This window comes from Spea bombifrons, chromosome 5 (genome assembly GCF_027358695.1).
Source record: "Spea bombifrons isolate aSpeBom1 chromosome 5, aSpeBom1.2.pri, whole genome shotgun sequence".
Classification (NCBI taxonomy): Eukaryota; Metazoa; Chordata; class Amphibia; order Anura; family Pelobatidae; genus Spea; species Spea bombifrons.
Genome location: NC_071091.1, coordinates 86,362,618 through 86,432,329, shown reverse-complemented (window position 1 = coordinate 86,432,329; position 69,712 = coordinate 86,362,618). Strand labels below are relative to the sequence as shown.

Below are 69,712 nucleotides of genomic sequence, written 5' to 3'. Positions count from 1 at the left end.
AGCCCAAGCAGGATAGCAGGGCATTGTCAGGGAATTTATATGGGGACAGGTGACTCCTCTTGACATCCATGGATGCCATCGTCTCCTCCCTGCTCTTTGCTTGCTTATTTGTTAATTAAAACAATGTGTGCAGTGTAAGAACACAGTGTGTGCAGGCCGCAACCATCCTAGAATGCGTGGAATTTGTGTCCTTTTTTTTCCAAATGAATAGCCTTAATATAGAATAGCGAAAAGGGAACTCTCTGCATATTCCCTGGGGGGGCTCTGGGAATCGCAGAGGATTACTTGGCCTCCAGGACCGAGCTGTACCTAGTCATCAAGGCATCTGAGGCAAGAAGCAGGAATGGAAAAGATCCCAGGTTCCTGGTCTAATATGGTTGTAATATACGTTGTGGTGTGCTTATGGTTTACTATGACCCTTAAATTGCTGTCCTCGGTTTAAATCTGTTCTTCCAGACATTCCTAGATTTTTCCATCCCAAAGCTGAGTGACATATGAAGGAGTCCTGCTCCGGTTACACTAAAGAAGCAGAATAAAAGACCTATCATTAAAGGGAACATTCCAAGGAAAAAGTTCCCAGATTATGTAATATTGACTTTAACAACCGGCTTTTCTGTATCAGGTTAATAGTACGTTCCTGTTAACTCTTTTACTCACTAACCATAATTAAAATGATCCTACTGGAAAATTAGAGTTTTGTTTTGCCAATGTACAGTGTAACGAGATCTTTTAAGTTTGATCTGGCGGACTAAATGAAACGTGCATTGTCACCAACATATACAGGTTCTTTGCCAACCAGAGGCAGAACCTGCTTATGAATTTCCTACCCTGATGTAAGTTATCAAAATACATTACACATTCCCATTTTTTCTTATAAAATGTTAACAGTGATTCTTGGCCACTGGTAGCTTTTATTTAGTAAAGACGGAGAGCAGCGTTTTTACGTCCAATGCTTGATGACATTTAATTTGGCATCCCTTCAACATGAAATGCTATTGATGTTGACCTTTCTGTTGATCCTTTCATTTACTTACGGAACAGGAGCCCATACACATATGTGACATTATATTGCCATATAATATGATGTTTTAACCCTTTCAGTGCCATGAGCCAGGGCACATTTTTCCTCATGGAAGGCCAGAACAATTTTGAATAGTAATATATAGTAGACAATCTGCTAAATAGCTTGCACATTACCTAGAGAAACATATACACATATATATATAATATGTCAAGCCAAATAGTTAAAGTAAAAAACATTTTTAAAGCACCCACCCTTCTTAGCATATATATGTGGTTGAAAATAAAGATTACCACTAGTATGTCACACTGTAGTGCACCTATTTTCTAGAGCTGTAATCCAAAATAGGTAACCAACCAAAAAGACTTTGTCATGGGGAAGATTATTTAAGAGGGAAACGGCTATGATGCCACAGTCACTGATCACGGCATCTTATCAAGGACTAGGTTTTTTTGCAGCATGTCTACCAGCTGATCTCACACGTTAACATTTTTTTAATATAATAAGATTGGTAACAATAGTAGCAAGCAGCCATATTAGGCTGTCTGTTCCATGGAATTATCACTTTCTTTGGATTTAAAAAAAAAATAAAAAAATAAACTTTTTTATGCTCATATAGAAGCTGGTGATCACAAACTGCTTTTAAGAGTAAATGTGAGGAAGACATTGTTACCTGATGATTCTTAAACAAAATTCCTGCCAGGGAATAGCTCTACTTTATCAGATTAAAGATATAAAAGGACATTTATTTCATATATCTTTCAAGATGGTAAAGCCCAACAGTCTTCACTAAAACAAGTGCAGATTGACATATCTTCCAACATTTTTATTCACTAAATACGGACATTTTTAGAGGTGTCAGGAGTAGGGCTTTGCATAGTTACATACTTTTCAAGACTTTTTGTGTGTGAATTTTATAGACACATTTCTTTGTACCATTGTTAAGTTTTCAAGACTTTTTGCGTGTGAATTTTATAGACACATTTCTTTGTACCATTGTTAAGTGGTAGAACACTCTGATATGCTAATACACGAGTTAGAAATACTAATACATCAGAGTTAGAAAAGTGACAATGGGATTTTTGTCCAAAGGAGGGGTACTAGTCATGGGTTAAAGCCATGGATGCTCACAGAGGTTGGTCCACTTGAAGGCAGGGCCAAAACTGTATTCATTTGCTGGATTCCCAATGATCACATCATATGAATTATAAAATTATTCAGCAGGACTAGGTCATCCAGACTTGTTAGTGGAAACTTAAAGTTTATAAAATCAGTGAAATTACTTGCAATGCTTTCTTTGTAGTGGGATGGCAACACCCCTACGTTTTGTGTTGGCGGGTGCTAAGTGGCCAAGAGGCCTTAACATAAATTAGGTTGTTGTCAATAAAGCAATATCCATTGGTTGCCTTAGAGGCAGGAAAGGCAGCCAGTGATGTGTTTCCAGCTGAGCCAAAGCCAAGCCAAACACCAGGCCCGGATTGCTTGCCAGATACAGAAAGGTATAAGGTGTTTTAGCTTTCTCAGATCCGGCTTGCACTCCTGCCATTCTGTTGAACCAAGATCCTTGGGGACAGGCGGCTGGAGCATGGGGCAGTACGGGAGTCAGCACTTTTAGTGTCAATTATTTGGCTGGCTTGCTGAGAAAAGTGAGAGATTTAACTCAATATTTTGGAACTGCTTGCTTCACTTCCAAAGTCTGAATTTGTCAATATATTTTAGGTTGACCACTGTGACTTGCTATGGTTCTTTTTGTAAGCCCATTGCTGTAGTTCTTGTTTACCGTGTAACTTTTAAATGTTCAGATAGTTAATAAATAATTATATTTCCTTCAGAGACTGTTTATACTTTTTTCCCATTGAAATACTATACGCAGTTGTTATTGTAGTTCGTCAACATCCTGTTTTGCCATATCTTACTTTCTACTGCAATGCAAATATAATTCATTGTTTAAACATCTTACCTCATTCTACAGAAGTAAAACAGTTTAATAAGAGGATGCCCTTTTATGTATTTGTATACCCACGACGTCCTGTTTTTTAAATTTTTTTGTGTGCAATTTAGTCCCAAAGCAAAACTTAAAGATTGCTTACATTATTTGGAAATACTGTGAACGTTTATCTAGAATACACTTTAATTCCATAAATAGTAAATTTATTCAAGAAAACAATGCCAGAAAAATAAACTCTTAATAAGTCAACTCTTAATAATAGCTTTGCTTCTAAGTTTCTAAGTCCTTTTTGATGAATTAACATACGAGAGTAGTCATTATTTTCAAGAATCAGCAATAAATGAAAACACTGTTTTGTTTTTTAGATGTATACTTTGGAACTATAGTCTAAACAAGACTATAGACAAAACCCTGAAATTGCTCAGATATGATTATAGTGTCCAGCCCAGGTTTTTAAGAAGAGGTTTTTTTTTATGAAAAATGCATCAAATTATTTTAATGCAGATCTTTATTGTGCATTATTTTTTCCAAACACAGCCCTAGTCTCTAGATTGTAAGCTTGCGAGCAGGGCTCTCTCCACCAAATGTATCGGTTTGTCTTAGTCTGTCAATTCTTGTCTTGTCATATCCCTTGAATTTATGTATTGTATTAAGCGCTGTGTAAACTGTTGGCGCTATATAAATAAAAGATAATAATAATAATAATAGTGACTGGTTGACTATGTATTAGCTTTCTCCTACAAATCTTTACTGAACACTAACCTAAACCTACCATTCAGTGAAAATATTTACTACGTCCGTAAAAAAATTGCAGAAGGCTTAATTAGCCAAAAACCTAATTACCACCTATGTGTTTGACTAAAGCTTATCCTATTATCTTGCAATTTAATCATAGGGTGCAAACGTAAACAGAAATAATAACAGGTGTTTGGGAAAAACATGTAAAATAGAACAGTACACTAATATAACATTATCGTTAAAGAAAACCCACAGTAAAATAGTACATCTATCTACAGGATGTCACTACTAGGTAATATTCTGTTTTATCATGTGTATACTTTTGATTTAACAGTTTTCCAGTTTCCATATAGAGTGATTTTTAGATTAAAGATAGAGTCAGTTTTTAACATGGTTTATTAATTGAAATGTATTAATAAATTGCAATTTTCTAAAATATAAACAATATATAAATAAATAAAATATATAAAAATAAATAAATGATATATATATATATATATATATATATATATATATATATATATATACCGTATATATATATGAAATTTGCTGTTTCCAAGGCTAGGAGTACATTTATCAGTAGCTCCTGGGAAAATGTGAGTCTTTGGAACATTGGACATGCAATTCAATGAAACAAACATGATAATCGTTTCAATAACATGATTTGTTTTTTGAGTAACAATTAAAGTCAGCTATAGTGGTTATTGACCCAAAGCTTCCAATAGTAACACTGTGTATAACATGATTTCATAAGGCAACTGTAACATTATTTGGGTGGGGTGAAAACACAGCCTCTAAGTAATGTAAGTAGATGCCTCCAGGGGAGCACTTAAGCTCTTTGGGATGAAGGGGTGCCAGCCAAATAACGTGTTTGTCCAAGATATTGTATGTCATTATAAAGCAAGCATTTAGAATGCTTCTGAGGGTTCCAAAGGTTAGCATTTAAACTAACATCACATACATTGTGCATTAAGTCTCCTTACACATTTGTAGACATAATTTAGTAGATACAATGACTGGCTACTTTGTTTATAATTGTTATTCAGCTTCTAAATACTTTTCACATTATTGTCTTTAAATTCTTCTGTTACATTACTTGTAATGGAATGCATTATTCTAAATAACCTGAACCATCCTTTTTTATAATGACATGGAATTAATGATTGTTCCGAATTGGCTTCATAATACATCCAAAACATTATTTTCCCAATGGATCCATTAGGAAACCTAGTTGAACTGATGTGTTTTCAGGAAATCTGTTATGACCACAGTCCCTTTACATGAGAGCCACTGGACTTCGGATCACGAGGACTGCACACCAGGTTTTAGATATGCTTGAAGTAGAGAAATCAATGAAAAATGCTGAAACTAATTAAATCCCTTGTGTCCATAGGTCATAGAATTCCCGGTCTCTCAGTGGCCCTTGAGGCCTGAGGATCAACACTCCTGCTTGTCACGAATGCAATTTCAGAATACAATGTTTAAATAAACAAACATCATCAATACGTATATTTCAGATATAACAGTAATACAGAAGTGTAACTGGGTAGTTCTTCATACCAGGATCCATATTAACACTTTTTTCCCCCACAATATCATTGTATAGGACTCTCCTCCCATTTTCATTCAAACACATTTTAGCCTGTCTAGCCTCCCTCATGCTTTGAGAGTGCATGAATGCAAAGTGCATGTTTAGACAACCAAATGACAAAAGTCACAAAAGTCACATTGAGAAGGGCATTGCGTCCTGAAATATTTGTGTATTGTAAGGGGCTCAGCTTTATGATGTTATAATCAAATTGAAGTGACACTAGTATACTGTTAATATTACTTTGGAGTGCACATTGGCTTATTGTTCCCTTTGGAATTTAAGTCTGTTCCAAGGAAAGCTTATATATGAACCTTATTATATTTAATCTAGCAAGCAATTTAAATGCATATGTATAAAAACTGGATATACCTGTATTTAATGAAATAGACTGAGCTCTGAATGTTTTTCTCAAGACAGTTTGATTTATGGCTCCTACTCATTTCATAAAAGAAAATAGTTGGCTTTGAGTACCTTTACTTAAAATGAAGTGTACTTTTTTGTTGGAATTCAATCAATCCAATGCTAAAATGCTTCTTGTTTACAGGTATCTGTGCATAGAGGAAGCATAGCTACTGGTGCCAGCCAAGAACTGGTCCTAACTAAGGAATAGTTTAAAACCTTCTTTCAACATCCCAGAAAGAGTGTTTTTCTTGGACTGATATACACTAGGTTATTGTTAGAAATAAATATTTGTCAAGATAAATTGACAAGGAAATATCGGGATTATGTAAGTAATAGACTTAAAATGTCAACCTGAGTTTGTATGTACTGTATAAAAATGAAAAAAATGCAATATATTAGGCAGTGCTTTTCTAATTGCCTTTCTTAAGATTATTATTTGTATTTGCATACAGAATATTCTGGGCCAGGGCCAGACTGCCCATGATGTGGTTGTGGCACTTTACGGCCACTGACCACCTGATAGTGTAAGTATGAGTGTGTTGTAGCCAGCAGCTCACCAGTCATTTGCTTGATGTGCCAGATGGCCAGTCTGGGCCTGTTCAGAACTGGACATGACACCAGGGGCACCATAAATTGCCATATCTTTTCTAGAGAGATTCTAAATGAGTTAGAGTTCTAAATGGGCTAAAGCCCTTGGGCTGCTTTACTAAGGGCAGATTGCTCTATTTGGACCCAAATCCCTGTGCCTATCATTACTCTTCTAAAGTACGTCCTTTCTAAGAGTTTCTTACAATTTCTTACAATGTTTTCTGTGTCTGAGTGTATTCCAGTGTTCACAGTGTTTACAGCAATTATTTAATCTTAAATTAAATGTGCATACAGAAAAATCTGTGCTTTTGGACATTCCCTTCCCAACCTCCCCAGCAAAGGCTATCTGAGGCTAGCCCTACCCCAACTGTGTTACTAGTTCTGTTGTACAAATGGCTAGCCTTGCCTCTTAATGCAGCGACTACTCTAGAAGTGGGAGAGCTCTGGGTAGCCTACCCCGAGAGGTTGCGTGGTAAGATTACAGATCATTAAAATAGCTGTGTGCCGCTACTTTATATAGTATTTCTAGTACAGAACATTATATCTGCATAGAACCACTAATGTGTATTTCCTGTAAATTATATGAAAACATTTGATATGTGTTCATGTGATATATGAAAATGGCTAGATGTGGCCAATAAAATTATTTTTATTAAATGATTTCATTTGTAATGCTAATCTGGGAATGGGGCAAAGATATATATTCAGTAGATGCCCAGATATCTAGTAAATGTACACAATTTGTGGTGAAGCCCATGTTGCAAAAATGTAACCAAATGTTGCCCTGTGACTTATTTTTTCCAGTAAAAAAACACTTTTTACAGGTAAAACCGCTGCTGTTACTGTATAAACACAGAAGTGCGTTGATCACAGTAAAGGTTGTAAAGTCTTGGAATGCAGTGCCTCTGGAGGTAGTGGATACAGTTACTATGTAACTATGTTAAAATTTTAATAGGATCCCTTTTTTGGGAGGCAAGAATATTCATCAGAACACTTTTCAATATAAATAGGAGTTACAAGAAGATCCCTCTTCTGGGAAAAAATGGGTGTGCGATCATAAAAAGGACTGCCTTTCTCTGTATAATTAAGGATATCCTGAAAAGTTAGATTTTGAGTGATTTATGGCTTTTTCACATTTACTATATAATTATGTAACATTTTTTAAATAAACAGTTTCTCTTAAGAAAATCAAATCCCATGTATTAAGATTACATGTAAGGATTTCAAAAATCTCAAGGCATTTTATCCTCTTAATCCTACTAAGCTCCCTTTGAAAAGTATTGTACAATAAAATTCACCTTAAATGCATTCACTTTTTGATTTGTTTGTTGATCTACTTCAGTAGGACATTTAGCATTATTCATAACTGGAAACATTTTTTTATTTAATAAAAAAACAGGTATTAATAATATTTCATTACGTTGGTAGATCTAATTCAAATTGAGACAGATATTTTACTTTAAACCTTGGAGTTTCTATTTTTTATCTACTACTACTGATAAGATTCTATTTTAGGATACTGATGAAGGATAGAACATTGCGGCCCATTTAATTCTGAGTCATATGAGAATAAGACCAGCCATTAATCTGTTATGTTAGTAACATAGATGGTTCAAGGTATAAGAATATTTCCAATAATGAAATGTATTCCTATATTGAAATAAGATATAATCTTTGATTTTCTTTCACATGTGAAGACTTTGTTATGTTTTGCTTTAGGTTAAATAAATTGTGCATGAAATATTAATTTATCCAAATTCAACATAGTGTAAATTGTATGTGTTAGAAATCTTTTTAGATTGACTCTGTAAAAAGGAAATTTTTCATATCTTGTGTTTAGAATAAGAGTCTGTCTACATTTTAAGGATCATGTGAGTAACCAATCATTTATGATTATTATACAAGATGCTAAAAGAAGTCTCATAATTTGAAATAGAGAATTGACCACTGGTGAAATTTGGAAGGATTTCAATTGCCAGCTTGTGTAGATACTTTAAGTGGGAATAGTTGACTGATATGTTTGTATTAAAACTACCTATAACGTTTGCTTTTTGTTTTTCACCAAGTGTAATTACTTTCGATATATAGACTTTAAAATTTTATTTACAGATCCATCCTACAGTGACATCCGAAATCAAGTCTCCATTTCACAGCCTCCTTCCTTGCTGGCTCATCTACCAATTGCCTGTAAGAACTTTAGGATTTGTCTACTCCTGGCGTACCCAGGTGTTATTTGTTTCCAGTCTACATCGGGGAGATTAAAATCCCCCATAACGATAGCCTCACCTTTTGTTGACATCTTGGTCATTTCTTTATATAACAGATGGCTGAGCTCCTCTGTGTGTCCAATGCCATCAACCACTTTGTTAACACTTTGTTACCAAGTTCTAAAGTTAACCATACTGTTTCTAGGTTCTCCCCCTTACTATGTATAAGATTAGCCTTTAGGCTAGTAATTTTTTTTTCTGCCATCTCTATCCTTTCTATAAAACATGTGTCCTTGTATGGCAACATTGTACCAGGTCTAAACCCCACTAAATCCACATTATAACCTGTTACCAATGCAGTAAGTGCAGGGATTGTATTCCCTAAACTCAGGGCATTTGTACACACCACTCTCAAGCTACTATTTTTCAATGTATATGTCACACCATGTTGTGGTTTAGCTTTTTCTGTGTTTGCTGATCCCACCATTTCTTTAATGCCCGCATTAAATCTACTGTATAGGCATTGTAGTTTACAGAACATACACACATACTGAATACATTTTTTACATCCATTTTAACTTTTCAAAATGTATCAGCTTGTTCAAATATTATTACTTCCTGGGCAACATTTATGCACATTAAATCCATTTTTTGTTGACATTATGTTCAAAGAAAATTGTTTAAAGGTTACAAGGCAATTTTGGTACCAACTAATCCTCAGTAGGCAGTTTGAATTAATATACCTTGAAGTGAAATGCTTATGGCTTTGAGGTCCTAATACAGTCAAAGTAGTACCTGGATAGTTTTTTTTAAGACTTTTCACAAGCAGCAGCATTAAAGAGTTTACTATAATGATACTTCCATTTGTATGAAGATGCTCTACCTGTTTTTCTTCTATTCACATGATACCTAAACAAAAGAAGTCTTTGATTATGTCCAAGATCCAAAAGCTAAAATGGTATAGATGTTTACTTAGTAGATGTTTACCTAGTTACAGGTTCAGCATACAGTGTGTGTCGACATTTGGCAACTATATTAATATTATTTTGGCATATTTTGGATTATTTGGCCCCATGAAACAAATCAGTAACATTACAGTGCAATTCTTGATTGTACAACATATTAAACCAACAGTGGGTGGCTGTGCTGGTATTTATTTTAGAAGTTAGTTTAAAAAAAAACTGCAAAAGAGATTAAATTAGTTAAGGCAATGACTGATCCAGGACAAAAACCATGGACTATGACCTTAATTCAGTGGAAGTTATAAACTAAATGGAGAGTTTTGGTTTCAATTCCCTCATTTCACTATTTATTACGTAGGGCCAACACTGGCAAGTTTCACCAGTAAGTAGGGCTGAGCGGGCCCTCTATAAATCAATGAGTTAGGAGCAATTATGAACCTCAGTCAACTTTATAATACAATTTAGCCAGTTTGCATGTTCTTGGAATCATATAATTCAGTGATTTATTTATTGTTCTTTATGGAAGTGTTCATTTTCTTGACAATGACAAGGAACCCAGTAATCCCATACGTTAAATAAATCTCACTAACTTAACTATACATTATACAGGACCGGCCAAGCTCTTCCTGTAGAAGATGCTCACTGGTGTTCCACCTTCATAATGAATATTGAAGTCAAGGAGTTGAAATCACAACTCTCCTGCAAACTCTCCTGTCGACTCTCCCTTTCATGAGTTTGCTTAAACCTTTAGTTGGTAAATAATATTCTAAATATTTAAACACTAATGGTATCCAGATTTTCTGTGCATGGTGTTCATTAAGAAAAGACAACTTTCTTTTCTTTCTTTTCATTTTGGAACATTATGAAAGTCAGCTAGGTTACATTGTCATTTATATTTAGCATGTGTGGTATCTGTGTCTGCGTGCAACCAACACATGTGTCACATCAGGTCAAGTACTTCATTTCATCTGACCTGTGACCATAAGAAGGAAGCTGATATAGACAGACAATGGACAGTTTCCTCTTATGACTACTGTAGGTGGGTCATCAATCAATACAAATTATAACAATGCTGTCTTATAGGTACATTTTGTAGTTTGGTGTCCTGGACTTCATGAGACACGAAACATCATAAAAAAACAAGGATAAGTTGGATGAAATATGGAAAAAAGCTTTACCAACCACCAAAAGAAAATTAAGAAGCCACTGGAAAAAAGTTGCTAGTCCAAGCAATATGGCATGTGGCATTAAATGAGTGTTTTTACCTTTTCTGGAAGGACAAGAGGAAAATTCCATCCCTATATATTTATTTACATTAAATCCACATACTGTAAAAGTCCAGACTACTTCTAGTGTTTGGTTAAACAAATACATTTTTTTCAATGAAGGCAAATCATGAGTAATATTAAATCATAGCCATGATTTCATGTGACCCATTAAAAGTGATGCCAATTAACAGAAAATAATTAATTATAATAAAATAATAATAAAAGTCATACCATGTTCTGTCCAATATCATATATGTTATCATATATATAATATATGTTATATATGTTATATACTGTATAACAGAGAAAGGGGTAGAGGGGACTCATACTTTACACCTGTTGAAAGCATGACAAGTTTAAAGCAGACTACCCATAGTTTATGTTTTATGCATAAACTATCCTCTAGATTGTGAATTCTTTTGAGCAGGGCCCTCCTAATCTGTTTCTGTATGTCATCTTGTTATGTTACATACTAGTTGTTATGTCCTATCTACCTTCTGTACAGCGCTGCAGAATCTGATGGTGCTATACAAAAAAATCATCATAATAATAAAGCTGACATTGTCATATAGATCCCAAAGTAAATAGTCCTAAGAAGTTAATGATTCCTTTTAGTGGACCTAATAGAATATTAGGTCTATTCCTTCTTCTTCTCCTTCTGTACCTTATGTCTTAAAAATCCATTTAACGACCAACGTTCAGATGTGTTGTGCAGCTCTTATGTAGAGTCATAGACTTTCAAGACCACAGAGCAACATGGAAAGTATTGTATGTATGCATAAAATATATCCTTGGCTTTAATCCTTGGATAAATAAATATCTGATCAGCTCAAGTTCAATTCAAGTATGAGCATCAGTTAACTTTATAATACATTTTTTTTAGCCATGTTTTATCTTCTGGTAATCAGATAATTCATGATTACTAAAGTACTTTCATGCATTGTTCTTCATAGATGTGTTAATTTTCTTGACTATGACAAGGATGATTCTAAGACAGATAAGGTACAGCTGCAATCTCTGTTAACGCGGTTCTTTGTTCGAGCTGGAATTGCATCCATCCTGTTTTTCTGTTCAGCCTGGGTGGAGTTCAGCTCTTTAACCCCTAGATATAAATATAAGTTCATTCTGGTTATGGGACATGATGAATTATACAGATAATTAAATGGCTTGTTCAGAAATGAAATAACTTTTCCTTCGAAGAAGGATACAGATTATATTTTTTTTAATAATGGTTTTCAATATCAAACAGTGCACCAATACAATAGACAGTGCTTATGCAAATTCACATTATCAGTTGTTGATTTTAATTACAAAATAAAACTACAATTGTATGAAAAATTGAGGTTTTTAAATATTCAGTGTTCATTAACTTTAAGAATAATTGACAGCACTTCTTAATTCTGTAATAAAAGATAAGACTAAGAAGCAGCTAGACTAGATTTGTCTTTAAAAAAAGTTTTCGATTACCCATATCAGATTAAAAATAAGTTCTTATAAGTTCTAGTTTTTGCAATATAGAATTTTCTCAGAAGGCAGCATATTAGCCATTTGTATGCTTACGCTGTGTTATCTACTAGTCAAAAACCCTAATGACTTATAATACTTTCTGTGGTAAACAGTGAAATAGCTCAGTCTTAATCACCCAGGTGAAAACCCTGACTAATAAAAGTCTATGGAGGAAAGGACTTCATTAGCATTGCCATAAAGAATCACCTCAGTGTGGTGTTTAAGCAGTGGGAGTTATAAAGAAGAGCACACGACAACAATGGTAGCCTCAAGCTCTGCAGATAAAAGACAGTTATTGGGACTTCCCCTTTAAAGATTCTGCCTTGTTTCTGCACTAAAGCTCCATCATATTCCACAGTTGGTCGTCCTTAGTCTGCGGCTGTTTAAAAAAATCAGTGGTGGCATTTCAGAGGTTCTGGACTATAGAGTATAACAACAAAGGCCACTGCTCCTAGTTGCCTTAGACATAAAGAAACAAATGATAGAGAAAATTTGAGCCAGAGGAGAAATTAACCAGAATTCTGGACTGCGTATTATTACTTTTGCCTTTTTTTCCTGTAACCTTACAGAGATCCAGATATACACACAGCACCTCTATGGAGCTGCACTATTATTACTATGCTAGGATTTTCTGTATAATGACATCCTCCCATATGCATAAGTTAAGTACACTTTCACCTCCTCCTCCTCCTCTAGGCTGTGCAAACACTGGACTGACAGCTCCTGGAGCCTCTGGGAATAAGACTTGTATTTGCCATATTATGTCTGCCTTGCTTCACACTCACAACTCAGTGCTTGCCCAGATTCACACATCCTGTTAAGGAACCAGAGGGAAGCAAGCACAGAGCAGCAGCAGCAGCAGCAGCCTGGCATGGCAGGCAAACAGTATATTGATGGGTCTACAGAACCTACTGACAAAGAGAACCAGGAGTGGGGCTATGAGGAAGGTCAGTGGATTTCTGCTATGCACTGCTACACATCAGGTTATTGATACTGGAGCTGGTGAAGACTTCAACTCCTATCACCACTGGCTTTTGCACTGCGACTTTGTATTGAATGTCTTGTTAGTGATCCCAGCTTGTTCTAAACATAGTGTTTCTGCAAACTTATTGGGAAATCAGGACTGTTACTTAGACAAGAGTAGACTTCATGTTTTGAATGGAGTATGTTTGTGATCTGGAACACATGTGCTCACCTGTTGACATTATTATTTTCTGTTATTTATGCAAATGTACCCAAATTACCTTTAAACCGTATGCACATTTCTATATTGTTGAAGTGGCATAGTGCCTAAAGCCAAAGCTCTGTGTCAATGTGGATTTTTTGCTGACAATGTAGAATACTCCCCACTCTCCTACTTTAGGAAAGTTAGTAAACACAAGAAAGTGTATAATTTTAGTGATACTGGAATGCAGGGCTCATCCTTTTGTAACTTTAAAGGGTTAGTTAGTTACTTAGTCAACTGTGTCCTTTCTGTTTGAATTATCCCTTTGGGGTCTATTCACTAAAGGGAGAGTTGGTAGGAGAGCTTGCAGGAGATTTGTGCTTTCAGCTCCTTGACTTCACTATACATTATAAGTAAGCTTGTTAAAAAACCACAACCCTCCTGAAAGCTTTCCTGACTTTAGAAGTGGAATTAGGGTTTTTTGCAACTTTATACAATATGTGGCTGGAAAAAAAACATATTCCAAAGACTGGAGCCCCCGGAGGAGGAGAGGGCATGATAGGTGGAGGAGCGGATCACAGATACAGGGTAACTGTCCTTTTCATCTATAGCTGGTTCCATATTGTAAAGCGATCAATGAGCTATTAAACACCCCAGCAAAGAATGGAAAAAGAATAGAAACAAAGTGAATCATTATTTATTAATGCAAATTAATATTAAAAAAAACAAAGATGCGTACTGTGTTCATTACTTAAATCATGTATAGTGAACCCCATCAGTTGTGTCGCACCTTGCCCCCTCTGTATCTGTCCTCCCTGTACAAACATTGTAGATACAGTATATGAAATTAGTGACAGGTTCCTTTAAAAAAATATTTGATGTGTGTACCAAGCATTGACATTTTATATATATATATCTATATCATTAACATAGTGCTTTGCACAGTATAATAAACATGTGATGCACTATTTGTATTGTCCTGTTTACCCATAGTACAGCTCTGCGGAATATGGTGGCATTATATAAATTATTAAATAATAAGTAGTACTAGGAAAAGGGTGGAGAATTGTGGGTAAGTAATCGGAGTTTTGACGTATAGGTTAAAACAAGTTACTATAATGTTACAATAAAAAGTTGTTTCTGTAGTTTGAAGTCAAAGCTTGGTGAAGGTCTACTGATAAGGGACATAGGCAGGGTGACAGCAAGGTCTCCCTTTTGGCCCCTGCTCTGGACACATGTGGGAGCAGAAAGACAGCTGCTGCATTTGGGACACAGAGGGCATTGCGGATATACGGAGGGATATTAGAGATGAAACATAGCAGGAGGATGAGAGCTAAAGCTAAGAAGGTGATGTGCTGTTTTATAGGAAGCCAGGGTAGGGGAAATGCTGAAGATGCACAATCCCAATGGAATAATCATTTAGTGCCTCATCTTCATAGACAGTAAGAGCAATAAAAGACAGACATCATAGTACTTTACCCCACCTGTTTACTTGTCCTATGCACCCTCACATACAAAGTATGCATATTAAAGCACACAGGAGATGTGTAAAGGTGAACAACTTCCCCTGAAAGCCATTCATGGATTTGCAAGAGGACATGAATGATAACGTAAAGGAGATACTCAGATAGATTAGTGTCTATGCTTTTTTCCGTTTTTCTTTTGTCCATTCTTATAAATTAAGGAGAGCATTTTGATCACTATTAACACATATGTTTACCGACATGGCCTGCCATTGACTCTTAAAAAGATTTTTTGTCTCATTCGAAGGTGTCGTTTTTGTGCATTACGTAGCTGGATATTGCTTTGGTTCTGTGGCGGTATTTCCCATCAGGGAAACCTAGAACTTCCCTCTGTGCGTGGCACCTGGTCAGTCTCAGTTTCTGGCTAGTTTTTTTGTCACTCGGTCATATAATTTATTTTCAGATGGTATTTTTGGTAATTCTCATGGTCGCTGGTTCAGGTGCCGTGGTTCCTGACACAAGAAGAAGCAGACAAAGACAGAAGAACAAGAAGAGGCAGAGCTTCAGGAAAGGTGACAGGGCATGGTAGCTGTCTGTGTCGAAGGTAGGAAGCCCTGGTTATAGGCTGCACTCCTAGTTAGCTTTAAATTAGGGGGAAAAAAGAGCAGTCTATAACTGTGAGAATACAGTACCCACCATCAATTCCAGCACTGGCTCGATGAACATTGTGGTGTGGTCTAATGAGACCTCCTGTGTACATACATAGAAAGTGCTCCAAATGGTTTCAATGGCAGGAATAGTTGGCCCACGGAAGATGGGAGCTCCAGCATCTCCCTAAAGTAATTAACTGTTTTTTTACTTATAAAGTACTTTAATATGAATTATTTTTGGTGAGGCTGTCTGGCACATTATACTGTCCCTTTAAAGAGTCAGGGCCACTCAAGTCATGCATGTGTGCATTTTGGCTAAATGCACAAATGTAACAATACCTAGGCTGATTTCTTTCTGGACATATCATGCTAATACAGAAAAACAATATATATATATATTTGTGGTAGGGGCAAGTAGGATTAGGGGAACAGAGAAATATAGATAAAAAGGGTCCATTCGGTCTGAGCTATACCAAAACCTATGTACCAGGTAGGCCTAGAAGAGGGCCCCCGAGTTAAAGAAATTAAAGAAAGGACGAGAAATAAGAGGGGGTCAAGGGAGGGCAACCGTGAGATGCTGCAACGTAGCTGTGGGAGGACCAGGCATTGGTTAAATAACCACAGCCTCTCCCACAACTACCGGCTAATGCAATTAGCCTTAACATATATATATATATATATATATATATATATATATATATATATATATATATATATATGTACTTTGTAAGAATTCTTGCCCGTTTAAGTTTTCAATACATGCTCAAGGTCATCATAAGGAGTTTTTTTCAGAAAGTGCAGATATTGCTCATATAAATATTACTGATTACAAAATTCAAAAGAAAAATGTGTTCTGTGCGGAATTTGTCGCACTCAAAGACCCAGGTCTAAGAAAATGTGCACAAACAATGTAATGTTTAGCAGATAATGTTATCAAACATGTAAGAAATTCTACTGATGTATCGGTGTTATTGGTCATGGTGTCTGTGGTCTTGTTAATTATTTACTATTGAGTGCAGGCCTGCTTAATAGATTGCTTCTATAGCTGTTATCAAAACACCGCCTCCCTTTAAATAAATAATGGTCACATGGAAACAGAAGGATATGTACAGCAGAATATATCATTTGTATAGAAAAATATTTGCAAAGAAATAAGATCTAATTAGTTTATAAGGTTTTTGTATCCCCTTTATGACCAGGGTATTTCCCACTCCATTGGCAGGAGATTTGTACTGATTTAACCATTACTCTTCTTCTTCATATTCAGTATAATAACACACAAATTATATAAACACTCTCCCTTTGGGGTCTTTATAGACCTTCTAGATCCCTCTTGTAACCAGTTTATAGCACTTATGATGTTGACATTGACTTTCCTGGGAGCTGGGCAATTATGTATGTATTTTTAATTTTATTGTTATTTTTTAGCTAATCCCTTCTTTTTTGAACAAGGAGAAACCTTCAGAGTGGTCAGAAAGCAGGGCTCTATAGTCTCGCATTCATGATCTCTGTAACAGTAGTCAGCCACTAGGGTGGTCATAGGAGATCCTGAAGGATCTCTTTTCTGATGTTAGCTTGGTTTTTAGATGGGTCAGACCAATATTTTTAGAACTGTCCAGGGCAAGCCTTAAAGTAATTGTGTATGCCAGCATATTACCCCATTAAGAATTTACCTATTGCAATTTCATATTATTACCTATGTATTTTCCATTGTCTGGGATAGTGAAGTGTGTATTTCAAGAGTAGTAGTTATTATTGTATATGTAATTAGACAGTAGTATTTTATAATAGTAAGGACCATACAGTAGCATTCCTACCACCGTTGAATACCCAAACCCTTCTCAAAATTTTAAATTTGTTCTTCGTAATTTTTTTTTTATTCTTCGTAATTTTTGCCAGAAACAAAAGCAGTGACAAAAAACGTTCATTCCCATCACTGAAACTGAAAAAGTTGCCTAACAGTTTCTGTGTTGTTTTTATGTTTAACCCTTAAGGGAAGAAAACATTGAAAGATCTGCTAAGATTTATTTACTTAACACTCTGGCCCACTCTTCTTTACGGATATATATATATATATATATATATATATATAGTGTGTGTGTTTATATACAGTGTAGAGCTAGAGCCAGTGTGTATATAAAAATATATAACATATAATAACACCTGCACTTTACAGTATTTACATACTCACACCACATACTCACACACTTCTCTATTAGTGGCATAACAAAAAATGTAGGGGCCCCTGCAAGACATATGGTTGTGACCCGCCAAACTTCTTCTAATCACACAAACAGTAACATACTTATAATCACACTAACATTCCTACACACACAGTGAAATACTTACACTCACTAACATACTTATGCACACAAACATATGTACTATACAAAATGGAAATGACATACTCTGGCGCTCTTACTGGCCTAGCAGTATCTCAGGGAAGCTAGTGCTAGGGGCCAGTGGGGACCTCGCTTCCCAGGTCATAGAGCAGGGCAACTGGGCCCGGTACAACAGTACCGGTTGTACACCCATGATCCCTATATATTATTGTTATAATGTTTTTTACTCCCTTATGTTGTATTAAAGAATTTGTCTAACTTGGTACAGTTAATAACTTGTCCAGATGGACTAGCACTTCTTAAAGGAAAACACCTACATATTCCTTCTCTGGAATCTCCAATTTTTATTTAAGCATTGTGATTATATCATCGTTTTCTCATAATCTCTTGGGTTTATTCACTAACATAGGTACTCAAGTGAGATAAGACACCATGTCACCTCACTGTGTTAACTATATGAAGAGCTGCAAGAGGGATATGTTATTTATAAAAAAATTATAATTGTTGTAACTACATTACAGTGAAACAGCAATTTACAAGTTATATACACTAGAGATGTGGTTAGTGTAAATAGAAATCAAAACAGAAAGCAACACGTTTAGAATAGTTTATATAGAAATTGTCTATACGGGCCCATTAAGATGAGACTTAAACATTGCAAAATACTTTCGCAAAAATACAAACAAAGTCTAATTATTGGAACTATTATTAACATAAAACATGCATTAGTAATAAAAAACAATATACTTACATGTAATATATTTTATGGACAGTGTTTAAATTAGACATGTCACTAAAAATTCACTTTTCTCATTTACTGTTATGTTATCTTGGGCTGTGATTGATATAAAGACTTGGAAGAATAAAAAAAACTAGAATACTGTACTATACTCTAATTGGTTATTTATTTTCCACTTATACATTTACACTGATAACTAATAAAGTAACTAGTAGGGCCAGTGATACTTTCTATTCTTGGGTAAACACAGATGGGTTTATTCACTAAATGGAGGGTTTGAAGGAGGGTTATGATTTAATCTCCTTGAGGTTCCTATAAAGTAAGGAGATATATCTCCAGTGAGCTTCTGCTACATGAAGAGCATGGCTGAACCTGTATAATGTATAGTGACATTGGTGAGATTTTTTTAGACCCATTGAACTATAGATTATACAGGACCAGTTCAGCCTTTCTTGCCGGAGAAATCTACTAATGAAAACCGAAGTGAGGACATTGAAACCACAACACTTCTGCAAACTCTCCTGGCAACTCTTCTTTTAGTGAATAAACCCCAGAGCAATTGCAAAAGCAGAATGTATACACACAAAAATAATAATAATTGCATTGCATTAAACATATCTTTCTTTTATTTGTTTGGAGGTGTCGAGTGGGGTCTGCTTTATCCAGAAGCAAATGGAGATTATCAGTCTCCAATCAACATTAATTCAAGAGAAGCTGTATATGACCCCTCACTGCTAGAAGTACGGCTGTCACCAAATTATGTTGTGTGCCGGGACTGTGAAGTTATTAACGATGGCCATGTTGTTCAAATTATGATGAAGTCAAAATCAGGTATGGCGTGTTAACATAATTGTTGTTGTATGCATGTATTTTCTCGTTCATGTACAGTAATACAAGTTATATCTATGTTCAATCTATGAATTTACCGAAAAATATTATAAAAGAAAACCATGTTATTTAAATGTAAAAACCAGGGTATGAAACAATTGAATATATGTCACATGTTCTCAACAATCAGCCCTGAGAGAAGCTCCACAGTATTGCTTCAAAATATATAAAAAGCTTCCTGCCCTACATGCACTCAACAGGATTATAATCTCCTCTGAAAGCAGGTGCCATTTACCTGCTACTTAAAAAGTGAGTGATGAGCAAAAAATAAAGTAAAAATTAAATACAGATATAAATAAATGAACTAAACCAAAGAAACATGAAAAATGCTGTCAGTCCACCGTAAAAAAAACAAACCCCAATATTGTTTCACAAAATATAAAACAGAAAAAAAGCATATACCGGTGACACCAAATAAGTGTGAAAAACAAAGTGTAAATGTATATATACACTACCAACAGGATATAGCATAAAAGACTGCAAAATGGTATGCCGGATATAAACATGAAAAAAATAAAAATAGAAAAAGAATAGTGTAATGCGTTAAAAATAACCTTCCAAAGTTGTAAAAATTGACTCTTATGTTTAATAGGGCTTATTCAAAGCCCATTTACCTGCTGCCTGCACCTATCAGAGACCTGACAAAGTTTTTTTTATTGTAAACTTATTAAAATAAAAATAGTGCAACAAGGTCTCTATTGACAAATTGCAGTTTTTTGGCACTTAAGAAGAACTATGCCTCCAACATCCCCCTTTCAGCATGCACTTGCTTGCTAACAAAGGTAAGAACCAACACAGCATCCTAGTCACTTTTGTGGGCAGTTGGGACCATAGGCCAGTTGGGGAGATCTCCCTTGACTGGCCCATGGAGGTGAACTGAAAATGGAAACCTCTGCTTTTGGGAATGGTAAGTGCATGGCCATGCCTCCCGGCTGCCAGCTTATGCCTAAAATGTTGGGGAGTATGTTAACCATTCCAGTGTAGAACCATTATTCAGCATTCTTTCACAATGAAAAGACATTTGAAAACCGGAAATTAGCCATTTTGCTGTTTAAGGATCTGATGCAGCACTGAAAGTAAACTTTAAGCAGTCGACTCTAACCTTTAAGGCGAGAAAAGAGAATTAGAAGAGTGCTCAGTGAGTATGCAGGGCAACAGAGTTCGGCACCAAACAAAGAATCTTTTATTGCTTTCCTGTGTTGTACTTTTGCCAACTGAAACGGTGACGCTTTCTCACCGCTTTTTAGCCTTCAAAATATTCTGAAAACTGTCCAGAAAAGCCATAAGCAACTGAGCGTAGATATAGTTGGTTTACTGTGAAAATGTATAAAATCCTTGCCCATTCAGAGCTTTTCTTTTGCATAAGTAAAGCAAAGTGAACTAAATGACCAAAAATAAGTTATGCATGTGTACCAGCATTCTGTGTGTAAATTATCCTAGCTGTTGACCAAGATTAATCAATCAAATATCAAGTATGACTTTTCCAAAACAATTTTTTGTGATGTTAGCAGTTTCTAAATATGTATGAATAAAATCAGTGAAGCTACTGTGATTAAGTACCTGGCACTTGTAGAGGACTTTTCCTGATTTGAATGCAAATCACATTTCATTCGCTGCTGCCTTCTCGGAGAGTCAGTGTTTGGGATCCATTTGTAAAAGCCTGTGTTGGCAGTGAAATGTTACAGTCTTAACCCTTGAACATGTCTTTAAAAGGATCAACCTTCCTTGTCCTCTTGTCAAACTAAATGTTGAACTTATTTAGGGGTACAGTGTATAAATCAATAGTTAAAATTAATTAATTAATTTTTGTTAATCATTTTATGCTCAATAGTTTCGTTCCAACTCAAGTTATTTATTTGTTTTTTAAATGTTTTTGTTGATAGAATCATGCCAGAGTGAATTCAGATTTTTCTAAATTCAATCATTTTCAGATTTATAAGAATACATTTGCCTACACTTACTACCCCCAACTCTTTAGCTTGCTGGGGATGTATTCAGCTGATCCAATAGTAAGTCTTTATAAAGAGTGCAGGACTAGATTTCACTTACAACTATATTTTGTTTCTGCCCCCCCCTCCATTAAGTTCAATTGACCAAAGTTTCTATCGCCTGACTATTTGACAAACACAAAGATAGCTTTTAAAACATGTATGATTTAATAGGGTAGATCAAATTGGCCAGGTTCAAAGATGTCCCAAAAAACAGGACATGGGCACAGATTGACCAGATGTCCAAATTCAAAAATGCACACCTTGGAAAGGTTGCATTTTACCTCCCAAACAACTCAACAAACCCATGCATTGTGTTGTTTGACAGTGACATATACCAGGAGCTATAAATTCATCCCTGAAGTAAAATGTGTATAAAAAAAACATACAAACTTACTACCACAAAGTTTAACAAAGGCTGAGGTAAAATGAATGCGTTAAAATATTTAAAATACTAGCATATGAAATACCCTGGGGTGTCTAGTTTTCAAACATATTTGGTTTGATGGGTGTAAATTGAAATAATGTCAGAAATAGGACATGGGGACAGTATGACCATATTGGGAAAAATAGGTTTGAAATTGGAATGTGATACTTGTACAAAAAACATTAAAACATTGGGTATTTCTAAACTCAGGACAAATAACAGAATCTTTTTAGCTGGATTTTTCATTAGTTTTTTATAGATATATAGATGAGAACATTTTTCTAGTAAAAATGTTTTCATACTTTTTCCTATAGTAAATATGATATGATCAAAAAAATGGTATCTGAACAAAGCCTTTCTTGTCTTGGAAAAACCAATATATAACATGTGTGGGTATAATAAATGAGAAAATTACAGCTAAACACAAGCACTGCAGAAATATTAAAATGGCCATTGTCATTAAGGGGTTAAAGAATAAAAATAATTCTACACCTCAACATTTCTAAAGCCCAGGGCTTCCCACATTGCCATGGATTGCAATCATTGTTCACAGTGATGTCCTAATAGGAAAAAAGGAAGAGATACACTATTTATTTTCTATTGTTGTTTACCATTCTTTGATTAAATATAAAAAACCTGCATGCCATGTAAATGGAATATACGAGTTTAAGAATTTGCCAACATATTAGCAAATCATTTGACTGGATAATCTCAGGTGCAACCCATTCCAACCCTCATTATAATCTCATTCCTATTGTGAATTTAAAAAAAATATATTTTCCTTTTTTTCTCCAAAACGATCACTACACCATCATTCCCTCTTTTCTTGAGGATTTCATAAGTTAAAGTTGTAACTACAGGCTGAAGATGACACAACACACACACTTGCATTACGGTAAATAGATATTGTGAGAGCCCAGTGAAATACACTAGCTGCTATAGGGACTAGTGTGCCATTCCCCACAACGCAAAATTCAAATGAATACAAAATTCGATTGTCTATGTGCGCTGGGAGTAAAAACAAAATAACCTGATTTTTTAGATGGTGGTTCTGTATATGTAAAAAAGAAAAAACAAACAAAATTAATAGCGCATACTATGAGTGTGTCCTAAACTGTGTTTTATGGTTGCACTAACAAATAAAGGGTCAGAAATGGCTCATTGTAATCTCATGCAACTTGATGGATCCAAGTTTTTGCAGATACATAGTAATCTTATTTTTCTCAGGGTGCAAGAAAAAAAGAACAAAAAAATAATCATAGTATTGGAGTGTACTTTTGATATATTTGAAATTGCCCTCACAATAAAACATGTAAAAAAAAAAAGAGTTCATCTGAATCAAACGACAGGTGATCAGTCCGTATGGGTCTGTTTTTGCCAAATGAGGGGATCTGTTTTTTATGTTGTCATAATTCACTAACGCGTTTCGCCCAATGCGGTTTCCTCAGAGTGGGTGTTTTGACGCCGCTACTGTTTTTCCCTTATAATCAGTCCTAAACTTGATATCATGATTACTTCCAGGTTTATGTACTTCCTACACTGCAGTATTCTTCAACGTTTGTCCATGGAGAGCGTTTCGCTAGCACACAATTTGTTTCTGTGTCAATAAGATAAGAAAAATTCAGAAAAATATTTTATTGACACACAAAAATATTGTTTAGAGAATGTAATGCGACTTTTCCTTATCTCTCTGACCACCATGATCCAAATAACTGCTTGAGAAACTCTCTCCGTGTTATAATAAACTATTTATTTCTTTCTAACGCTTTTTACACAATTGTATTTTGTACACACTCGTATTAGCTTTTAATAAACCCACGTTTTATGTATCTGCATTTACAGGTTTTTGTTCAGTATGGGTTGATTACATGCCTATTTTCATACTCTAATGTAGCCCCCACCGCCAATTTATATCTTTATTTAAAAAAATATTCAATAGGGTCGGCTAGAATGTAAATCTGGATCTAGTAATGTGTGTTATCTTGTACACACCACATAGCATAATTAACTAATATTATGTTTTGGAATTACCATGGTTTTTTTCAAGTCTTAACAGGTGGTCCGCTACCTCGAGGTCATGAATATGAACTTAATGAAGTAAGATTTCACTGGGGCAAAGAAAATCAGCGGGGCTCTGAACACACAGTGAACTTTAAAGCATTTCCAATGGAGGTACGTGTATATGAGTATAACCAGTTCTAAGAACTACTATGGGAGATTATTAGTAGACTTGGGCGCCGGCCAACTCTTCGTGTTCGTCTTCGTGGGGAAAAAAATCCTTGTATTCCACGAATATGCGCCTGTTCCTGTGTTCGGTACGGGCCAATATTCGTGTACATTCTTCCTGTTTGTTTTTTTTTTCTTTGATTTTTGCAGTTTTTTTGTAGAAGGGGTTAATACGGGGTTAACGGGATGTTAACTTATTTATTTAAAGATTATTCTAAAACATATGCTGTTTCTAGTACCATGGTGTATACCTGATATACTATACATTTTGCACTTTGTAGTTCTACTGTATATAACTATTGGCTAGAAGAAATGGCACTAGAGTAGAATGGCCAGTAGTAGCCACTTCTTTTATTTTCTTCCAATGAAAACATTTTTTATTGTATATTTTCCTTTATGTGCCCCATTGAATGGTATCCACAGTGCCAAAATAGTGCAGCCTCTTATATTTATACCTATGTAACCATGTCCTTTACTGACTCTCTTGAGACAAGGGTGTTGATATAGTAATATATGCTCCCAAAGCAGAGTAGTCCTGATCTTTCTAACTTCTCTCAAGATGTCAGACAGAGAGGCTACATCTTGCGGCAGTGGATTAAGGAAGAGGAGATCTGACGCCTGATGTTGCACTAAGGTGGAGGGGACACCTGCACTCTTAGTAGATTTATAAATACTGGTGCAATTTTCAACTCAAACCACGATTCTTAAGTACTCATATACCACAAAATAAACGGGCACGGGAAATATATATATATATATATGAGCACAATTACTTTTTATTCAGTCATTCTACCTTTTGTATTACAAATAATTCCAGAAATACAGTGGATAGTTCTATTATAAAGTGATTTTAGTTGCTTATTTATGCCCTCTGTCACAGACAGAGGTGTGCAAGGAGTGGCTTTTGCAAGCTTTTATGAGAGAAATATTATTATACATAATTCCATTTTATCATGTTCAATAAACGTATCCTTGAATGGTTTACAGTTTTGTTGTATAATAGTTTAGTGACTTTGTGTGTTAATAATTTTAGCTGCACCTGATTCACTGGAACTCAACTTTATACAGAAATATTGATGAAGCCATAGGCCAAGTACATGGGATTGTGATTATCTCCTTGTTTGTACAGGTAATGCTTTTCATTAAAAAGTTTTGAAGATTATAAACAATAAACCCTCCTTGTTTGCAATATGAACATCTTTAATTGTACATTTAGGTGTTGATAACACTTGATTTTACTGCCAAATATGCTTGTCTCAGTTAACAACAGTTTAAGGCTTTGAGGCCCAGGACAGGCTGTGTTATTTAATCCATATGCCTAACCGGAGATTCCAATATGTCCTTATGTACCGACTGATATTCAACCCCCCAAAATGAAAGAGCAATAGTTTTTTTGCCATGCTATTTGTGTCACAAGGCCAGTCCCTCTTTGAGGCCAGTCCCTCTTTGGGGCCAATGTCCCTTTATTCTTCTTTTTTCTCTTATGTTGAGGAAGCTTAGCATGATTGGAGGATCTGACTGTATCGCAGTGCTCTATAGCCTTTAAATAACTATAATGCAGATTTGAACCGGCAATATCGCAAATGCTCGGTGGGTTGCTGGCCGTCATTACCCCATACATACCCAGCGGCAGATCAGATGCAGCGGTTTGCGGTAGATGGGTGGATATGCCCCGTCGCACACTATATGAGCATAAAAAGCATAAAAAAACATGCATGTCCGGCTGCCGGCCTCACTAACGTAATCAGGTAGCTGCCGGACTTAAAGTGCCAGCGCTGCGTCGACATTACTAGTACAGCCCTGCTACAGTGTGTGACAAAAACTGTTGATAGGTCAAGGTAGTACATAAAAAGTCATGATAAAACCCAAACCATTAGCCAAACCACAAGTCAAACCTACTATATGTAATGCTGGGAGGTATGCTGGTGTCCTTACCTAAGATAGGTCTTAACACTTCAAAGCCTTTACTACTAATAAATTAATAGATATGTTGTTAATAAGTTAATAAATATGGTTTAAAGCATCATCCATTCTTACTGAAGAGTCATTTTGTTTTATAATGTCTTATAATCTTAACTATGGCAACTTTATGTTTTAGATAGGAAAAGAACATGTGGGCCTCAATTCTGTAACAGACATTCTTCAAGATATTCAGTATAAAGTAAGTCTTTTTCCCAATGGGTATAATGAGTTCATATGAATTAACTATTGTGTAGCTAGTTAGTTTGTATGTCAATATGTGCACTGTGTGAAATTTTAACACATACAAAATGCACAAAGTTGTACTCCTCCAACACAAAGGTGCTTTAGGCACACTAATCTAAAACACACAACTTTCACATGATGGAATAGGTTAGATATATGGAGTTGTAAACACCACCCAAAACTATCACGATTCTTTGTCTTTCTGTGGCGAGGTTAACGAAAACAAAGTGACCCTGATTAGCATGCAAGGGGGTCTGACTCTTCTGGTGAAGGCCTGTTTCCACTGGTCTCTGGGTCAGTATGGCTGTGTTTAGTCATGCTCAGCCACCATCTACCCCCTCCCAGTAAATATTGCCTGGGAACAGTCCCATCTCTATGCATGGCTAACCCCATCCCTTTCACAAAACAGCTCCCCAAGAAGAGTAAGCGCACCGGGCCTCTTACCTACTCTGAGAGGTTCCCAGGCATGCTAATTAGGAGTAACAGTCCTTCGTTGTGACCCAAATCCCTTAGTCCTTCTTTCCCCCATGATGCTCCTCTATTCTTGGAGCTTGGAGTGTTTGCTCAGAATAAGTGTATCTCCACCTATAAAAATCACTAATGTTCATGAAAACAGCAAGACAAAGTCACATAAAAAGTTTTGTTAGAGCTTTCTTTGGGAAATGTTAGAAGTTATGTCAAAGGCAGTTTTAATTCTCATCTGGAATAAGCGTTATGTTTATATAAAAGACTATTTTCCCCCAAGGTTTCCAATGTGGCTAAAATTGGGAGATGTCTTAGAAGACCTCACTATGCTTTGTGTATATCCAACCATGTTCTTCTCTTTGGTTAACTCAGTGGGTTATTCCTCCATTATGAATAAATAATGAGATTAAACTTTCCATCTTCTCGCAAATTCTCTATAACTCACTGTTTAGTGACGAAGCATTATGTAAGTCTAACATTGAGCATAAGTTTGTAATTAAGGACATGACACTAGATAGTTTTGTCTGTCTGCTGTCTTCCTATGATATTGTAATTGTGTGTGCATTGTTTGTGTTAAGTATCTATAAGTAATTACTGATTTTTCATAGGAGAGCCAGACAGACATAATTTTCAGATGATTCTTTCACAATAACCTCAACATAACAAAATAGAGAATATTAGTAGGGAGAATAGAAGGGAATTTGTTATTCATCATTGTAGCCAAATTAATTCTCTGTCCTTGCAGATGCAAAAATCCTAAACAATACTGTGCTGAAAAGAAAGCATTAGATAATGAAACTCTGTGGAGATAATTGTCCTTCATTCCAAGGCTTGGTTATTCTTTAATCCGTTTGTGATATGTGTCGTGAGATTTAAGTTTTTTGTTAGAATTTGTCACTGTTCTTATGTTTCAGGGAAAGACAAAAACAATTCCTTGCTTTAATCCTAATACTTTATTACCAGGTAAGTGCTGTTATTTCTTGGGTATAATACAAAAGGCAACTATCACAAAAAAACTTTATATACTGCTGTTTTTCTTAAAATATATAATCTATGTTTGGCGAAATAAAGTGGCAGAGCATTAAACTCGATGTGACCTGGCATTCTTTCATGAAATTCTATGATGGTCAAATCATATAGTTCTGATGTTTAAAAAGCCTGATATAGAAACATAAAATTCTATGGCAGATAAGATATTTTTTTTTTGCTTCTGTAAAAACCTCAACTCTAATATGGTGATTGCATGTTTAAATTGCCTCGCTGTATTAAACACTACCTCTTGTCCTAAAAGCACTTTAAGTCACTTACTGTGTTCATATCTGTATGCTTGTGATTACCTGTCTGTGTCTCTCTGCTTTCTCATATGTTTTACCTTTCAGCGTGTTTCTATACTTCTCTCCATGGTATTCATTTCGCCAGTGTAACTATGTATTGAGGGCCATCTCAACTGTTTATGGGCTGGTGTTTTTCCTATAGAAAATGGAGAGCAGAAATTGCCTAAATATCTACACTTTCTGACCTAGATCCTCTACTCCGCGACTACTGGGTATATGAGGGCTCTCTTACAATGCCACCATGCAGTGAAGGTGTCACTTGGATACTATTCCGATACCCTCTGACAGTGTCTCAGGCACAGGTTGGTGAAAATGTGTATGCCCGGTATTTTTTTTATACCGCGTGTTCTTTATTTAGAACATTAGTTAGTTAGAAGTAGGTGCAATCCTCGTAAAGATTCAGTTTATCTGTATATTGTGGACCTTAAGGTTAATGGTTAAGCGCTATCATAAGACGTCTCATTAGTGATTGTGAGGTCTTGGAGATAATAGCTTTGGTGTTTTCACATGAGTTGCATTTAAAAACAAAAAGTTGAGGGAAAAAAGTCTACATAGAAAGCTAAAAAACCACTTTCCGCTACATAATTCAATGGCCCTAAACCTTTTACTGCATATCAATATGTTGCCCTTTACACATATACGTTTCATCTCTTATTCTCTTTGATCAGATTTATTTTTTAACAAATAAAGGTTATGGTCTAGATTATGAATTGGGTCACTAAAATGCCGCAACTGACATCTCCTCAAAGAAAACACGTATTTCCCATCTTCAAAAGCAATTCATATGTACATTTAGAGAGCAGCCTACAGAATGCCAGTGGTTCTCTTTGATATATTGCTTTCAATATTACAGTCTCTATACCTAGATATTAACTGTGATTTACTCTCCTTTACAGAGGGCTGAAACATTTAGATTTTATCATAATGTATAAATCATTATTATTATATTTTATTTATATAGCGCATCTTATGGTACATAGATTCAAAGTGTATAACAAATCTAGAATTGACAAAGACAGACAAACCAATACATTAGGTAAAGGGGGTATAAGTAGGTGTTGCTTCATCTGTAATACCTTAAGTATGCCCGTTAATCAGTAAAATTCTCACTTAACGTATGTTTAAAAAGAACACATGCTGGAGCTAATCACCAATGGAGAAAAATTAGGTTGTATCACAAATATTGTCGGTCTGCACTTATTTATCTTACACCTATTTGCTAATTTTTCTGCATATTTATTTTTTTGTAAATCACACAGATATTTACATTCTGTTTCGATTACACATCATTGACACGTGGAAAATTCTTGGACGTATCCTGCAACCATTAAACAAATCTGAATGCCTTCAATGGCAACATGATGATGCAACATTCAGTTATCCTTGAATAAGTTGGATTTTTTAAAAATATATATAAATACTCACAGGGTCAAAAGCTGGCCTTGTGACTTGCTCATGGCCATAGCAAAGGAAAGAGTCATAGACAATTGTAATCCTTACTGAACACATGGCTCATACTACCTGGCAAATATAAGCAGCAAACAACTTCATATTTTTCTTAGAATACTCTAAATAATTCAGCAGTGTATAGTCATGTTTAAATTATTTGCTGCGGCATTGACTTGTGTATATACCGGATTGTTTTTTTAAAATTTTATAACAGATATAGTAGCGTATTCTGCTAAACAGACATACACACATTTAAACGATCGCACACATTTTAATAATGAAAATGGATAAAATAGATGTAGCCATAGTGGTCCAAGAGAAAACGGAGTTTTAAAAAAAAAAAAAAACTGTAGGATGTAGAGATTAAGTGTCATACTGTCTGAAGAAGAGACTTCAGAGATCGTAAAAGCTTATGTGACTCTATATATTATAAATCACCTACTTCTAAAGACTAAACATTTTTGTACACGTGTTGCGGTAGTGAAAATTGTTGCACAATGCAACATGGTGGCGCCATCTAATGTAATGATAAAATATCACAGCTTCAGGGCAGACATTTTATTGTTACGGGAATTTTTAAAACTAAATGTACTCCGATACACTCTTGCGATGGCTCTTCATTCCACGTGGCGCACTACAGTTTAGTTGTATAGGAATATTCAACCAATCAATGTTAGCTTTTATGAAACACGGTAAGAGAGGAGAAACCATCACACGTTCTACTAGTTTTGAAGCTTTTTGATATTTTTTGATAATGGGTGTCGACTCATATGTGTAACCTTTTTATATTTGAAGCTGTATACATACACATCTTCCTTGACATGCAAATGAAATACATTGCTGTATCCTGGTGGCAAGAATTAACATTACCAACTACCCAAAAGACTTGCAAATAAAGCAGATTACTTTATTATAGATTTATAAATCCAAGCAACATTCTGTTACCAGACTCGAGACATTCCAAGGCCTTTAGTACAGTTTCCCTTTGTATTCAAAATCCCTGAGATTCAGGTGACTTTGAATGCAGCTAATTTAAAAATAACTTTGTTTTTGTTAAAAGAAATCAAACTTAATTTTACGATACACCAAGGATTTTTAGAAAGCAACTTGTACCGCTTTATCTGAGTTACAGGGCTTGTCTGCATGCAGACTTCGATTCAGTCATTAATAGTCAGCCATTCCTTTTGCAATAAACATCAGCTGTCTTTCTTTTAACTAATTATAGAAGGAATTTCATTTTGGGTTGGAAAAATAAGAAACGTATGCTTGTCCCCCTTCCTTTATCAGCCTATTGGCTGAGGCATGCTTTGATACTGATCTAAGAGGTGAGGAGCTCAGACAACATGTTGTATCTCCATAGACTCGCTGTGTTTTGGAGTATTTCAACAGCATCTTTTGTCTCCCAGAAGTATTTTAAAACTTTAGTGTTCGTTTTGTCTGTTTATTTACATGGGGAGTATTTATTTTGACATTTGGAGCTAGCTAGATGAAGGAGGAAGGATGAAGATGTAGAAACACCTGATATTTTACCTTAAATTCTGCATGGTAGCGTTATAATATTACTCCCAACGTTTCCCATGGCTGAAGAAGGAAATGTTATTTAAGGGTAAGTGGCTGGTATGTAGGAAATGTCATTTTTACCTGCTGTCATAAGCTTGGATACAGTATTTTCCTTTCGCAGTTGGATACTTTTGTATACCATGAAAACTCCACAGTTTATGCGTGATGGGTCAATATAATTTATTGTTACATACACCAACATACTACAAATCTGTTGTGCCATTCATTAGATATGATAATATGTGTTTGTGTATCTAAGCTGACTGTCTGGCTTTTGTTACGTACAGATTGAAGAATTTAGACGTCTGAGAATGCATGTCAAGGGAGCAGATTTGGAAGATGGCTTTGACGGAATACTTGCAGATAACTTTAGACCAACGCAGCCTCTCAGTGACAGAATAATACGAGCAGCATTCCAATAAGAGAACACTAACTTACATTAAGTAAGTTACTTCGACCGTAAAAGTACTTTATGGGTGTTTCTGGATCATTCATGTTACATTCATGTAGTGCGGCAGCTCCAATTGTTTGTTCAGTAGCAGGAAAGTGTACATCTAGTATACACCTAGAAAGGGCCTGGACAGGGAGGGGGTATGTATGTCTTTATGTATGTGAGCATTAGTGTGTATGTGAGCATAGATGTCTAAATATAAGTGTATATCAGCATGGATGTAAGGGTATGTGAGCATGGGTGTCTATGTATAAGGGCAAGTGAGCATGGATGTCTATATATATAAAAGTGTTTTGTGTGAACATGTATGTGGTGTGAGATGGAGTGTGTGTTAGCATGAGTGGTGTAAGATGGAGTGTGTTAGAATAAGTGTGTGTTAGTGATCGTGAGTGTGTTATCATGTGTAAATTTGTGTAAGCGTGTCTACATATGTGTGCCAGAGTTTATGGTGGAGGAGAGACAATGAAGGCACAGACAAGCTGTTTGGGGGCACTGACAAGCTGGGGCAAAGATCGCAATAACTGTCTGTTTGGGGTTAGGGTGGCACTGATAAGCTGCTGTTGGGCAAAGGTGGCACTCACAAGCTGTTTGGGGTCAAGGGTAGCATTGTGGGACATGTTCCTTGGTGGAGTTGGCGCGCTGTGGGGCAATTTTTGCACCAGGTTCCTGTGGTTTTTAGTTCCACCCCTGATTGGGGGGTTCATGAATAGTAAAGGTGTTAGAAACAAGGAAAATATTTAACAGGGACTATAATGACACTAATAAAGGTTACTTCATACAAGCTGATGAATCAACCAAAAATATTTTTTTGTGATAAACGTTCTACATTTATGTAAAGCAAATGTATATCAATGAATTAAGATTGCAGAAGTGGATAATTAATGAAATTAAACATTTTTACACAGTAAGGCCATACAAGTATTACAATGTGCATGTACTAAATTTAAAGCATATGGAATTTGATCGGAAATGTGACTTTTCATTTCAATTTTTCTCTCGTTGATATTGTGGTAGAAGGCAATGCATTTTTAATAAGCTCTTGCCTAGCAACAAAAAATGGAAATTCTACAAGCATGTAAGACTTCAAATTAGATACAGTAAGCATTAATACAAACAAGACACCAAAGTTATTTATGGATTTATGTAAAGAAAAATTGTACAGTGCCTTTTTAATGACACATGTTGTTATAAATATTCTGAACTAGAGGAGCTGTTACTCCAACTGTTGTTTCCCATTTTAATCTAATACATTTTTTACTTCTTTACTATAAATATATACTTTTGCTTACAATCTTAATAAACTCAATGGTTTTTTAAAAAAAATAAATTTACTTTTTTCTCAGAGGTCCTAAAAAATAAGCTTAGATTTTGTGAATTCTCAGGCTAAAGTGAGGAAATTTGCAGATTTGACAGAAAATGTGACATAATGTTATATTGTGTTACACAAACCTTGGTTTTAGATAGATGGAAATTAATTATGGGGATCTCAATTGAATAAGAATGTGTGAGTATGTATGAGGTGTGCGAGAGGGAAAATTATGGATGTTTGGGTGCAAAGGTTTGAAATTGTGTACACAGGGCCACCATCAGAAATGTTGGGGCCCAGTACTTTGCTCCCATGGCCCTCCCGTATACCTGCACATGTCCATCCCACTGCCCCACCCATCACTCCGCCTTAAGATCCTCCCACACCTTATGAGAACAGGGGCAAGCTTAGGGTTAGTGGCGACTGGGTGCAATATTTCTTCAAGGTCCCCTATAACTAACACACATACATAATAACACCCAAACTCGCTTTAACATCCACTCACTCAACCACCGTACACCAACAGAGACACACATTCTTTTTCCTGCTCATCCTTTGTTCGCTCCCAGGTACCACTAACCCTAGGCTCATCCCTGACACTTCAGACTACAGCCTAGTGGTACAATGTGGAGGGCAGTGTCCATATTACTATAGGGTACCATAACATGCACTACATGACCCCGCGGCAGTAGGGACAAGCAGGGGGGTCTGGTCTCCCTACCTGGCCAGGCTCAGGAAAACTTGTACCCCCCTGATGGATTGTATTAAGAAATAAACCAGAGAGTGTGTCTATCAGTGCCCATTTTATACATGTATCAATAGAGTAATTCTCCTGAATAAGTTTAGCTAGTGTAGCTAGAAAAACACAGTAGCCTTTAGTAGATATATCTGAATACACATCTGGGTTTCGCTGATGTATGTTCGGATATATATCTGCTGATGGATCAGTTGTAAGTTCAAGCATTCTAAAGCCTCTTCCCATGACTGTATGCTATACATAAAGCAGATATTAATCTAACAATAATAATTGTTAGATTGCTAATTATTAATTAATCTTAAATATGAATAATTAAGCAATCCTATTGTTGGAAAGTCAACACAATCCTGATGATATTCTTAAAAAACAAAAACACTGCAAATCAGTATTTTTAATCTAAATATTTGCAATATAATTTGAGATATTTAGTCTATGGCCAGTGCATGAGACTTTAAGTTTGACAGGTTTCAGCCAATGCCAGCAAGTTGAATGCAAACTAGTCTGTCCTCACACAAAACTTGCAAAAATGTAAATTTGGTTGGATGAGTTTGGTGCAGAAGAACCTGACTGGCCCATACACAGCCCTGACCTCAACCCCATCACACACCTTTGGGATGAACTGGAACAGAAATTGTGAGCCAGACCTTCTCATCCAACATCAGTGCCTGACCTCACAAATGCTCTTCTGGATGAATGGGCGAAACTTCCCACAGAAACACTCCAAAAGGCTTTACATGGCCGAAAAACGCTCCATACACTTGACCGGGCCCTAGCTGAAAATCCATGGAACTGTGCAGCGCCTAGAAACGGCAGAGATGCCCGCCGACAATTAGAACTGCATCACTAAGGACACCTTGTGTCCCACCACGTCGCTTTTTTGTGGTTACATTATGCTCGTGGTGGCCAGCACTCGATCGTGGTTATGGAGAGGGAGCTCATTTGGGAACCCAGGAATACCGTGCGGACTATTCCCGAAGACGTTTCCGCCCCGGTATTGACACCGCTCCCTCAGGATCACCCTGAAATAGTTTGTCAGGTAGACATTGCTGGCCATGTAACTGTATGGAGGTGCCGGGCTGTCTGGTAGTTGATGGGATTAAACCCCTCATCCTATCATGTTTGCGTGTGTAAATATCTGTTCTGTCTTCCCTAAACTGAACCCTGTTTTGACCTCAACATGAATGCTGTCTGATACTTGGGGTGGGCTCCCTGCCTTTTTAGGACAACAGTCACACTGTGTAGCTAAGCTTTGGCTAGCCACAGTGCCAAAGCAGCTCCGGTGCAGCGGAGTCCGCCTTTCTCTCTACAACGCTGGTTCTCTCTGGCACTGGATGGGGTTTATCGCTGGTGTCTCGACAGTCAGCGTACAGAGCACCCCGTCACGCTCCCATAGGGTAAAGATATACAATTTAACTTCCCATCACCCTGACCATTCACGACCCATGGGCAGCTTGCAGGTTAAATAATCTCCAAGTTTTTGATGTTGTTCAACTCATATCCACTTGGCTGTCCTGTTGGTGAGTTGTGACTGATTTTTTTTTTTGCAAGTTCTAATGTGAGTTCACTTTAGTGGATTTGTGATTTTTCAATCAGTGAATTAAACTAGCTTTTCTTTGAAAAAATCTGGTATTTTTCAGCCTGATGCATATTTCATTAACAGTTGCCATAAAACCTGTCCTCATGGAATGTGTTGCCATTACTTTTAAGGATACCCATTATTGAGCCCCGATGAATAAACCAAATCTATTTTTTACCACCTGTCCTCACTTTTAGGTGGCCTCAAGTGGCTTGTTGAGGTATTTAAAGGCTGGTTTGATGATCGCTATTCTAACAGATGTGATGAAATTATACATTGTTATTCGGTCATTCATAAAATATAACTACAGGTTAGCTGTCACAAGTCCAATGTTCAATTTAAAGTCATTAAAAACATTAAGTGAGTTTAAACACTTTAAAACCGACTCAAGAGGAATATCATTAATTTTCACATTCATGACCAACTTGCTCCTTATCTGAAGAAAAGCTGTATCCATCATAAAATAAGCAGCTGTAATTTCCAGCAATTAAAGTTTTTAAATTTCAACCCCAACACGATAAGAATAGATTGAATAAATTAAGATGTACTAATTTTATGCCTAATATTATATCTTGCACCTATTTGGTTTTAAATTGAATTTGATTAATGTTGATTTCATATTTTGTGTATGCATTTATATTTATTTACAAATGATTTGACATTTCTGCGATACCATAAAGAGTTTCCAATGAAGTGGACATGCTCTTAGTTCAAGGTAACCTTCAAGCATTTATACAATTACTGAGAATAAATCATGAATAAATTTGGAGATGATGTTTATTTGCTGGCGAGTTGTGATTATTTTCTAATGGGCTTGTTTTTTTTTTTTATATAAATAAATGGGCATTTTATAACATTAGGATGTATCATCAAAATGCAAACGTACATGTAGTATAGAATGGTTTAGCCCCTGAGTTTTAAGGAAAATAAGAAATATAAAATTCGGTATGTTTCATCACTGATGTAGTGGTTACATTTTGGCATATTTTTCTACATATAATATGTATCTGTTCTTTAAGCTACATAAAATGAATTATTATTGCATTCGGTATGTACATAGCTCGATGTCTTGATGAACTTTTCATTGTGACATCAACTTCCTGTTTTGCTCAGAAAAAGAGATAAAAAAAACAGTAACAGTTAACAAGTAGTTTCCAGTGTTTAGCAATATGTCAATACAGTATCCGCACAGAATAATGCTGTTCAACAATATGTAGGCATAAGGTAGCTCATTTAAACTGTGGCAAAAGGGGATTTTAATTGTCCAAATACCCATGATACTGTATGTCACCCTATGCTGAGCTCATGGTGGACAGGAACCTCCTGTTAAGCAAAATGGCAAATGGGATATGGATTGAAGTTCTCCATCCTCTTTGCCTAACTTTTTGATGTTCTTGGACCTTGATCAATTTATAAAACATTTAGTGTGTCTGAAAGGGACTAGGCAAGTGTGAGGTTAGAAATTATTTTGAGTATTTTCCTCTAAGAGAAGACCACATTCTCGTGAATCCCAACTCTGTTCTGTGACCATCTCAACTCTTAGTGATTAGACTGCATGGTTTCTTATCTGATTTCTTAAGGTTTAGATGATTTAAAATTAGGAAAGAAAAGAAGGAAGCCAGAAGGTTTTGGATAAGTGCTTGAAACAGTGAGAATATGTGTATAGTCTCTTATGGGTGACCAAACAAATGTTGCTATGTTTTTAGAGTACCTTGCAGTTTCTTAATACCTGTAGTCATACATTAAGAAGAAATATTCTATTATGTTTCTGCTTCTACTTTGCGAAGTTTAGCTTCATAAGGGATCATTGCCGTGATCTCAGTCTGGAGGCCATATATTAGCTCGTTGTGTATTTTTAATGGGCAGAACTTCAAATTTGGTGTTGGTTTTGTTGGCTGAAACGTTGGCCTTATTCCTTCTTTCTGGTGTCTCATGTATTATTTTCTACAAAATAAATATTTCAAGCATGATGTAAATATTTCTGAAGGAATACTGGGCATTTCCCAAGAGGAAGTTCCCACAGATTTGGACTTTCCTGTTTTTTTATTGGTCTGACCGGGCAAGTTTTATGGTTCTGTGTACATACTCGTTTCTTAACAATATAAATATGGGATTTTTTTTTTGTTTAAAAATATGAACTTTGTACAACATACCTAAATGTACTGGTGATGTTCATGCACAACAAATGTTGAAGGGAACTTTAATTACTGTTAAGTATTTGTTCTGTACAGAATTGGGCAATAGAGAACTGTAGTTACAGAATAATTCACATTGGATAGGTGCATTGGGTAAAATCACATTTGGCATAATGATATGTAGAGACAGAATTAGGAGCAGTCATGCATACTTTATAGATACTTTTGTTGTGAATACGATATGTGATTTCAGATGTGGTGATTCTTTTTGTTGGGTGTTTTTCATGCAAAACCCAACAAATATTTATACAAAGAAAAGGCACTTTAAATGGCTTGCTAATTTTTATTCACAAATACATTTGTTCATCCCAAAGGTGTTCGATGGAGTTGAGGTCAGGGCTCTGTGCGGCCGGTCAAGTTCTTCCACTCCAATCTCATCCAACCATGCCTTTATGGACCTTGCTTTGTGCGCTGGGGCGCAGTCATGCTGGAATAGAAAAGGACCTTCCCCAAACTGTTCCCACAAAGCATTGTTCAAAATGTCTTGGTATTCTGAAGGGGACATCTGGGGAGTAATAAGATTTCTAGCACCCAATATGATCTCTTATATTTTAAGGCTTCTTCTGTTTGAAGCTGGCTCAATGGCTTGTAAACAAGACCAGAAAGTGATACAACAGAAATCTCAAATGAAAATGTTTACTTTTGGGGTTTTGCATTACTGTATATGATTTATTTAAGCAAATTTCATTATTTACAAATTATTTTGCACCATACTACCTTTACCACATAGACACTTTTATGTAATTCCATTATTTTATATTGACACTTTAAGAAAATGCCTTAAAGTACATTTCCAGGTTTAAAGGATGCTATCTCTTTAATCTATGACATAAATAGAAAGTGAAAAGAAAAAAAAAAATCATTTCAAACTTGACCTGCGTTTGTTTTAACATTTTTAGTTCACACATCAAGACAATGAACTGTTTCTATTTTGTCTAGATATTAAGTATTGAGCCAAATTCCTCTCACTTTTCACTCCACAAACATTTAAAACGGCTACAAAAACATTCCATGGAGTTACGGTATTAGTACAAGAGCAAACCCAAATTATAATAAGTAATAAAAATGGCAAAACAATAAAGCTGCTTATTACATGAGCACCTGTTAGCATTTGGTAATGTAATAATCGTATATTAAATACAGTAAAGTATGCATGGCTTATTCTTGTGGTTATTCAATGGGTAATGACTCTATTGTGGTTTATTCCTATAAAATAATTAAACATCATTATTTCATTATATGGTATTTGCAATATGAATGTGTTAACTGTCGATAAAGCTTTGTCAAGTCACAGGGGTTAATGAAAGTTTCTAAAATATCCCCATTTCTATTATTTTTACTGCTTAGATTAACGAGAATATTTGAAGCCACTGACAATTGCTGAAAAACAAAGTAAACACCCGTAATAAAATTGTTCATCATACAAATTAGCCATTTGTGGCAGCTTTCTGCAACAACTTTTCACATTTTCATAATAAACAGTGTGTCCAAATACTTACATTTGCATATAATTAAGCTCTTAATGCAAAGCTTCCTCATTATGGCGGCTGGCAAAATCCCAATTCAACTTAATTTCTTTGACTTTAATTTCTCGACCAAAAGCATTAGCTTGAACATGTGAAAAATGTATAATGTGCTCATTCAATTAGGAAGTAATTAGATATTCAATCAACCATATATCACACTTGGGATTAGGCAAGGAGGAAGAAAGATGTGCCTCATTCTTGAGCGTAAAACAATTTTGTTAATTAGTTATTGCTAATTGAGATTGAGAAAGCATCATTATGCCACCATGCAGGTCTGCTTCAGCTGTGCTGTAAGAAAAAAAAAAACCACTACATAGGAAATTGCTGCAAAGTAAGATAACAGAATTGTATGTCTCAATTCTATGTGCTGTGATAAATGAAACAATAGATATTTAAAGGGGTTCTTGTAATATTTTTGGAAAATCATGTACGCATTGTACTGCATTTGGTTTGGCAGTTTTAAAGCAAATTGTGTTGATCAAATGAAGTGGCTGGCTTGAAATCGTATATACTGGTTTGTTTTGGATAACATAAAATGCTTTTGTACACCCCTAACCGCTTTTCTATGGCAACAATCTCACTTGAAAAGGTTCTACCGTGTTACGTGTTAATAATGTGCTATGTCAACAATCTCTTTAAATTAATCTGTTATAGAACACAATTATTTTTCATTTTTAACGCGCCTCAATAGCTTTGCAAGTGCCTTTGCCCCAAGCAGCTTATACATGCGTGCTAACCCCCAAACAGCTTGTCAGTGCCCCCACACAGCTTATCTGTGCCATCTTTGCCCCAACCAGCTGGTACGTGCCATCATTGCCCTCAAACAGCTTGTATGTGCCTCTTGCCCCCTTCCAACATACACTCTGACAGAAATATGCAAACACACTTACACAAATTATACACACTTATACTCACAAACACACACACATACACATTCATTCTAACACACACACTCCATCTTACCCCACTTACACATACTTGAACACACGCACTTATACATACATGCTCACACTCACACAATTAAACATCCATGCTCACAAACACCTTTACATCCATGCGCACCCACTTATATACATAGACATCAATGTTCACATACACACGTACATACATATATATACAAACATATATACATACCCCTGTCCGCCCAGGCTTACCTCTCACGGCTCCTGCAGCTTTCTGTCCCCATTTCACAGTGTCATACCTGTCTCCCCATGCCTGTTAAAAATATTTTAGAAAGTGCCCCTCCAACCTGGACTGTAGCGATCGAGAAGGGCTCTAAACAATTTTGAACCGGTACGAGGAGACAGGAACAAGGGGTCACTTTGGCTCAACTCAAAAGTCTAACTCAGGGGAAAACTCACCCCCCCTGAAAAGAATATGTAATTCAGGATATACTTAGTAGTGTTCTCAACAGTTTCTAGGTTCTGAGATAAGCAGTAGACTAATAGCAAGAAATATATGTGCTGAGATATATCAATATACCAGCTTTTACCAAGCACAATTTGTAAAGTTCCTACAGTCAAATATTTGTGAAAGAGATGTGCTAGATGTTCTCACTGCCATGCTGATTTTTAAATGTACCACTTACTTTTATATATTTATTATTTTAATCTGTAGAAACCAAACATAGTGTCTACATACATCATAGCGTAGTGAACGGTGAAATGTAGTGTATTAGAAGATAAGAAACTATTGCTGGAAGATAACTGATGCTAAACCACACAATAATTTATTAGGTACAGGTAAAAACACTAAGCCAGAAAATGTATTTTGGCTAATAGAAGAGTACAAGCGAATTATTGTTAATCACCAAAGCTAACAGTATAATTACTTAGGGAAAAGAAAAAATGTCGGTGCGCTAAGCTAGTCTCAGGCTCAAAAAATACAAATGTATAATATGAGGCCTACCTAACAGTGTGAGCATGCTGCAAATACAGTGTGTTGGCTGTCTAATGTATACAAAAAACTGAATACTGTCTGCGCTTCTCACCCTAATAAAGTTGGCAACAAATATATAAACATAATATAAATGAGAGGTTTTGGTTATATGAATTGGCCAAAGCATAATTAAGCTCACCCGCCACGTCAAGGCACACTCTCAATAGGGTGAGAACCTACTCTCACCTCCTACATAGTGGGCACACAAAGCAGTTTATACTGCTACCCAAAACCTTATTAATGTGTTGGGGGAGGTGCAATTAAAACTCCTCCCCATTAACCCCTGGACAGCAAGCTGCAACCAGACTGATGAGGAGCCAACAACCTCAAATATGTGCAAACAGGGAAAAGAAAAAATGTCGGTGCGCTAAGCTAGTCTCAGGCTCAAAAAATACAAATGTATAATATGAGGCCTACCTAACAGTGTGAGCATGCTGCAAATACAGTGTGTTGGCTGTACAATGTATACAAAAAACAAAATACTGTCTGCGCTTCTCACCCTAATAAAGTTGGCAACAAATATATAAACATAATATAAATGAGAGGTTAATAATTACTTAATTTATACGTCAACTTTTCAACATTAAGTAGAAAAACAACTTTAATGCATGTGATAGATGAGTGGTCCCTTTAGGTTTCCATGTGGTCTCTCTTGCAAATGCATGGAAGGATTATGCAGAATCTCCTGTCCTAAGGTACTTGGCTTGCTGAAAATTTGTTTTTCTACAGGTTAAATAATGCATAAAAAATTGTTTACAAAGTACTTTAATATGCATTCTTTGTTGATAAGGCTTATAGGGATGAACATTCATATTAAATTAGTAAATTGGAGCCAACGAACAGGTTTAGCTGCTAAAATCTTTACTGCACATAAAGATCATTTTCAGCGCAATGCAGATTGTGAAAGATGATGCTACCCCCTCCCCCATCTTCTTAACGTTTGCCTTTGTCTGCTTTTCTGCTTGGGCAACACTATCTTTCAAAGAGACTGCTAAAGAATTCCAGTAACATAATTGTTGCATTCTTTTTTTCAGAGCAAAGAAGACAATGGGCCTACAGTGCACTCAGATGAGGAATGGAAACTTTTGGGATTTCTACTTTAGCTAAAGCACAGAGGCAGTATTGTCCTTGATTGACAGCCGCGAAGCTGCTCTGTCCATCGATTGCAGCATGAATCCTGGAAGTAGAAAGGAAGGAAAGCACATTAAAATTTCCAAGTCCAATTAACATTTATTTGATTCTATTGCCCAGGTCAAGTCGCATAATGTATTTGTTCATGTAAGATAAAATTTACAAAAAAAGACATGAGACAGAACAAGGAAAGCTAATACGGACCCATATTCGTGTTGTAAAAAACTATAGTAGAGTAGATGAAGCATTTTTGGCTTATTTACAACAATTTGTGGAGATTAATTTACAGGTAGTAGCAAAATAAAAAGTTTCACAACTTTCATATTCTAGTGGATGTTGCAATGCAGAACTAGTTTTTTAAATTGACTTGGTAGAAAGCACACTTATTTTTTTGTTTTCTTTTTAAATGAACTCTTAATAATGTGGTGATTTGTATTTATAAAAATTGTTAAATGAACCTATGGTTCTGGGTTAGCCACCTCTGATTATATCACAAATGCTTGCTAAGCAAAATCTGTCTTGTACAGTTCTGTGCTTTATTTCTCAGTAAAAATGTTGATGTACTTTTTTGTACTCATTTTTAAAACACTAATCTTTAAATCGGTAAATTAACTTTTATTTAATTATATTTAATAAATAAGCTTTAAATGAAGAGTGTCTAAGTTCTTGATGGCTATATTTAACTGGAAAGAATAGCCAACGTTTCTTTGTATCTAAGCAAGCTACATAGAAATATATTGGGGGTTTTGTGTTGTGTGGACATTATTGTGCGTTGATTGAACAAGCAACTTGTGGAACCTGCAAAAGGCTCAATTATTGGTGAATTTACCAACCACTCATTGCAAGTTTCTATAAGCCATTCTGACAAAAAGTTCTAATATATGTTATAGTGGTTTATTCACTATGAAATCAAGTGGCTTTTACATTAACTTGATTGACCAGCCTCAACTGTGGTAGTGCACACTTTCAAAACAACTTGCATATTCACAAAAAAATCAGTTTTTTATGATTGCAACTTTAAGGTTTGCAAGTGTCAGGTGAGTACATGTGAGTTCAATTTACAACACCGCAAATACACATAAAAAGGAAATAAATATTTTTTTTAAGAAATTAACCCCAGGACCACCTATTAACTCCATGTTTACAATATCAGTAGCTGCATGTTCATCATTTGTAAACATTAGAAATGTGGACTTCGCTCTAGGTGGCATGATCAAGCCCCAGACAGTGTTCCACACAGTAATACTGGCCTACACTTGACTTCTTAGGATCCATTTAGTGACTCAATACTTGATGATCTGGTACTCCGTGCTTGTTTGGTATCTACTTTTTTCCTTATCCATTAAGATACAAAGTTAATAATTTGTCTGACTGAAACCAATCACCAGTTTGTGAGATTACTGAGGAAGTGTTAGTGTATTTTGAGCTCTATTAAACTATGTTTTTAATGCTGGGCCCAAATTCAACTTAGCAATATTATTAACTAGCTCCAAATGTTAGTCAGTTTGCTTTTCTTAATCTAATCAGGGAAAATGTGCAGAGTGTTGTGCAGCTACACCAGGATCAACCGCTCAAAATACTATATTGTCCCAGAAATGGTATACTGTCATGTTCTGTTGCATGGCCTGACTGAGGATTTAAATCGGCTCTGGCACTGTAAAGCCAATAAATGACATATAGTGTTGTGAAAAAGTATTTGCCCATTCCTAATTTCTTTTATTTTTTCTATTTGCCCGTTCCTAATTTCTTTTATTTTTTCTATTTGCCACATTGAAATGTTCCAGATAATCCAACTAAATTTAATATGAGTCAAAGATGTGAGTAAACACAAAATGCAGCTTTTAAATGATCATTTCATTTATTGAAGGCAAAGCGTTATTCAAATCCTTTATCACTCATGTGAAAAAGTAATTGCCTCCCAAAACCTAAGAACTGATTGTCCCACCCTTGGCAGCATCAACAGCAATTGTTTTAATTCAGCCACATCGGAGGGTTTTCCAGCATGAAGTGCGTTTTTAAGGTCATGCTACAGCATCTCAATCGGATTCAAGTCAGGTTCCATTAATTCCAGGTGGCCCAGGTCATGAAGCGGCAAAGCAGTCCCAGACCATCATACTGTCTTCACCGTGTTTGACTGTTGTTCAGATGTTCTTATTGAGGAATGCTGTGTTAGCTCTATGCCAGATGTAACAAGACCCATGTCTTCCAAAAAGTTTCACTTTTGACTCATGGGTCCACAGAATTTTATCCCAAAAGTCTTTAGGGTCATCAAAATGTTTTTTTTTGGCAAATGTAAGATGAGTCTGTTTGTTCTTTTTGGTCAGCAATGATCTTTCTCTTGCAGCTCTCTCACGGATGCCATTTTAGCATGGTCTCTTTTCTTTTGTGAAATCGTGAACACTGACCTTACCTGGGCCAAGTGAGGCATGCAGCAGGTAATATTCATAACTGGGTATTATAGGCAAAGCAGAAGTCACTTATGGTGCACTGGTAGATTAAATGTAGCAGAATCACTAGGCACGAGAGTAGTCAGGCATGCCAAGGGTCAAAAACAGCATGATATAAGGCAGCAAACGCTATAGCAGGACACAAGGGTATCTGTGCTGAACAGGATTTTTAAATCTGGTGCCGGGTGTTGGCGGGAACGCATGGATGACGGGAGGATATCAGTGTGGAAACTCTCGCTGGAAGGGTATCTTTATATATTATTTTTGTATTCACATATATTATTTATTCACTTATTATTTGGGTATGCAGACACTTGTGTGTTTTTTGATTGTGTTTCATTTTGGGGCATTTGGGGAGTTTGTCCCTGTGTTCTTGCGGTGCCACGTCACTACAAGGTGTTATATGTTATTTAATTAGAATATTGCGTTTCACTTGTTTTGTATTTTAATATTAACATTAGTTTGATGCCAAGTTAGTTATTAGTTTGACAGTTTGTGACATATAAGTGTGACAAATATGCAAAAATAAAAGAAATCAAGAAGGGGCACATACTTTTTCATGGCACTGTATGTGTAGCCACCTGTTGGATGTCTGCAGTCACGTGTGCCCAGCTACCAGCTACATACCAAAGGATCAGATCTTGTGAGTGGCAGTAAAGGTAAGTGCCCCACGCCAAAACACCAAACATTGGATTTTCCAGTTCTGTACTGAGTATCCCAGCTCAACGATGCAACCAAGCTGTATTTTCTCCCATTAACCAGCAGTGGAAGGTTGACCAAATCAGTTCAGATGCAAAGTATTCAGATTGGACCCGTGGCAGCTGGTAGATGGAACAGCCTGCTATATGTGGTAGATATATGGAACAGCCTCCCATTAGATGTTGTAGAGGCTTGTACAGCAATAGAATTGAAACATGCATAGGACATACATAAAGCTGTACCAAATCTTAGACAAGACCATGAACTGATTAAGTGACTAGATAGGCCAAATGGTTCTTATCTAACATCAAATATATTATTTATATGTTGTATTGCCTGCTTGAGAGCACAAATAGCTACCAACATCTAGTTTGGGCTGTATGGCACTACATACGTACCATTGTATACCTTGGTATGTAGCTCTTGGTCCTGATTATTATTTTTAGTTTTTTTTGTTAGCTACAGCATCGCTACATGTCAGAAACTCAGTCAACCAGTATATACATGACTGCTTGACATTACTCTTCTAAGGCTTACCTAAGGACATAACACACTTTGATAGCAAATCTTTCTATGACAATTATTTAATTTCTACCAAATAACGGTGACATAGCATACATGGATTATTAATTGTCACAGATTTTTCCCCACGCACAATATATGGGTAAAGGATTACTCAGAGAATGGTTAATATACAAGGCAACGTCTGCGATGAAGTAGCATGCATCAGATATCAAGTACTTACACAGAATATAATATAATTTGTTAAACAGTTTCCATTGACATTCAGTAGTCTCTTATTAGATACATTGCAATGAATTTAATTGTAAAAATCACAATATCTGACATTTTCATGGAATGGTACACTTTCGTTTGCATTGGCTGTGGCGCGGCTTATGACCGCTTCACCTGCTCAATGTATAACGGATGTAGTAACCACATCGGATTCTTTGTATCATAGAAACTTGAATCATATATAAATGATGCAATGATTTGTTTAGTTAATATCCCTGCCTTTCCCTTTCCTCCCTTCCTGTGTTTGCGGCTGCTTCCTTTGTTGCTATGTGCATAAAAGTGGTTTATAGTAACCCTTATGATCTAAAAAGGGAGCAGTGTAACAAAATAATATTTTAAGCATTCAGTTTTATACACATGAGTTATAAACCAGATTACTCCTAATTAATTGTTACAAAGATACTCACAACAGCACCTAAAAAGTCTTGATAAAAACCCTGCTCCATAACAACACATCTAACCCCAACCACTAAGACAAAAGTGTCCCTCTTTGGCGATTTAAGATTTTGGGATGTATAATTTGCTTCAAAGTTCTGAAGCAATCAGGATGGAAACCAAGAAAATGTACTTCCTGATTCCTCCATATTTTTATCAGTACTGATCTTTATAGTTAGCCCCTTAATGTGTTGTTTTTTTGTGTGTTTGTTTTGTATATATACAACTGTACTTTTTGTCCCTACTCTGCATTACACTGTATATTGTAAAGTGCTTCTTGAAGAAAAATATACATACATTTTTAAAATGATTTTGGTCTGTTTTATTTACAATTGAATAACAGCCTCTAAAGGAATACCTATGTTGAATAGGCAGATGAACCGCACAGCATTCACTTTATACAGCATGAGAAATCTAATACTAAAATATTGCATTTTGTATTGGCCTCATCAGTGGGTCTGAACTATATATGATATAATATATATATATATATATATATATATATATATATATACATATATATATATATATATATATATATATATATATATATATATATATATATATATATATATAATATTGTGTCAATAAACACACCAGTTCTTTTCCCAGCTGTCGGTTAGGTAAAGAGGGGAACATTTATTCTAATATATTTATTTATTTATTAAAAAAATTGTTTCTGCCTAAAGTTTCCACTACAGGCAAGGTTTCAGCAAGTAAATAGAGCCATAGCATGAACTGCAATGTAAGTGAGCAGATATTCAAAGTTTCTGTACTATTTCTGCAGGCATTGATGTCCCCATGGGTGGTTTTTCAAAAAAAGGAATAATGAGGAGGAAAAGTTTCACCTTCCACCAGCTCTGCTTCCATGTTAACCGTTATGGGGTATTTGTCACCAACTGAAATTTCCCAGAAAGGTGTATGAAACCTTACCCAATGTGAGGAGATGATACATACATACATATATACATTATATATATATATATATATATATATATATATATATATATATATATTGACATTCAATGTTGTGTAAGCTGGTATGTTTCAAATCATTCATTTTCATGATACAGGAACAGGGACAGGGGATTTTTTTATTATATATATATTTTATATATATATAATATATGTGTATATTCATATTGCAATACCTCCTACGGCCACTAGGGGATGTGCTAAGCTAATTTATGGTAGAGCACAGACCCAAAAGAAGAACGTTAACATCTCCAAACCTTGTGAATTTTAACATATTTATCACAATCTTTTATTCTAATTAATTTACAGAAAATACTATTTTTGTAACTTTGCTGATTGAAAGTTGCTTAATCTGCCAGTTCACAATTATATAACCGTTTATCATCTTTCTTAAGAACAAATTATGCATAACATATAACAATTGCTTAACCTAGATTTATCATAATGAATGCTTAGTAATGCAAGAAAAGAAAATCTTATATTTGGATCAGACAAATAGGATGAACAAAAATGTGATTTGTTTGCATTATTGTTTCTTTAGATGTTTCTGAGCATAGCCTTAAGTTACATCTTAAAGACAAAAGACTTCCTAAAGTTCTATAAACATTACATCATTTGTCCACCATAAAAAGTCTGTCATTTGTTCAATAGTTCTCTTTGATCCCAAGGCTATGTTCTCTCTATGTCATAAGTTAAAGATTTCATTATTTTTCATTGGGTTTTTATAGGTTATTGCATAGATAATTACTAACGCAGCGTAATTGCTTTCTTTGATTTTATGGGAGCAATTCTATAGGCAGTCAACCAAATCTAAAAAAAAAAACACAAAAAAACCCAAAGAACATCTAATTATAATATTTTAAATGAATGTGTTTATTCTTCCTCTGTTAATGATGAAAAACAACAGGTTAGGAAGGAAAATGTTAAATATATCTTCATATTTACTTATCAAAATGATTAAAAAAACAATTAGGTAGGAAAATGTTAAATATATCATATTTTGAAGCAGTATGCAATAATTGTACATAATGTTCATTGTTTTAGTTGAAAACTTTTATTAGAAGTAATTGTATTATTTTTTTTTAAGATTTGTGATTAAGGAACATGGATATTATAAACGTAATTACAACAACCTGCCAATCTAGGTTCAGAATATGTCAAACAAACCTATTCGCGTATGAAAGAGGGGATTAACTGGTTAGTGTTGGAAAATTGAATTGCTCTGTCTTTATTGTCACAGTGTACAATTTATGCTGCTGTGTTATTTGCATGGCACTGCAAGTATTATTGAAACACATTTATTTCCATTTTACACACAAGAACTAGCACATTATAAATTGTGCGTGACAGGCAACTGGTTTATTTATGTATTGGGACTACACATGTGTTAGGATTTGCATTTTTATTTTTCTTATATTATTTGTTAGCTGTGTTTCACTAGGGACGTGGCTCTTTGGGTTGGAAATGTGCAGACAATTAGAAACGGGAAGAGGCATATTAGCGTTGCAGAGCGTGGCTTAGTAGAATCTTGTTTTCAGTGGACTTCTTTTTTATGCATTAATAAGAATCCATTATAGTTTTAATAATGTTTTAAACATTTATAGGTTTTATTATTATTGAACAATCTGAAATAATTAAGAACGCACATCCACCATGTGTTTTAAGCAAATTTGTAAATATTTAGTGTCACCATAGAACTGCCATTGAGTTGTGGTATTTCCAGGCCCAGTATGTGTTGGAAGAAGGGTTAAATAATGTACAGATGTGACATAACTGGGAACTCTCTGGGTTTGCCCTTGAGCCTCACAATTTCTAAATTAATGTCAAGGTCTCAGGGTTAATGAGCAAATTCTCAGGGTCACACGGTCTAGAGCAGACTCTTTAATATTCTACTCTGATTTAATGACATTTGAGCATCCCAACAGATGTGTTACTCACTAGTATATCGTATTTGAAATTCCCATTTGAATACAGAATATTTAGATAAATACCGGTTTTAGAACCATTTGGTTGCCACCAATAGCCACTCATTAACATAGAATCTTTGTGGAGGGCTATTAAATGGTTAATATCTGAAAGTCTCAAAGTCATCTTGTTAGTAAAATATCAATATACAGCAATCTGGTGCTAATTAATATATTTATAGTTTGTTGGAATTACAATGAGAATGCAAAAAGAACAGAGACGTAGTACTATTGCACATATGTTACTTGGCTATTCGTAGAAACACATAATTTGATGGCAAAGGAGAACCATATAAGAACCATTTGGCCAAAGTAGAATGCCTGTTTTTCCTGATGTAGACTCAAACCTTTGTCAGTCCCTAATTCAGTTGAACAGAGATGTTTCTGTAATTGGCCTTTTGAACAGTGCTAAATTTTCATGCAAATCTGAGTTTATAGTTTCTTTGTAATTATTTAATATTCAGATAATTTAATTTCATTTTAATCAGTGTTCCCACGCATCAGCAAAAGATTTAAAGATATTCAACATTAATAGATTTTTTTTCTATTGGATTTCAGTAATCATATTTTTTGTTGAAAACATCAGTATTTATTTTTATTATTTTGTTAATTACTTTCATTTTAACTACCGCATTTGCCCGATTATAAGACGACCCTGATTATAAGACGACCCCCCAAATCTTAATATTAATTTAGAAAAAAAAAGAAAAAGCCTGAATATAAGACGACCCTATAGGAAAAAAGTTTTACCAGTAAATGTTAATTCATCTAAACTATTTTTTTTAATAAAAGCTATGATTGAGAAAAATATTTTGGTTTTATTTCCTTCTATTTTCCAACCTGCCCCCCAGTTATGCACAACTGCCCCAGAAATGCCTTATACCCCCTATATGCCACTGTGCCCCATGATATGCCTTTTAACCCTCTAAATGCCACTGTGCCCCATGATATGCCTTTTAACCCTATATGCCACTGTGCCCCATGATATGCCTTTTAACCCTATATGCCAATGTGCCCCATGATATGCCTTTTGACCACCTATGTGCCACTCTGCCTCCAGAAATGCCTTATACCCCTATATGCCACTCTGGCATTTAGAGGGTTAAAAGACATATTATGGGGAAGAGTGGCATATAGGGAGGTTTTAAGGCATTCAGGAGTGGCATATAGAGAGTTAAAAAGGCATTTCTGGAGGCAGAGTGGCATTAAGGGGGTTAAAAGGCATTTCACAGAGCACTCTGCCTCCAGATTTTGCTCTGAAAAAAACCTTGTCTTATAATCGAGCAAATACGGTAATTTACAGTCTTTGTTTTTAGTCCAACCCAAATTCCATTGTATAATGTACAGTGGATATAAAAAGTCTACACACCCCTGTTAAAGTGCCAGGTTCTTGTGATGTTAAAGAATGAGACAATGATAAATCATGTCAGAACTTTTTCCACCTTTAATGTGACCTATTATGTGAACAATTAAATTGCAAAAGAAGCTGAAATCTTTGAGGGGGAAAAAACTCACAATAACCTGGTTGCATAAGTGTGCACACCCTTAAACTAATACTTTGTTAAAGCACCTTTTGATTTTATTTCAGCAATCAGTCTTTTTGGGTAGGAGTCTATTAGCATGGCACATCTTGACGTGGCAATATTTGCCCACTCTTCTTTGCAAAAGCGCTCCAAATCTGTCAGGACATCTCCTGTGCACAGCCCACTTTTACGATCACCACATCTACATGCCACCAGCAAATAAGCCTAATCCTGTAGAATGAGCAGTGCTAAAGAACATATTGTTGGGGATTGATGACGTGTTGCCAATCTCATCATCTAAATACACAGAGACTGACACAACTGCCTTCTCGTGAAGATGTCCTCATTCCATTTCCTCCTCTGCCCTTCATTCCACTTTACTGAGCTTCATGTAGGAGCGTGGTTACAGATTCTATCCTTGCACTTCTGCCTCTCCTCCAAATATCTTGATCCAATGTTTCACTGTGCAGGAGCTGTTTTATTGAGGTTTTCAACTTTTGTCTATTTTTTGAATGTTTGCTTAATGCTAAGATCAATGTAATTGAATGACAGAGAAAAGTCTGTTCATTAAAGTTGTAGTTTTATTCATATTGCAGAACTCAGTGGTGTCAACTCAACTTCTTAGCTCCACTACTCGCTAACAATTGAGTTGAGTTTATGTAAACTGGAATTATGTCACGTTTAAAAAAAAAATGCAGATTGCAGATAATTTGGCAATCTATTTGCAACTCACAGCATCTACAAAAATCCTGATGCAGAAAGGAAATCACAAGTGTATTTTATAAATACCAAATTAATTGACAGCCCACAATTATTACACTACAGGGCCAACCAAGTTCTCCTTTATATTGCATAAGATATTTTTGAACCGATACATTTAGGGGCATTATGGTCTTACAAGGGGCAACTGCATATATGGGGCGGAGGGTAGGCCCAGTTTACTATAATTTCCCCTCGATTAAAAAGTGCCAGCTCTCCCTCCTCTGATTGCAGTTCTCCCGAAAACACTTACTTTACTAAATAGGTCTCTATGTTTAGATCAGGGCCATTCACTCCTTCTGTTAGTAAGTAGGTTAATTCTTATGCTTTGGAATATGCTAAGGATGTGTTACTTGAATTTAAATGATTAAATAAATAAAGACATAAGAAAGAAGATAGTGTATGTCAACTGGTATAATGGTAATTGCAATTCTTGAGAAGGCGAGGTGAGATTTTCAAGTTGGAACACTTGTTCCAGCTCACAAGCAGCTATGGAGTTAATAATTCCTGCTACTGTGAAGAGCACATAGTTCAAATGAATATTAAAATTGAGGAATTCAAAAAGTAATGGAGTTGCATAGTTAAAAAACAGTTTATGTAAAAGTTGTTCATTAAATTGTAGGAAATTTAAGTGATATTTGCCAACTGGCAAACAAGCTATACCTTCCTTTGCCAATATTTCTTACTAAAGACTCTGAACAGGGTTCCAATTGTAAATGTATAAATGGTAAGGAAATTAAGGTTTAAACACCAGATCACACTTCATCAGTCCACCTGACAGGCTGATGTCAAATTCTGAAAATCAAAAGGATCCATAGCAGAGAAAACTTGGTACTTGACAAATTAAAACAGTCCACCCAAAGGTCATTTAACACTGAATGCTCACGGGTGAAAAACTAAGCTTTCTTTCCATAACCCTTAACATGTTCTCTCTACCATTTCTGCTAAGTAGAACAGTAGGTATTCAGGATAAAAGCCTGAAAATAAGCTGTAAGCATTATTATAGATAATATCACTTAGGTACATTACTATGCAAAAAACAAGTAACATTCACTAGAAAATGATAAAAAAAAATGTACACCTTGACTCATCAACAAGACGTTGGGTATCTCAACTAAATTGTGAGACCATGTAAGTTGGCAAAAAACACAAATTTCCTTCAGCAACTTGCAAATGCATTAAAACCATCTTGTTTAGGCACTTGCAAAACAAAGCTCTTAACCTGCATACACTTCCCTGTAGGTGAGCTGAGATCATGCAACAACCAGGGGGCTCCCGACCTCCCATGCATAAACATCAAAACATGCGTGCACATGCTCTCACCTAAAACTTGCAAAAGTTGTAGCCACTCACATGCACTTGCAAACAACTAGCATTTTACCGATTATGTGAGCTGCTTCTCAACTGTTAGCATGTGATGGCATGCAACCTCAGGTGAGTAACTCTTAACTTGATTGGCCACTGGACTTCTTAGTGAGTAGACCCAAGGTAGCTTTCCCAGAACCCAACACTAAAAATGTTAGATTAAACATAAAGGTCGTATTTTTGAATTTGCGTTATCATTAATGAAAAATGAAAAGAAAACCCTTAACACCTGTATATGTGCTGCATGTGTGTTTTTTTTTCTTTTGGGAAAGGACTGAACAAGGATTTCAAAAGCTCTGCCATAAAGCAATAAGTGGTATTGTGAGCAAAGATGTAAATCAAAATTAACATAACAATAATAAATTTTCTTCTGTCTTGTACCTTATATTATTGTATAACAGGGCCAGTCCTAGACCAACGGGTATCCCATACATGAATATGCTTTGGCACCCTTTAGGTAACATTACCTAAAAAGTTATTCCTTTTTTATAAAGACATTTTGTGCTGTCTTGCTGCTTCATCTAAAAAAATATGATTTTCAGGACTGTTGAATACTGTAATACACTAATAACTAGACTTGTGCATTCGTATTTGGGCGAACATGAAAACGAACCCGCACATGGCGGCGGCAAAACACCCTTCCCCATCTAGCCTACCTTATCTATGCAGCATCGCAGGGGTTAACGGGAGCGGAAATCCGTAGGTTCGCCATCAGGAGTTAAAGGGCTGTGCGAACTACTCTAGCAGCCAGCAGAGGAGGCTCCTGCAAGCGACCAACAGACTCACTCGCACGGCCCTTTAACGCCTGACGGCGAACCTATGGATTTCCATTCCCGTTAACCCCTGCGATGCTGCGCAGATAACGGGAGCAGAAATCCGTAGGTTGCCGTCAGGGGGGAGACAGGCCAATTGGTTGATGCCAGAGGAGGCCCCTGCAGGCGACCAATAGACCCTTTAGCTCCTGACGGCGCAACTTGGCCTGGGGAGACCATGCTGCTGCGTAGTGCGTACCGCGTTAACCCCGTATCAACCCCTTCTAGATAAAACGGCAAAAAACGGCTTGAACTGACAGCTTCATTTAAGTTTCTCTATTAAAATATGAGGAGAGTAGAGATGATATGTCTGAGACTATTGTTTTGAGAGTATGTAGTTTTAAACCAATAAGAAATGAGCATTGGTGAAGAGGTGCCATTAGTAACTACTGTAGGTTAAAAAACACAAAAGTCTATTAGTGTAAGCCATTTCTACATCTAGAGCCAAAACGTTACTAGGGATTGAAAGTCACATCTTAATTGGATTTACTGTACTAATGCTTTCCTGTCCTCACCATGAAATCTCATTTGTTCTAACATCAAAGAATGTCCCCGCTTGAATTGTGTGGAAATTGCTTCACAAACTTAAGAGTGGGCTGTGCAGAAGCACTTGGGTCTAATTCTCATTTGTTCACCACTCTTTAAGCTTTATTTAAGACATCTTTATTCCTTCATCCCATCAAGACATGTTGCATTTAAATATTCAGTCTGGTTTCTCAAAGTTCTCTTGGAATTTTTAAAACCTGACTGTGATAGCAATTAATTCCTGCCACAAATAAAATCTACTACTATCCCATTTAGCTATTTTTCCACATAAGACTCGGGAGTAGATGCATTCCCTTTGACTGACACTATTAATGTTTACAATATTTATACTGTTATTGCACTGATGTCAAAACTTATTTATCTATTTATCTTGTGGTATTTTATTTCTGGATAGAAGTAGCTTATTGTGAGATTTAGTCTATCCAATATAACGCCATTACAATAAGGTCTAGTCCTTACTGCCACCTTCTTTTTTCTCTCGTATAAACACTCAACCTGCACACACTTGACTTCAAGATGGTGTTATGGAACCATTATATATATCAGCAAGAAACGCTTATTGCTTTAATGAATATAAGCTGGCCTCGACCAATAAAGGGTTACACCTCACGCAGATACGTGAGAGACGCAAGTAGCAGTGTATTCAGTTATCTATATTTTACTAACCGCAAGCGCCATTCTGGCTATATCTTGTTGCAGGAAAGTATCTAATATTTGTTTCTAACGGTTTTCTGCCTTTCTGCCTATTTCCGCATAGTTTCAGGATTAACCAATTAATAAGCTTTACGTAACCTGACGTCCCTTTTTGACGTCCCTATATAATCTATAATATAAACAAAATAAAGCAGAGTGATTTTGGACCTGACCCAGAGTGTGTCGTGTGTCTTATTTTTCTCTCCGTGCACGTACATTTATATTCACATAATTTGGAGCAGTTCAACAATTGAAGAAAGGCTTTATTGGAAAGCATCCAAAACAGTTGGCGCCCAACGTGGGGCTCGAGGAAGCCGTACCTGTCGGAGGTCCCTCCCGGGGAGAGTTCACGCCGTGAGCTGACGATTAGACCCTGGGACTGCAGCCCAGTTACAAGGTAAGATCGTTTCTTATCTACCTTGTGTGTCTCTCGTTACTCACGTGTGTATTCGGAGGAGGGAACTCAGGTGGTTGACGCACCCTCGAGAGGCAATAAAAGAACCCCATGTAAATCTACTGTATAATCACTTGTTGAACTGTGGTGCCTCCCTTTTGCTGGCGAGCACACTGTTTCGGAAAGGTTTCGGAAAGTGTTTCAAGTCTACACCGGATCAACCCAGTTGCTCTGATCCCCAGACGGTGCTGTAAGACTAACACTAATTTGGACAGCCTAGTCGTCTGTCCCTAGCACACTGTAGAAATCGGTAAAGTGTTTCAAGTCTACACCTGATCAACCCAGTTGCTCTGATCCCAGACGGTGCCGTAAGACTAACACTATTTTGGACAGCCCAGTCGCCTGTCCCCAGTGCATAATATTACTACAGTGTGTGTGTGCCTCGCTCGTATCAGAAGGTTTCGGACGGTTGCGGACAAGGTTACGATACCGCTGCGGAATGGGGAACGATAACAGCGTTCCAAGTGGGTTCTGTACTCCCTCCCAATTAGTTGCTGACAGACGAGGGAAAAGATACATTAAGCAATTATCTAAGTTGGAAAAACGATATAAAGTACCCAGAGGAGGAACCTTATCAATTTGCACCTGGCAAAACCTCCTAAATGAAAAAGCAGGAAAATTAGACGACGACGGATTGAAAGATACTGTTAAAATCTGGCTAGATTGTAGCAAAGAATTTAAATCGTTAGATGGCGAAGAAATGTATGATGAAAAGCACTCAAGATATCTGTGTAAAATTCCAATGTCTTATACGCCACAGCTCTATAATGGCGCCGAGTCGTCGGACAAGGGGTGGAGCTGCCCAGCCTGTAATGCAATGACGTCAGGAAGCCGTCGCTCTTGTCTGTACTGTGAGGCCCCCCGCCCCCCGTCTACTCCGGCTACTGTGTCGTGTCTGACACAGACACCAGCGCCATCTTGTGACGCACTTCACCAACTGTCTTCAGTGGAAAATCCCCACCAATTGCCTGCCCCGCCTTCCATGTTAAATCCGGTACAGGTATCGGGGCCATCTTTGTTAACTGACAACGCCCAAAATTCTGGCCTACCTCCAGCTCCGTTATCTTCTATGTCTATTCCCACAGTGTCATTGTACCCAGTAGTTAATCCGGATGGCACATTTGTATTACCTACCCAGATTACAGCACCCAGACATATGGTCCCAATCATGATAATGGCAAGCGGTGAGGAAACAAAGAAGGAAAATATATCTACTAGTGCTGTTATGCTTCCGGCCCAACACCAGGCTGAGGAAGGCCTACTACTCCAGGAAGGCAAAACACTAGAAAAACCTCAAACAGTACTATTTCAACCCACTCCTCCCGTAGTTACACCCCCGGTACCTACACCCAGCACTACTGTCCCGTTAATGATGATGGGCCCAGGCGACAATCCAGAAGGGGAGGAAATAGATACGACCGAGGGCGCAACAGCTGCCCCAACCCAATCCGATGCCGACAGCAGTATGATACTTAAAAAGGGAAAAAGGTTACCTAGACCGAAACCAATAACTAAACCCCAAAGAAGAACTAAGCCCAAACACACACAGTCCCCCTTGGTGGGTTTTGACCCACCTGTTCTCCATGCTGAGGAGATGGGAGCTAGGCCTAAGCACCAACCTATTTTCACTGATGAAGAAATAGGCACTCATGACAGTCTATCAGAAGAAGAGGGCTCAGAGGAGGGGGAGGAATCCCAAAGTATTTACCAGAGCTTACCTTTTGTACGTTCTCCTATAGGCCATCGCCGTATAAGATATACTCGACAATCTGATACCGAACAGCCCTCAAGTACGTCAGCCCCTCAGCCACCATCCATGGGGAATACAAATCCCAATAATCCGTTTTCTTCTCAATTCGCTGAAATTATGTCTGCAGCTATAGTACAAGCCACCCGACTCGCCACAGAAAATGCTACTCCACGAGATGGTCTCGCTTCCACGGAGCCGCGTTCCAAGTATGTAGCATTCAATCCGCAACAACTGTATACAATCGTCAAAGATCTCCCTGAACCTGATACACATCCAATGCCATTTTATCGAAAAGTTTCACAGGCCTGGACTACCTATGGATGTACCTGGTCTGACCTTGTTAGTATTGTCCAAGCCAAAGCAGGAGACTACGCAGATCTTATTCTCAACCAAATTATACGAGACCCATCTTATCTACCTTGCGATCCCAGATCCACTGAATCAGGTCAACAGTTTATCAAGCAATTGGAAATCTGGGCGAAGGACAGATTGTCCGAACAAACAGTATCTCTACAGGATATAACTCAAGAAAAAGGAGAGTCAGTGGAGAAATATGCCTACAGAATCAAACGACATTTTCGTGATCTAGGATTCTCACTCCAAGAAGTGGCACATATTCGTATGTTGGGTCGTGCCTTTGTAGACGGCCTCCATTCTGATCTCAACAAAGTACTCACTACCTGCCGCCCGGAATGGAGGTCAATGGATCTTGAAGTCCTTATACAGGTTGCTAAAGGATTGGAGGCAGGAAACAGCAAGAAAAAGTCCGCCATCATGGCGGTAATGACCGGAGCCGACGCCACTAATGAAGCCACGGACAGACAGCGACAACCTCGTAAATGTTTTGGATGCGGAAAAGTCGGTCATCTTAAAAGAGTATGCCGTAGTCGCCATCTGTGGGCCGCTTATCAAGCCCAGAACCAAAACCAGAACCAGAACACTCTTCCTCCACCTCCTCCTCCTCAGCCATAGGAAATAGGCGAGCAAATGGAGGAGGGGGACTCTATTTGCATGGCCGTCTCCGCCCCTCCTTCCGGCCCTTCCCCTAAGATCTTGATGTAGCCGGAAAACCTTGCTCATTTCTTGTTGACACTGGCGCTGCTCGTAGCGTGCTTTGTGAGACGGATGCATTACCATCCTGGCTATCTGATATACAACTCCCCTGTAGTGGGTTAGAAGGCGTGGTTCAACACAACCCACTCACACGCCCCTTACCCGTCACAAGCTCTTCAATACATCTGCCTTCATCTACTCTAGCTCAATTTGTGGTCAGTGCCACTTGCCCTTTCAATCTTCTAGGAGCGGATTTTCTCAGCAAAATCCAAGCCAATATTACCTTCACTGACAAAGGAACTGTCACTCTCAACACTGCTCTTGCCCCTGAAGAAACCTGTATGCTTATGGCAGTAGTACATGATCCTGGTGCCGAAACCTGGGATAATCTATTTAATTCTTTGAATACCATGCTAGACCATCTTCCAGCTACCCTATGGGCCTCTGGACCTATGGACATTGGACGTCTCAATGTCCCACCGGTACAAGTTGTGCTTAAGGATCCTAATGTTCTTCCATACAAGGCCCAATATCCTTTATCAGTGGCCCAACTAGATGCAATATCTATTCAAGTAGCTGCACTCCTAGAATCCGGTGCAATAATACCTACTACTTCTCCTTGCAATACTCCGCTGTATCCAGTCAAAAAGAAGCAGATCAAAGGCCAACCTCCAGTGTACAGGATGGTACAAGATTTACGCGCTGTCAACGAAGCCACGGTTCTGGATACCCCTATTGTGCCAAATCCACATACTCTTCTATCCAGTATTCCACCTACGGCATCCTGGTTCACTGTAATTGATCTTGCTAATGCCTTTTTCTCCATTCCATTACACCCTTCGTGTCAATATCTTTTTGCATTCACACATGCTGGTCGGCAATACACCTGGACGGTGATGCCACAAGGAGCTCAAAACAGCCCGTCCAGTTTCAGCAAAGCTATGTCTTCTGTGCTTTCTTCATGGCAAGACGCTCACCCGGAAGTTGAGCTCCTGCAATACGTGGATGACCTACTTCTTTGTGCTCCAGACCCATCCACGTGTTAAGAAACTACCCTGGACCTACTCTATTTTCTAGCTACAGCTGGCTGTAAGGTCTCCAAATCGAAACTACAGTTATGCTTTCAAAAAGTGATTTTTCTGGGACACTGTATTACCAAAGGCCGTAAACACCTTACAATGGCACGAAAAAAGGCCATCCTGGAGTTGGCTCCGCCAGAAACTCCACATCAGCTACAGACCTTTCTGGGTCTCATTTCATACTGTCGTCCCTGGATTCCCGACGCTTCTGTGCTAATGCAACCACTCTATGACTGTATATCTTGAGAACTACCAGCAATTTTTTTATTTAACACCAGAGGCACTGGACTCATTCGACGCTCTACAACAAATGATTGCCTCATCTCCAGCTTTAGGAATTCCGAACTATTCTCTGCCGTTCCGTCTCTATGTTATGGAACGGCAAGGCCATGCCACAGGTGTTCTCACTCAGATGCACGGTGGTCGACATCGTCCCCTCGGATTCTACTCCAAACGATTGGACCCAGTTGCTCGCGCGACACCTTCCTGTGTAAGGGCTATTCACGCTGCCAGCTGTCTTCTAGACGTCACTTCAGATATTGTCCTCGGACATCCCTTGACAATTCTAGCTCCACATGACATCTCAGCTATTTTACAACAGACTCAACCCAGACATCTCACTGCTCAGCGTCATCTTCGTCTCCAAGGGAGTCTGTTGTTGCCCGACAATGTTACTATTCAACGATGCAATGTTCTCAATCCGGCTGCCCTCCTTCCACTTCCAAGGGGGGAGTATACTGATATTCCGTCTACGGATTTTATTGATCTAGCCACAGAAGAAGATCTTCAGGAACAGCTATTGTGGCATACACAGTCATCAAATGTCGATTTTCCAGATGTACCACCCGAGGACGATCCACATGATTGTCTGACCATGATGCAAGCGGAAGTCGGTTCGCCTCCGAATATACAGGATACCCCACTCTCAAACCCAGAATGGACCCTATTTGTGGACGGCTCCAGATATGCCGATGACAAGGGTCATTTCCATACGGGAATGGCGGTTATGACTGACACGACTGTACTCTGTGCAAAAGCTCTACGACCGGATCAGTCGGCTCAGGAGGCTGAACTAGCTGCCCTCACCGAGGCCTGCATTATGGCTAAAGATTCTACCGCGAATATCTATACGGATTCCAGGTACGCCTTTGGAGTTGTACATGATTTTGGAGTCATCTGGAAGGCAAGAGATTATATCACCGCAGCAGGGACTCCAATCAAGAACGGGAAAGCAGTTGAAGCTTTGATGACTGCGGCCCTACTCCCGAAACAAGTTGCAGTGATCAAAGTCAAGGCACACTCACGGGCTGACACTATGGAAGCAAAAGGAAATGCCTTAGCAGATAGTGCAGCCAAGCAAGCAGCTCTCGATGAAGACTCAGTGGTCCCTTTAATGACGGTGACCAAGAAAGCACCAATGGAATTAGACTGGGATATTTTAATTCAATTACAACAACAAGCTTCAACCAAGGAACAAAATCAATGGATACAAGAAGGAGCATCCGAGGATGAGCGGGGAGCCTGGGCCAGAGGCCAATATCTTTGTTTACCCTGGACTTTATATCCTTTAGTCGCAGCACTAGCTCATGGACTGACGCATCAGTCTAAAACCATTATGAAGGAGATTATCGACAAAATCTGGATCGCACCAGGAATCACCCCAATGCTAGCACGAACCACCGAATTATGTTTAATCTGTGCTCAGTGCAATACCGGAAGGACAGAACCTACACCATCCAAATGTTTACCGAATGCTCAATACCCTTTCCAACGGATTCAAATTGACCATATTCAAATGCCGATGTGTCAGACATTTCAGTATGTACTGGTAGTGGTAGATGTGTTTTCCGGATGGCCAGAAGCCTATCCAGTACGAAACCAAACCGCACCCACTACCGCAAAGAAGCTTATTCAGGAACTCATTTGCCGGTTCGGTGTCCCAGAAGTCATAGAAAGTGATCAGGGACCTGCATTTACGGCAAACGTCACTCAAGAAGTGTGGAAAATTATAGGTTCACATCTTGCTTTCCATACTCCCTACAGACCGCAGAGTAGCGGGAAAGTGGAAAGATTAAATGGCATAATCAAATCAAAGATATTGAAAATGACACAAGAGACTGGTCTAAATTGGGTACAGTGCCTACCCATCGTACTTTTTGCTATCAGACATACGCCAAAGGCGTCACACAAACTGACCCCACACGAAATACTTTTTGGAAGTAGCCCTAGGTTAGGACAATACTTCCCACAACAGTTGCAAATGAATTATGAAACAATGGCAAAATATGTTATTGCTTTGACTACTCAATTATCTAATATATATACCCAAGTTTTCTCTTCTATTCCAGATCCCAATATCCTCGAAGGTACTCACTCTCTATTGCCTGGAGAGTGGGTGGTCGTGAAGAAACACGTCCGATCTACTTTGGAACCGAGATTCGAGGGCCCTTTTCAAGTGCTACTAACGACTCCTATCTCAATAAAAGTTGAAGGGAAACCCACGTGGATACACGCATCGCATTGCAAGAGAGTCAAAGGATACGATCCTCCAATCAATGACTCCTAGAATGCATATCCTTTGCAAAAGAGTGGGCATCCCACTATTATTATCATTCATTTTCCAACATACATGGGGAAAACCAGCCCAAGCTATCAGTCACCAGGGGGGTCGGGTAGCCATTACAAGAGATGCAAAACAAGCAGGTCCTCCCATTTTTTGGTACAACTCCAGTAGCACAACAGTAGCCACATACTCATTCCAATTTTGTCACATTATAGATTGTGTTTCTAAACGCTACACCAATGTATATACCGGGGTGATGACACAAGAAGGGGATACCACCGACAATTTTGACCCCGGGTATTGTGATGTTCAAATAGGAGAATGTGTTGGGTACATATGCTACGTTGGAGGGCAATGGGGGGACGACTGCAGGTATTGGGGCTCTGTTATAACTAATTCAGGAACCAAATGGGGATATAAGCCCCCTGAAGCCCTAGCCCTCAAAGATCAATATGGTAAATCATTGCTCTCACGAATGACTCTCATATCCACCGGAACTGGTGATAACCAACGATACACCCTTACTATAGAGAATCCCCGGCCAACTGATGCTCGAAAATATATTTTCGGGATTTACAAATATGGTTTCATGAGCGGCAAGGCCCCCTTCTATCTTAAAGATATGTACAATAGTTTAGAATGGGAAGAGCCACAAGGTAAACCATCAAACCAACCAGTTTCGAAACCACCGGAAATTCCATATGCTGTTCTGCGCGCCATTCAAAGTATGATAGCTATAGCGAATCCCACTTATGATGATACTTTAGCCATAGAAACTGGATATAATGATATTAATCTATGGCTCGAGTGGATGCAATATTCTGCTATTAAGCACAATAAGTCCAATTGCTATGTGTGTGGTAAAGCCCGTCCACATCTGGGTACAGTACCCCTACAGTTGCCCTATCAGTCACTACTATGTCTGTTGAGTCTTTATACCAATACCAGTAACAAATTCACCGAATGTGAGAAATGGAAAAGAGAATATCCTCTACTAATCGAGGCTCCCAAGCTCAACGGAGGAATTACTATATATTCTGGCACTTATATTTGTATTTCAAACACCAAAGGAACAGGCAAATTTCTTGGTAAATTTTTTAATGGTAATTGTGCTGAATACAGCAATTTGACCGGTCCCCCCACACAGAATCAAGTATATTCTCTGGGAGACATCTATTGGCTATGTGGAGATATGAAATTGCGCACCAGATTAGAAGGTAGTTGGACTGGTGAATGCGCACTGGCCAAAGTTATAATGCCGTTATTTATAATGTCGGAAGAGCCAGAAGCTGTTGAGGCCCAGTCTACCCTGTTCCGTAAAAAACGCAGTGTCTAAAAAGCCCCCGAAGGAAGTTTCGACCCCCATGTGTATATAGATGCAATAGGAGTTCCTAGGGGGGTCCCAGATGAGTATAAAGCCCGAGATCAAGTAGCCGCTGGTTTCGAATCCATTTTTCCCATTGTTACAATAAATAAAAATGTTGACTGGATTAACTATATCTATTATAATCAGCAGAGATTTGTCAACTATACCCGAGATGCACTCCAAGGACTTTCGGATCAATTGGAGGCTGCAACCCAGATGACTTTTCAGAATCGTATGGTATTAGATATGATTCTGGCAGAAAGAGGCGGGGTCTGTCGAATAATTAGAGAAACTTGTTGTACTTTCATCCCAGATAATACAGGCCCCGACGGAAAAGTGACCATGGCTATTAAAAAGTTAAATTCTCTAGGAGACGAATTAAAGCGCAACTCCGGAATCGATCATCCATGGGCCGAATGGTTTGGCTGGCTCAAAGGATGGAAACAAGCTCTGGTCCAGCTGGGAATAATTTTACTGATTATTGTGATTATTGTTGCTTTTATGCTATTCTGTGTAGTCCCTTGTCTTCAACGCCTATGCGATAAAATGTTTGCAGTAGGCGAGACTATCCCGTTAATGCTTATGTACGATGACACGATGCCAAGCTTTGCATCTTCTTATGAAACACCATCTAGTTCGATAGTTCCCCCTGACAGTAATCCCCGCCCCGTATAGGGACATATAGATCCGAGGGACATGTCCAAGACCTGAAACCGGGATTTTATCCAATAGGGATAATTTGTCGCCACTGCAGGTGAAGAGGATGCGGGATCATGTCCGGTAGGATCTGTCAGGATTAGGGACAGTCGGCCATCGTATATTCAAGGGGGGACTGTTATGGAACCATTATATATATCAGCAAGAAACGCTTATTGCTTTAATGAATATAAGCTGGCCTCGACCAATAAAGGGTTACACCTCACGCAGATACGTGAGAGACGCAAGTAGCAGTGTATTCAGTTATCTATATTTTACTAACCGCAAGCGCCATTCTGGCTATATCTTGTTGCAGGAAAGTATCTAATATTTGTTTCTAACGGTTTTCTGCCTTTCTGCCTATTTCCGCATAGTTTCAGGATTAACCAATTAATAAGCTTTACGTAACCTGACGTCCCTTTTTGACGTCCCTATATAATCTATAATATAAACAAAATAAAGCAGAGTGATTTTGGACCTGACCCAGAGTGTGTCGTGTGTCTTATTTTTCTCTCCGTGCACGTACATTTATATTCACATAATTTGGAGCAGTTCAACAATTGAAGAAAGGCTTTATTGGAAAGCATCCAAAACAATGGTTGATAGCAGAATAAAGCAAGCAACTTGAGGAATCCTTAACCCACAGGTTGTTTGTGGGTTTGCAAATGCAAGTTGGAACTTAGTTCCCACTCACAAATTTTACTTTTTCAGGGACAGAAAATATCCCGAGATTATCTTTATGTTGCCAGTAGTATGGACATCAAATCATAAAGCAATTGTTGAGGCCTCAAATCTCTCTGCATGTTTCATCCCCTGATGTTCCTCTTGTCTGGGAGCACGGGATGTTTGCTAGGTACATATGTATTTCAGTGTTTTAAACAATGTGTATAGAAGCAGCAGTAAATACCGTATTGGCTCGAATATAGGCCGCACTTTTTTCCCCCACTTTAAGTTTTTAAAGTGGGGGTGCGGCCTATATTCGGGGTCTAGCGCCCGACGCCCGGGACATGCAGTCCCGGGCGCCGGGCAGGCAGCGGGGTTAAGATACAGATCCCCCGCAGCGGTGCAGGGGACCTGCATCCTACTCCCCGATACGCTCAGACAGCCTCCCCTGCCAGCACTTCCCACGGGGGGGGGGTGCCGGCACGGGAGGTTATCTAAGCGTTTTACCTCTGCCCACCCCCGACTTACCGGAGCAGACTCCCGGGTGTCTTGCGGGGCCGGCGGGAGACATCTACGCAATACGCGTATGCAACTTCCGGTACCGGAAGTTGCATACGCGTATTGCATAGATGTCCCTCGCCGGCCCCGCAAGACACCCGGGAGTCTGCTCCGGTAAGTCGAGGAGGGGGGGCAGAGGAGGACAGCGGCAGCGGATCGCGGGGAGGGAGGACAGCGGCAGCGGATCGCGGGGAGGGAGGACAGCGGCAGCGGATCGCGGGGAGGGAGGACAGCGGCAGCGGATCGCGGGGAGGGAGGACAGCGGCAGCGGATCGCGGGGAGGGAGGACAGCGGCAGCGGATCGCGGGGAGGGAGGACAGCGGCAGCGTATCGCGGGGAGGGAGGACAGCGGCAGCGGATCTCGGGGAGGGAGGACAGTGGCAGCATGTTTTTTTTGGTGCTTTTTTAAAGAAAAAAAACTTTTTCTTTAAAAAAGCACCAAACTTTTAGGGTGCGGCCTATATACGGGGGCGGCCTATATCCGAGCCAATACGGTAGATCAATAAATTAAATTGTGCCAATGGAGTACATTACTCAATTATACAAACAGCTAGTGATGGGTTACAAAGTCACTTAAAAATTTAGGTAAATCCCCTAAAGCCAAAAGGGTCCCTCTGATTATTTGAAATGTTGTTAAATATTGCCTATGGGATATACTAAAGCATAGAGTTAAACTTGGACACTTTTGCCCAGCTTTTAAGATGGTCCTTACTGTAACAACCAGAGCAGAAATGTCCTTCCCGGGGAGCAGGGGAACCACTGATATTAGCAAATGTGGCGACCTTGTAATGAAATGTTATGTTACCCCATGGTTAAAACACGGCTGCAGTTGAAAGGAGCGGCTAAAATAATCCATTGTGAATGTAAGGGATGAGGTGTAAAGGGGTGATGTGAGTGAGTATGTATGTATGCATTTATTTTAATGTGTATGTGTAAGTGTGTTAGCATACGTGTGTGTTAGCATTATTATGTAAGTGTGTGTTATAGTGTGTGTGTTGAATGAGTATGTATGTGGTGTATATTAGTATGTATTATTGAGAGAAAGTGTGTGTGAAATATGTGCCATAGGGAGTGATAATGTTAGGGTATAAAAATGATGATGGGGAGGAATGATGATGATGATGGTGGGAAGCATGGGTATGGTGGTTGGGGGATAATGATTGTAGTGCGGAATGGGAATGAATTATGATGCAGGTGGGTATACTGATAGTCAGGGGCAGCTCTACACTTACATATAGCTACAAGCATACACACAAACCCACTCTAACACCTTTCACATGCATATATACACATGGCCTCTGTAACACCATAAGCTTATCACACCCACTATACACTTATACATGCATATGCACATACCAACCCACTTTAACAACATACACTTATACACACATACAGAAACAGCCGCTTCCTTTTGCCTTCACGTGAAATTAAGGGCAATATGGCAGCGCTTGCAGTGACGTCCTTTCCACTAATTGCATGATCGGGAGAGGACGTCACCACAGCTCTGCCATTTTGACGGACAAGATAGGGAGAAGATATAAGATGAAGAAGATGTGGAAGTAGTCGGCAGAAGCAGAAGTGGTCGACACAGCAGGCAGGGATCCAGTCAGAGAGCGTGAACGAGAATGACAGTGTGAGACTGTGAGAGAGCGTGAGTGAATGTAGACCCACAAATTTCAGACGAAAATTCTGAGCTTTTTGCTTGTGTATGTACAAAGCCAAATGCACAAATCTATTATCTATTTGAAAGTGATGTCTGTGTTTTAAAGAACTTTGTTTTCAGCAGTTTATTTAAATAAACTTGAAGTGGTTAATTTTATACTATACTGATGGATTCCCAATTGATCCCAACCCCTTACCTGATATCAAAGGCCACAGTGATATTAGTGATAATGTGTTCTTCAAATATACTTACAAAATGCATGATTTGTTAAATTTCAAACTCAACGGAATACATTAGGACATATGATTTATAAGTAAGGCCTCATACATGTAATTCTGAGTTAAAGAAACCTTTTTCAGACATTTTATAAAAGCCCAGTATTTATGGTGCAGGCATACATATGTTTTACTTGGTATCGTCAACCGTATTTTCTGCCAGAGTGATTTCCAACAGCACAGCAGTTTTACGTTTGTTCAGTAACATTAATGTAGGACACTTACACTAAGGAAAATTATTAGCCTTTTTATTTTCCGTGCAAAGTTAAGTTCACCAAAGAGACTTATTATGTCCTAGGTTTAATTACAGTGTATATTCAAAAGCCAAAATGTTCTCTTAAAATTGTATTGGTATATATTTTTATTGTTACATTATTTGATGCGCTTCATTTTTTTCCCTAAAATTCACCAGCTGTATTGTTTTTCTTGTCTTTTTCTTGATTTTATATAAAATCATGTATTTTCAGCTGCATCTATTTTCTATTCTGTCACAACAGGGACGCATCCATATACCCTGATTAACGAAACTGTATTTTTGTTATCTTCAAAAATAATAATGTACTGATATTTTTCCTTATGGTTGTCATATGTAAAGTTCATTGATGTTGATGATGTGCCCTTACAAAAATATTTTCACTGTGATCTTTATTCATCTAAAACATTTACTGTTTTTGATGAATTCAATTTTTGAATTGTTCTGCCCTTGTAAATGTGCTCTGTTTCTATTTTGTTTTCTGTTGAAACGTACAGCCTGTTTCATTTGCAATTGTTTCAGACATATTTCACTTGACTTACGTGTTCTGTGTCATTGCCAGATTCAAACTTGCATTAATAATTCTCTAATTCTCTATTAATAACAATAGAATTAAACAAATTCTCAATTTGTATGCCCTTTAATGAATCAAGTCATTTGTCTTAATGAAAGGGCTTGATTAATTCCTACACAAAAACACAAATTCAGTACCTATAGATTACTGAAAACCTATTCTTCTATTATATGGAATATATTATATATTATATACTGTATATTATATGGAACAACAGAGATTTGATTGCCTATTTTAGATACTTTGTTTTTCGCTAGTATTGAATCCAGTCGGAAATACTTCTAAACATAATTCTTAGTGAAAAAAAATAGATATGTTATCATTTCATCTAGTTTTAGATTACAAAATATATTTGTTGGACTAGTTTTGGATAATATTGTGGAGATGTCCTGTAAGAGTGCAGTAAATGACTTTGTGACAAATGTAATGTTGGAGTCTCTTACCGCAGATGATGGAGTCCAAGAGTAGGAAAGATAGCCGCACACATGCAAACAGAGACATTGTTCCCAGTAGTTGGTGATAGGAACAACAGCGGTGACAGTGAATGGGTGCACAAGGACAATAATTACAAAAAGCGTACAAGAGGATGAGGCAAAAGACGTAGTCAAAAAGAAAGCAGAGGCGGCTAAGGTTCTTGGTCAAGGAAACAGATGGGAGGTCAACCCACAAAGGAACTACAACTGCTTCCATTGTACAGTAACTTGTGTATGTGTGATTTACAGACCCCCTGGACAAGTAGATGAGTTAGATAATCTACTAATTGAGAAAATAGTTAAAATACATTGAAGGTGAAGTTATAATCATGGGTGAGTTTAATCTTCCTGCTCTGAACTGGAAAACCAGGGTAGCTGGTTGTGCCAGGAGTACAGATATTCTAAACTACTGGGATTATCTTTAAAACAAGTAGTTGAGGCGCCAACTCGTAAGGAGGCCATATTAGATTTAGTGCTCACAAATGGAGAATTGTTAACAGATATTACTGTATGTAAAAGTTTAGGATCTAGTGCTCATCAGTCTGTGTGGTTTAATATACTAACAGTGGCTTAGTCATGACACACAAAAATGTTTTAGATTAAAAAAAATTTGAATCTGTGTAAAGGAGTCATTATTAGGCTGGATCGATTTAAATGGAGTCCAGGAGAAAATGAATTATTTAAAAGTTCAATTATTAAAGGCAACAGAAATTTTTATTAGGCTTGTCAGTAAGAGCAAAAAAGAAAGTAAACAACAAAAAGTTAGCAGTTAGCAATTATAAAAAAAATAATCCAGAGTGAGAAAGATAGACAGATCCAGACGATTAGACGGAAAGAGCCAAAGCAAATTATAAGAACTTAAAACACACACAGAAGGGAAAATAGTTAGTAAGAATATATTTTTAAATGCATTAATGAGAAAAACCAGAGGATTAGTTAGATTAAAAAAGAATGAAGGGATGTAGAAGTGGATGCAAATTTGGCTGATTGTCTCAATGAATTTTGTTGTTTTTTTACAGATGAAAATGTAGGAAAGGGACCTCAGATAAGAAAAAGCATTAATGAGTCATTTTAATCATTTAAGTTTATTGTGGAGGAGGAGCTACTCCCATCAAGACAAATACGTTGATGGGGCCTGATGGGAAAGACCCAAAGTTATTAAATTGGAACGATTGGAAATTAGCAAATGTTGTGCCCATTCACAAGAAAGGTAGTAAGGAGTCGGGCAACTAAAGGTCATTAAGTATTTTATCAATAGTGGGAAAAT

The 69,712-nt window shown here is 37.4% G+C and overlaps 1 protein-coding gene across 1 annotated transcript; it reads left to right on the top strand.

Moving 5' to 3' along the window:
- The first annotated feature begins 13,082 nt into the window (after nucleotides 1-13,082).
- On the top strand, nucleotides 13,083-42,209 carry CA8 (carbonic anhydrase 8). The gene is made up of 9 exons (XM_053466883.1): nucleotides 13,083-13,178; nucleotides 19,230-19,421; nucleotides 23,941-24,065; nucleotides 25,153-25,248; nucleotides 26,218-26,280; nucleotides 27,704-27,752; nucleotides 28,313-28,425; nucleotides 31,420-31,575; nucleotides 41,916-42,209. The coding sequence occupies exons 1-8, from the start codon at nucleotides 13,103-13,105 to the stop codon at nucleotides 31,552-31,554; spliced, it is 849 nt and encodes a 282-aa protein (XP_053322858.1). The 5' UTR covers nucleotides 13,083-13,102; the 3' UTR covers nucleotides 31,555-31,575; nucleotides 41,916-42,209.
- The last annotated feature ends 27,503 nt before the right edge of the window (nucleotides 42,210-69,712 follow it).

Coding starts and splice junctions, on each gene's coding strand:
- CA8 (XM_053466883.1), top strand. CDS start 13,103: ATGGCAGGCAAACAGTATATTGATGGGTCTACAGAACCTACTGACAAA. Junction 24,066..25,152: donor TTAAAGCATTTCCAATGGAG/GTACGTGTATAT, acceptor TAATAATTTTAG/CTGCACCTGATTCACTGGAA. Junction 26,281..27,703: donor TTCAAGATATTCAGTATAAA/GTAAGTCTTTTT, acceptor CTTATGTTTCAG/GGAAAGACAAAAACAATTCC.